The sequence below is a fragment of the Macrotis lagotis genome, chromosome 3 (assembly GCF_037893015.1).
Source record: "Macrotis lagotis isolate mMagLag1 chromosome 3, bilby.v1.9.chrom.fasta, whole genome shotgun sequence".
In the NCBI taxonomy this organism is placed as follows: domain Eukaryota; kingdom Metazoa; phylum Chordata; class Mammalia; order Peramelemorphia; family Peramelidae; genus Macrotis; species Macrotis lagotis.
In genome coordinates, this window is record NC_133660.1 from 285562243 (window position 1) to 285631828 (window position 69586).

At 38.8% G+C, this 69586-nt stretch overlaps 1 protein-coding gene and 1 pseudogene across 1 annotated transcript; one reads left to right on the forward strand and one right to left on the reverse strand.

Moving 5' to 3' along the window:
• Positions 1 to 6271: 6271 nt before the first annotated feature.
• Positions 6272 to 55485, reverse strand: LOC141519408 (solute carrier family 22 member 11-like). The gene is given in 10 exon segments (XM_074231655.1): positions 6272 to 6362; positions 10818 to 11024; positions 23292 to 23394; positions 24761 to 24975; positions 34957 to 35072; positions 38337 to 38454; positions 48596 to 48764; positions 48864 to 49018; positions 54351 to 54454; positions 55081 to 55485. Coding segments are annotated over 10 exon segments (1683 nt in total).
• Positions 44291 to 45176, forward strand: LOC141517178 (small ribosomal subunit protein uS5 pseudogene; annotated as a pseudogene).
• Positions 55486 to 69586: the final 14101 nt, after the last annotated feature.

The window sequence follows — 69586 nt, forward strand, 5'->3', positions numbered from 1 at the left end:
TCCAGAGAAACAAGAGGAAGAGCAATCTTGTTCATATTTAAGTTGTCCCCATTTTCTTCTGGGAGGAGAGGAGGGCCCTTCCCCCCAATCTCTAAGGTTCCTGAGATTTTGGTATTGGTCAAGTGGGGTGCCTGAGCAATTAAAAGAAAAAGATAAACTGCTTTGCAAGATCCTCTAAGACAGGAAAATTGGTGGCTAGAGTACTGCCATTATTGACTAAATCCCCATTCTAGGTAGTCCAGTCAGTCCCTGAGGGTGGAAAAAAAGCACTAAATATGGGAGGCTGAGAATCAAAATGGAAAGTGTACAGAAAAGGAGGGTAGGTCCTCCCAAGTATTCCCCAAAATAATCCACTGGAGTTGCCTGAGTACCCCAGATGCTGCAGGGATTCAGGGATGTGCTTGAAACATGAGAACAGATTGGATCTGAGGTTTTGCTCTGTGTGTGTGTGTGTGTTTCCTACTCTGTGTTTTGGTTAGCCAATTTTAGCTTCCTGGTTTTCCAGGCTCCTGGGGCTGGAGAATTCACTGTCCTCCCCTTTCTTTTAAAATTGGTCTAAGTTTTAAATTCTGAGGTTTGGGGGTAGAGGGAAGCCCCCTCCCTCCCTCTCAGCCTCTGACCTAAAGCAGGCTGTGGATCCCAGTCCCTTCACAGTTCTGGGGCAGATGGTAGCTCCTGGGCCTGGACAGCCCTCCTCACTATTCTTGTGGGCTGGATAGTGGGGGGGGATTTGTGAGCTGCTGTTTCTCAAAATTGGTGTACTTTTGACTGAGAAAATGGGCAATGAAGAGTGGAATTTCTGCTATAAAAATTGATAAAGTAATTTGAAAATATTTTGTTGTTGGGTTTTGAATAATTTAAGGGATTAAAAACATATTTATTGGTTGATCCTTTTTATATTTTAAGGGAAATATTTTAATTATGACAAATCAAGAGAAAGTTGTGCTGTGATAAGTAAATTCATGTATTGATAATATGCTTTATATAGTTGTAAAAGTAAGGTTTTAATAAGTCATTGACTCTGGTGAGAGAACAATATATACTAAAAGCAGAAAAATATTCAATGAACTCTAAAATATTGTTGAGCAGTACATTAAAAAAATAAAATAGGGGCTACTAGGTGGCATAGCAAATAGAGCACTGGCCCTGGAGTCAGGTGCTGACTTCAAATCCAGCCTCAGACACCTAATAATTACCTAGCTGTGTGGCCATGGGCAAGTCACTTAACCCCATTTGCCTTGCAAAAACCTAAAAAAATAAAAAAAAATAAAAGCTAAAATATATTTGTAAATAAATAAAATAAAAGGAAAATTTGTAAAAATGAATTTTAAAGGAATTGAGAAGAAAGTGGAAAGGTTTAGAAGGAGGAATGGAAAGTGTGAAAAGTTTGGTGTTTTCCTCTGAACCATAAGAAAGGCATATTTAGAAGAATAAAGATTGTTTTTTGGGCATGTAAGTCTGAAAAATTATACAAGAAAAGTTAAGATATGTAAATTTTCTTGGATTATGGAATCCAGAATTGAGCTGAATTATTTGTGCTCAGATGCAGTCATTGAGGTAAAATTAAATCACTAGTAATAAATTGTCTGCGAAATAATGAAGCCCAGAAAGATTGAGTGCTTGGAAGAAATGTAGTTCAATGTTGAGACTGGGACTCTGTATGTGATTCTAGGTGTGATCTTGTCTTGTTCCTGGTCTCAACCTAACTAAAACAAATGGTCCAAAATGTGAATCCTCCTTTTATTCTTTTGGGTTTTTAAGAGACTAATGTGAAATTGATCATTAGTTGCAGACTATCATCTGATCTTACATATTTTAGGATTTTCAAATAGTTTGGTAACTAGGAGTGATGTTTTTCAAACTGTTCTTGTTAAGAAGAGAGGAATATATGCATCAGGAATTAAGAACTTAATTATTTTCTAGTATTTGGATAAGGAATGATGTGAGACAGTCAACACAGGTTCAACTGAAAATCCGTCTTGGGGACCACAAGATGAGTTTAAGTAACAGATAACTAGTTGTAAGAATCTTTAGTCTGCTGCTATCCCAAAGGAAACAGTTGGGGGAGTAAGCCAAGGGTCTGGAAGTTTGCAGGTGAGATCCAAGGGAAGAAGATAATTCCCAGGAGCTAGTCTGAGGATGAGGCAGGAACTTTGATAAGGAAATGCAACTACAACTTTGCAGAGAAATGGGTTAGATGGAATTTTTTCACACTTGTGTCTTAGGAATTTTTCAAGTTTTGTATTTCTATCTCTCAAGGCCTCTCTCAGGTCTTGTGATCACATTATATCAAATTAAAGTTTACCCCATCAGGATTACCTAATATTTGAGATCCGGTACTAGGAAATTTATATATTACATGAAGAATGGTGGTTTTGGTTCTGTAAGGACAAAACAAAGACCCATGTTTTTAAGTCACATGACTGTAAGGTGTTTGGCATGAAAGCAATTGCTGTATGAATGTGAACTTTTTCTTGGATGACTCTATATGAGCTGATTCTCTGTGTAATCTGAAAACATTAACTTAAGGAGATTTCAAGTTTATAAAATGCATAATTTTGATTATGATATAATATCGAGAAGTACTGATAAATAGAACAGCTAGAGTTAGTAATAAAGAATAGATTCTGAAATAAATCTGGGGATTTAAAATTGTGATATTAATCACAAAATGCTGTATCTGGTCCTAAAGTCATGACCTTTATTGCTTTTTTGCAGAACAGTCTTAATCTCAAATCTCAGAACAGTCTTGATCTCAAAGAAATTTAAAACAGTCTAGTTGCTGCAGGTTTGGTCAGAGACCCACTTTTATTTCTATAGTAACATAGGCAACTGTATGCATCTTAGAGGCTCTTGTAATTATTGAAAATACAGTTAATATCAGTTGATGGAACTGCATGTGTTCCTAGAACTGTGTATGGTTTCCCTTCTGGGTTATACTGGGTTATACCAAATACCTCAAGCAACCTTGAGGTAATTTAAATCACTAAAGCAACTATCATCTATTATCCCCTGTAAAGAAACTACTAATATTTTACTGAAGGAAAATTTTCATTCTGTGCCATTTATACAATATTCAGAAAATAAATAATACATAAATATGCTTTAAAAATGAAAAAGAAAGAAAATATGGGGTTGAGAGAGTTGAAACTTTTTAAAAGGAAAATCCCCCTGGGCTTAAAAAAATTGCTAAATTTTAAATTTAGTAGCATTTATGTTATCTTTTTATTATAGTTTTAATTAAATTGAAACCATAGCAAAATTTAAGCCAATTGGTTTTTGGTAATCTTAATTGATTTAATTGCTAATGAATAGGTTAATCATGTCACTTTTTAAAGTCAATGTTTGAAATGAATTTGATTTAAAGTTGGTCTATATGAAGAATTGTGCATTTGCTAATAATGTAAGTTACTGGGGAATGTAGTAGAGGAAATTTGGACAGGACAATATGTTTAATGCACTGACCATGTGACTTACATTGTTTAAGGAAATGTACACTCCTACTCCCATTCCATTCTTCAGGTTCTTGAGATCAGGTCAATTAACTTTTAGTTCTTTAATTACTGCAGTCCTGAACTGGGTTCTTGGGGATCACTTTGAGGGATTTAACAGGGGAATAGAATAAAAAGTCTAACCCTGTTGCAAGAGTATCAGTGTTGAGAAATTCTGGCAAAATCCTTGCACAGATTGTGGGACAATTATGTAATTTAAATTGCCAAACTTGTTCCATCTAAGAATATGCTTATATGAGTTAAGGTGGAAATATGGGGTTATTTCCAGTGCTGAAGAAAAATTATATTTGAATAAATCTTAAGGCCTTGGTGAACTTTGTCATTGTGATAAGGATGATTTAGTTGGGTATGTTCTGCCTGTCTTAAACCAGCAGACCTTTCCTTTTGTAAGCCCCTTTGGGTTCAAAGAAGGAGGTATTTAGAAAGTGTCTGTTAATTGGGATTTATTGAAAAGATTTATTGAAAAGATTTGTGAGATTTATTTATGAAATATTTATTTTTCCTGTAAGACTGAATAGCTAGAAGAACTATTACAAGTTCCCAACTAATGAAATGTTTCAAGTTTTGTGATTGTCCTTTTAACAGCAGGAATATTTGTTGTTTTTAAGAAAGAGAAATACTCTCAGAAAAGATTTGTAAAAGTATATATGTAGTGGGGTCTTCTAATTCATTACAATAATGTAATGGTATTGCTTATAACTGTTATAGAAAATTTTCTATTTTTCAAGGTTCCTATTTGTGAAATATTTTGACATTGGGTTAGTGATAAAAGCATTTAAAGTTACTATATATAATAAGTCCAGGTAGAAAGAATTTTTGTCTTTTGATCTAAATTTGTTGCCATTCCATGGCATAAGTGTTACATAAGTGTTTTGAAATTATCATATTTAAAAGATTAAATTATAAAAAATCACATTTTTCTCTTGAAAATAGGAGTGTATTTGGGTTAGAATTAAGCATATAAAACAAAAATGTACAACTCAGGATAAGGTTAATGCTAAGAAACCTTTTTGTGTCTTTGTTTTATTTTAAGGGAATAAGATTTCAGCATGGAAACTTTATTTTTAGTGAAGGTTAATAATTCATGTGTCATCTTATTTTGAATCTAATGAATCTGAGGTGTGTTACAGCTGGAATTTAGGAACACCTGTATATTTATGTGCAAATTATTGGATAGTCATCTTAAAGTGATCTAATGATTTTAAAGGATTCTGGAAGCAATGGTGTTGGTCATGTTTATTGAATGTGGACAGTAAGTAAGCATATTAATAGAGGAATTTGTTCCTGTAGAATCTGTTTCTATGTGCAAATTGAGATTTGTTGTTAAACATCCCAAATCCTTTGTTGTGTGTTTTGACATAAAAGCACTAGATGACCTGGATAAAACAATTTGAGATTTTTCTGTGATATTCTCTCACTATTTCTAATGTGAAATTATAATTGGTATTTAATCTTTGTGAATTGAACTCACTTAAAGTTCTGATTATTTAGAGTTTGCTATTTAAGATCTCATAGGACTGTTGAATTGGTCTTCTATTCTGTGTTTGATACCAGGTATGATCAACAGAGGAAATACTGTTTGGCTAATGTTCTTTTGTTTTGGGGTTTTTTCCCCAAGGCAATGGGGTTAAGTGACTTGTCCAATTTCACACAGCTAGGTAATCATTAAGTGTCTGAGGCCAGATTTGAACTCAGGTCCTCCTGACTCCAGGGCCAGTACTTTATCAACTATGCCACCTAGCTGCCCCTAACTGTGCCACCCAGCTGCCCTGACCAATGTTCTTCTCAAGTCATAAACTCAATAGGGGATGAACACTACAGGTGACAAACTCATTGGAATAAGAGTTGAAAGGATCGTTTTTTTCAGTGTGATCTGAGATTGGACTCTTTCTGATTTAGTTTCCCAAATGTGACATATACTGTTAGGTCTTCCAGGGTAGAACAAAGAATAATGAGGTAATTGGAGAAGTGAACAAGCGGGGTATGGGCAGCATCTTGCATTACAGGATAAAGGGGTACATTGGGGGGAGGTGGTAAAACACAGCTGTGTCTAGTGTCCTTGGTCTGTGGGGCAGAATATCCAGCTCCCAAGGACTCCGGTGCACCTTATCTCTAAGGGTGGCATGCCAGCTCCTGAGATTGTCCAGGTGGCAGTTTATTTGGAAATGATTTGTGTCATGGCTGTTAGAATAGCCTGTGTTCCCATATCTCCCCTTGTTTTTCATTTAGGGCCAGGGGATCTGGATAGTCATAATAAACACTGAGTAGGGAACGGACACGAAATGCATAGGGGATTTTTTTTTATACATGGGGTCCAGGAGATCTGTGGGGACCAGAAGTGGGGGAAATGTCCAGTGTCAGGGAGAAAAGGGCAGGGAGAAGTGTGTGGGGTTTGAGGTCGTTCTAATCTTAGGTCCAGGGTATAAGGTTCTGAAATTCTGGGGCCAGTAAGCAGGGAAGAGAGATGCATCATGACTCATGGGTAAAAGAATGGGGGGGGGGAATAAGTGCACACCGAGGGGTGACCCATGCTTCGGGGGTATTCAGCAGGAACAGCATAGTAATGAGGACTTGGTGAAGAGACAAGTGTTCTCTAGGTTTAAAGTCCATTGCTCTTTTTGCCAAGGTGAGGAGCTCGTCCTGGAGCACTGCGGGGGGGGGGGGGGGGGGGGATTGCCTCCTCCCCCTCCATCCTCTGCATCTTGGGTCTCCTCTATTGTTGTTTAGAGACATTCTTTGCATTCTTTTGGTCCGGGCTGCTACAGAGCTAGGCGATCTGGAAGCCAGAAGGGGGGGGTGCTGCTCCTTGTCAGATCAGATGGTCGAGACTCTACAGTGGGGCAGTGCAACCTGTGGGAAAAACACAAGCAAACCCTCTCCCCTGCGTTAGGATGGGGAGGACCAAGGACCAAGGCCAGGGCTTGCAATTCTGCCCGTTGCACAGACTGGGTATGGGGGCTCCTGTGAGTGAATAAAACAGATCCGTTACTAGATTACATAGTCCAGGTGCTTTCTGTTTGTGTCTGTAAAGTCTACATAAGCCTGTGGAATGGGTCCAGGGGCCGGAAATGAGAAGGGGAACCTGACAGGGAGTGCTGAAATCCCCTTGAGAAAGGGGGAAGGGTGGATAATGGTTATCAATAGACCCAGCAAAAATCTCTCATCTGACAGGCATTCGGGAAGTTGTTAGCTGCTGCTGAGGGGGCAGGTGGAGTATCTTGATGTTTCAGGGGAGGCTGGATCCAGCCGTCTTCTCCAGGCAACTCAGGGTAAAGATGAGGAGGCTTTGGGGGGGGGTTGTCTGGTGGAGGCTCCAGGGAGGGTTTAGAAAGAGGGGGGCAAGTGGATTTCTCATCAGTTTGAGTGCCCTCATCACAGACCTCAGTGAGGTGGCACGGGCTCTCTGCCCTGGCCTTTTCTGCATCTAAAGCTGCCTGTAGAATATCTTGAGGATTTTCCTCTCTCCCTGAAAGGCAGGCATGTATTGCAGTGACAATAGGATAGAAGGGCAGCAGGGGAGAAAAGTCACCCGGACCTCAGCTCTGCAGGCAAGTGTCAAAACATGCCCCCAACCATCAGGATCCAGGATGTGACCAGCTTCAATCCAAGGGGCTAAAACAAAAAGCGCCTGGAGTGTTATCTTACGTTCTTTTTCAGAGCATTTCAGGTGACTGGAACTTAGGAGTTGTTTAAGAACCCGTGCTTGCCTATCTTGGGAAGAAGGGGGAAGATTCCCCATTAGGATAAGGGACTACAGGGGGCTCTGAGGGGCCACTGGGGCAGGGGATTGTCGAGAGACCGGTCCATATGGGGCACTTACCTTAGCCAGCAAGGATGAGTGCAAGTCTGAAGCGTCCTTCAGAATGGGGGGGGATCCTGAGTTTTGGCACCATTTGTTGTGGCTTGCTTCACCTTGGGGCCCACAGCGGGGACCTCCCTCCCCAAGGGGAGCTGAGAATAAGGAGTCAAGCCACCACTGCATTATGCTTCCAGCTCAATTTTATTACTGCTTAGCTATTACATATATACTGTTAGGTCTTCCAGGGTAGAACAAAGAATAAAGAGGTAATTGGGGGAGCACACAAGTGGGGCACATACAGCATCTTGCATTACAGGATAAGGGGGTACATTGCGGGGAGGTGGTAAAACACACAGCTGTGTCTAGTGACCTTGGTCTGTGAGGTAGAATGTCCAGCTCCCAAGGAGTCTGGTGCACCTTATCTCTAAGGGTGGCATGCCAGCTCCTGAGTCTGTCCAGGTGGCAGTTTACTTGGAAGTGATTTGTGTCATGGATGTTAGAATAGCCAGTGTTCCCACATTTGGGCAAAGTCTTTTTTAATTTAATACAATTCGAATCATTCATTTTACACCTTGTAATACTTTCTATCTATTGTTTAGTCATAAATTATTTCCTTATTCAAAGACATGTCAGGCAAATCATTCTCCATTCCCCTAACTTTCTTATGATGTTATCCTCATGTCTAAATCAGGTACCCATTTTGACCTTATCTTAATATACAATGTGACCTTCTGATCTATACTTTGCTCTGCATTTACCCGAAATCAACATCTATTCCTTGGTTTTGCCTGTTTTCTCAGCAGTTTTTTGCCAAGAATTGAATAAAAGATTGTATCTTTAGATTTAATCAAACACTAAGTTATTATGGTCATTTGCTACTGTGTCTTGTGTGTATAAATCTATTCCCATGATTCACCACTCTGTTTCTTAGTCAGTATCCATGAAAGGGACTCAGTAAATCACAGGGTGAAATCTCCAGAGATTGTCTAACCAAGGGGCAGAAGGACGTCTGTGGGTACGCATGTATAAATCTATAGCTCCCAAGGCTACACAGATGAATTTTTCTAATCAGGACTTATGTAGAGCACACTATTAGCTCAAAGAAAAAATATTGACTTAAATATTATAATTGGATTTCTTAGAGAATATTTCCCTCTTTCCACCCTAAATGAACTTCAGAGCACATCTTGTCAAAGATTTCTGTTCTATAGGATGAATGGCACATATAGTACATATTGAGAAATGAATATAGAAGACAATTTGAGGAAGGAAAGGTCACTGTTAACTAGGAATAATGACCAATGTTTTTTCACAGAAGTTGGTACCTGAGGATTGTCGGAAGGAAAGATAAATTGGAAAAACAACCCAAGTATGGGGCACAGTCTGGTTAAAGGCATGCAAGTGGGAGATTGAGAGACAAGTTTGGACTGAAGAGAGATGGCATAAGGGGAATCATGAGAATAGAGTTTGATTGGAGTCAATTTATGGAGGGTTTGCTATGCCTGGTACACAGGAAGAGTATGTCTTTGATCCTAGAGTCAAGAGAAAACACTGGAGAGTTTTTAAGTAGGAAAAATCAGAAATCACATTTGAATCACTTTTCCAGGCCGAACATCCTGGGAAATCAAGGTTCTGCTCAAGAGAAAGCCTCTCAGGGCAGGAATTGTCAAATGGCAGGTATTCAGGTCACTCACAGCTGGATACTCCTTGTAGTGAGGACAGCATCAGGTAAATGGGCACAGGTTCTCTGGGACTCTATTTTAAGTGCATTTTGTATTTGTTGATCTGGGTTTGTGTGGTCTCCCCAGGTAATATGTGAACATTGGGAGATCAAAACTGCCTGGATTTTGCCTTTCTATCTCCCTATTCATCATTTTTTATAGTACAATAATAATCTATCATATTGCATCAGCTTTTTCATTCATTCTTGAATTGATTGACATGCCCTCAATTACTTATTCTTTGTCACCACCAAAAGAACTGCCAGAAATATTTTTGTACAAATAGATATTTTCTTCTTAATTAATAAAAATCTCTTTGGGATATAGACTTAGTAGTGGTATTGCTGGATCAAAGTGTATTCATAGTTCAATTGACCTTTGGGTAAAGTTCCAAATTGTTTTCCTGAATGATGGATCAGGTCACACCTCTACCAACAGTACGTTAGTGTCCCACTTTTCCCACATCCCCTCCAACAATTATCAAGTTTCTTTACTGCTGCATTAGCTAAATGTTAGGTATGAGGTGGTACAGAGAGGATTAGTAAGTATTTAATTAACATGTATTCATAGATTCACACTAATGAAATCTCTTGGAAGCTTAGGGTACATACAGAGCCATGGATGCATTGCCTCTAGACATACCCTTTCTTCTGTGGGAAATGGAGAAATCAGCTGGGTTTGGAGTTGAAGACCTGGGGTCAGATCTCAGATCTTCTACTTTTGTAAGACCCTGACCCACTTTTGATCTGCTTCTTCAATAATGAAATGAATGGATTAGACTCGATAACCTCTAATGTATATGAACTAGGAAGGACCTCATATGTCCAGTGACTGAAAGATTATAACTCCCAAGGTCACAACTGGTTAGTTGGAACATGGATCCAGGTCTTTATAGTCAAAGTTGAATGCTTTTCCATGTTACTGTAGGACATCTGACACTTTTTATCTCCCTCAGTGCCTCTCCATCCCTATCCTGATACCTGATATTCAGGAAACATTGAAGAGCCCTATACCCTTTCTTCACTCTATTCTCCCTTGGTTTCCTAGACCTTCTTGGTGTCCTCCTACCTCCCTGATCATTCTTTCTATTTCTTTAATTAGCTTCTCATACTCCTACTTACTCAATGGGAATGGAAAGCATAATAGTGTTGTTAGGTTTTATTGTATGAAGGCATTACAATAGTATACTGGGTATTGTGGATACAAAGATGAAGTCTTTGTATGATGGAGGAGCTTACCATCTATACAAATAATATATATTCTTTTCTTTTCTGTTCTTCTCTTAGAAGAATAGATAAACTCCTTAGGCCTGGTTGAACTGACTAAAGCTGTTAAGAATGATGCCTATCCTATCAGTGTCCTCCCTCCTATCAGATACCTCCCTCTCTCCATTCAAACATACCCCACCACTCTTTCCCAGCTCTGGGAAGGTACTAAAAACAATACTGATTTTGCTCCTGGAATGGCTTGTCAATCATTTTCCCTGTGGCTCCACACACCCTCCCTGTGACTCTCCAGACCTAAACCTTCTTAGACTCCTATAATTCTCTCACATGTTTTCTTTCCCTTATAGGATTTAAACTCTTTAAGAGTAGATACTGATCACTTGCAAATTTCTTTCCCAAGTATTTAGCACAAAGTTTTATTAAGCACACAGTAATTATTAAATAAATCCATACACACATGCATTCACTCCTCTAATTCAGTTTCCTATTTTTACAGATGAGGAAAATGAAGCTGGGAAAAGTTAAGTGACCTTCCCAAGATTCCACAGGCAGTACTCACCCATGTTGTATATCTTGGATGGTGTCAGGCATTGGCTGGTTCTGGGTTTCAGGGAGGAAGAAAAAGACCACAAGACTGGAAGTGATGGCCATAAATACAAAGATGATCTGAGGCAGAACTGGAAAGTAGCGCTTCAGTATATTCACCAATGGGGCTAATATCGCCCCAATCCGATCTACTGTGAGAATCAATCCACAGCTCATGCTTCTGTGAGGACAAAGAAGATCTGTTTGTCCCACTTTCAACTCCTTCCCCTTCTCCCCTGTTAATTCTGGAGCACTAAATATTCATGGAGCATTGAAATTCTTTTTTTCTTTTCACTTTTTTCTTCTTTTTTTTGAAAGGCAATGGGGTTAAGTAACTTGCCCAAGATCACACAACTAGGTAATCATTAAGTGTTTAAGTATGGATTCGAACTCAAGTCCTCCTGACTGCAGGGACAGTGCTTCTATCCACTGCACCACCTAGCTGCCCTGAGCATTGAAATTCTTAAAAAACTACAGGAAGCTTGAGTTTCCTAGAATTTATACATCTGAAGGAAAAGAAACTATTCTTAAAACTCCAAATGATCATCTCATCAAGTTAGCAGATATATTAGTTTGATCTTCCCTCAACATCTTTATTTATATTTTTCTTTTCTTCTGGTACCTATAGGTTTTCTCCTATCTCTATTCCTAGTACAATATGTGCTACTTCAGGTTAGGGGTCATTGAGGTATGTATTGCCTTGAAAAGTTGGGAAAACTATAGCCACAAAGACAGCAAAACAGAATTATCAGAAGACACATGTTCCCCCTCTCCCCATCTTCTTTGTAAAGGTCAGAAGTCCAATGCATAGAATATGGTGGGTATTTCAGACCTTTTCAATGCCCTGATCAGTTTTACTGATTTTTCCCTCTTCTTTCTCTTTTTCTGCTATAATTATTATTTGTTATATGGGATGGGTTGCTAAAAGGATGAGAGGGAGAAGAAAAATAAGGAGAAATTTAAGTGATATTAAAACAATAAATATCACCACATTTAAAAGAAAGTACTCCACTTCACAATGAAATTCTTCCTTCTTTCCTCCCTTTTCTTTTCACTCCTATCATTCTCACTCTAATCGTCTTTTACCCTCCATCTCTCTTTTCTTATTCCTTCCTTCTTTCCTTCCTTCCTTTCTTCCTCTTCTGCAGACAGCCTAACACAAAGGATAGGACCTTGGGTCTGAATACATGAACTTTGGTATGCACTTACATACAATCAGAGAGCTCAGTGGTCATCTAATTCAACTCATGCTTAAAGAAATTCCCCTTATAATTCACCCACAGTGGCTGTCCAGCATCAATTTGAAGGTCTCCAAGGAGAAGGGATTCACCACTTTTTTAAAGCAACTCATCAAGAACCCATTTGGGAACAACTGTAATTGATAGGAAACTTTCCTGTTATCAAGGCTCAATATGCCCTTGAACATTCACCAATACAGCCCTTCAGATATTAAAATTCCAGGCCTCCTAATCATCTTTTCTTTATTTTCTTTTAAGGAAAGATTTTATTTATTTTGAGTTTTACAATGTTTCCCCCATTCTTGCTTCCCTCTCCCCCCCCCACCACAGAAGGCATTCTGTTAGTGTTCACATTGGTTCCATTGTTATACATTGATTTCAGTTGAATGTGATGACAGAGAAATCATATCCTTAAGGAAGAAATATAAAGTATGAGCTAGTAAAATTACATAATAATATAATGCTTTTTTTCTAATTTGATGGTAATAGTCTTTGGTCTTTGTTCAAAGTCCATAGTTCTTTTTCTGGATACAGATAGTATTCTGCATCGCAGATAGCTCAAAATTGTCCCCAGTTGTTGCACTAAAGGGATGAGCAAGTCCATCAGGGTTGATCATCACTTCCATGTTGCTGTTAGTGTATACAATGTTTTTCTGATTCTGCTCATCTCACTCAGCATCAGTTCATGCAAATCTTCCCAGGCTTCCCTGAATTCCCATATTCCCATCCCTCCTAGTTTCTTTTTTTTTTTTTTTTTTTTAGGTTTTTGCAAGGCAATGGGTTTAAGTGGCTTGCCTAGGGCCACACAGCTAGGTAATTATTAAGTGTCTGAGACCACATTTGAACTCAGGTCCTCCTGACTCCAGGGCCAGTGCTCTATCCACTGTGCCACCTAGCCACCCCTCCCTCCTAGTTTCTAACAGAATAATAGTGTTCCATGACATACATATACCACAGTTTGTTAAGCCATTCCCCAACTGAAAGACATTCACTTAATTTCCAATTTTTTGCCACCACAAACAGGGCTGCAATAAATATTTTTGTACAAGTGATGTTTTTACCCTTTTTTATCATCTCTTTAGGGTATAGACCCAGTAGTGCTATTGCTGGGTCAAAGGGTATGCACATTTTTGTTGCTCTTTGGGCATAATCGCAAATTACTCTCCAGAAAGATTGGATGAGTTCACAACTCCACCAAAAATGCATTAGTGTCCCAGATTTCCTACATCCCTTCCAGCATTGATCATTGTCCTTTCTGGTCATATTGGCCAGTCTGAGAGGTATGAGGTGGTACCTCAGAGATGCTTTAATTTGCATTTCTCTAATAAGTAATGATTTGGAGCAATTTTTCATATGACTATGAATTGCTTTGATTTTCTTAGCTGTAAATTGCCTTTGCATATCCTTTGACCTTTTGTCAATTGGGTAATGGCTTGTTTGTTTGTTGAAAATTTGAGGGACCCAAGATGTCAACAAGAAGGGATTGAGTCTTAGGAGCTCTCTGATAAAATTCATCAGCTAAGGACTCTAACTAAACTTTCAAGAGACAGAACCCACAGAGGTACCCAGAGAGGCAGTTCTCCTACTCAAGGTAACCTGGAAAAGAGCAGAAAGGCTCTGCTCCCCGGGATCAGAGAGGCGGCCTGCCAGAGGGGTGGCCCTCCAGAGCCAAAGAACTTCAGTCTCCCGGAGGCAGCCCCAAGGTGCTGGGAGCCTCGGATCACAGCAGCGGGGGAGTCTCCTGAGCTGCACCCTGAGGAGCACCGGGCACAAAGTGGGGGAACAGCAGGAGGACATTTACCAGAATGAGCACGTGGAGCCCAGCACTCAGGGCACACAGGGAGCAGCATGGTCGTTCCCCAGCCCTGATCCAGGAAACAGAAGCAGGCGGAGCCAGTAAACAGGAGACCCCAGGGGATGAGCCCATTGACCTGAGGGAGGGGAGTGAAGAGAGACTGCAGAGCTCTGTCCTTGGCCCCTGGAACAGGACTCTGGCGCTCTGACCACATTCAGATCCTGATCCCAGTCTAGGCCCCCCCATAGAACAGCAGGGACTCCCCCCACCTCGGCCCCGTGGCAGAGGGGGGGCGCTTATGGTCATTCACAGACCAGGAGGGAGGACAGAGCCTCACACACTGAGACCCTTGTGGGAGTGTCCCAAAAGCTCAGGAAGCACCCCAAACCAGGCCCAGGCTGGGAAAATGAGCAAGCAAAGAAACAAAAAGAAGACTATTGAGAAATATTTTGCAAATGAGCCCAAGAAGGATCAAAATACTCAGTCTGAAGATGAGGAAGCACAAGCTCCTGCATCTAAAGACTCCAAGAAAAACAGAAATTGGGCTCAGGCTATGACAGAGCTCAAAAAAGGCTTTGAAAATCAAATGAGGGAGCTGGAAGAAAAACTGGGAAAATAAAGGAGAGAGATGCAGGAAAAACATGAAAATGAAGTCAGCAGCTTAGTCGAGGAACTCCAAAAAAATGCTGAAGAAAATAGCATGCTAAAAACCAGCTTAGGTCAGATGGATAAAACAGTTCAAAAAGTTATTGAGGAGAAGAATGCTTTAAAAAGCAAAATTGGGCAGATGGAAAAAGAGATAAGAAAACTCTCTGAGGAGAACAAATCCTTCAGACAAAGAATAGAATTCAGGGAGATTGATGAATTTAACAGAAATCAGGAAGCAATACTTCAAAACAAAAAAAATGAAAAATTAGAAGAAAATGTGAAATATCTCATTGAAAAAATAACTGATATGGAAAACAGACTTAGGAAAGATAATTTAAAAATTATTGGAATACCTGAAAGTCATGATCAGGAAAAGAGCCTTGACATCATTTTCAAAGAATTACTACAGGAAAATTGCCCTGATATTCTAGAAGCAGAGGGCATAATAGAAATGGAGAGAATCCACCGATCCCCCAGAGAAAGAGATCCCAAAAAACCAACCCCTAGGAATATTATAGCCAAGTTCCAGATCTCCCAAGTCAAAGAGAAAATACTACAAGCAGCAAGAAGGACACAGTTCAAATATCGTGGAGCTGCAGTCAGGATCACTCAGGACTTAGCAGCAGCTACATTGGAAGCTCCTAGGGCTTGGAATACAATATACCAGAAGGCAAAAGAGCTTAGAATGCAGCCAAGAATGAACTACCCAGCAAGGCTGAATGTCCTCTTCCAGGGAAAAATATGGGCTTTCAATGAACCAGGGGAATTTCAAATGTTCCTTTTGGAATGGCCAGAGCTGAACAGAAGGTTTGATCTTCAGATACAGGACTCAGGTGAAGCATGGAGATTGGAGGAGAGGGGGTAAATATGAGGGACTTAATGAGGATGAACTGCATGTATTCCTACATAGAAAATGACACTGATAATACTCATATGAACCTTCTCAGTTAACAGAGCAGGTAGAGAGAGCTTTTATAGTTGAAGCACAGTAGAAAGCTGAATTCGAAGATAAAATATGGTGTAAAAATGGAGTCAATAGAAAAAAAGGGAAATGGAATGAGAGAAAGAAAAAGGAGAGGGGGAATAGTCCAAGATATTTCACATAAGATTTTTTTTATTACAATGAGCTATTGCAATGATATGGAAGGGGGGAGGCAAGGGGGAATGAGGGAACCTTTGCTCTCATCAGAGATGGCTAGGAGAGGAAACAGCATATATACTCAATGGGGTATAGGCATCTGGAGTAAGAAGGAGCAGGGAGCAGGGGGAAGGGGTGGGGATGTGAATAAAGGAGGAGAGGATGGACCATAGGCGAAGAGTGGCCAGATATAATACATTTTCTTTCTTACTTCTTGCGAGGGGCTGGGATTGGAAGGCCTGCCCAGGACCACAGGGCCAGGTGGATTCTGGGCCTAAGGGGTGGTATGGGGGCTCAGTGCTTCTTGGCCTCAGGACCAGGGATCTGTCTGCTGCGCCACTCAGCGACCCTACAGCAGAGTCAGAGTGAAAGGAGAGAGAAAATAGAGTACATGGTAGTGGAGTAATAAGAAAGGAGAGAGTTGCGATCAGCAATGGCAATGATGGAAAAATATGGAAATAACTTTGGTGATGGACTTATCATAAAGAATGAGATCCACCCATGACAGAGTTGTTGGTGTTGGAACAAAGACTCAAGCACATTTTTTGTTATTATTATTTGGGGGAGGGTGCAGGGCAAGTGGAGCTGGGTGGCCTGCCTGGGGCCACATAGCGGGGTGATCTTTGGGTGTCTGGGGCCGGATTTGGACCCAGGTGCTCCTGGCTCAAGGGCCAATGCTCTGTCTGCCACCCAGCCACCCCTACTATTATTACTATTTTATTTTATTTGGGGTCTTTTTTTTTTCCTTTCTTTTTTTTTTGGTTTTTGCAGGGCAGTGGGGATCGGGTGGGCTTGCATGTCACATGGCTGGGTGATTGTTGGGTTTACGAGGCTGGATATGGACGCAGGTGCTCATGGCTCCAGGGCTGGTGCTTTGTCCATTGCGCCACCTGGCCATACCTACAATTATTACTATTATTTTTTTATTTTAATTTTTTTCTCTCCCCTTTACTTTTTTCGCCCATGCAAGTCTATCTATATTCATGGGGGAGGAGGGGTATTTTGTTTACTTGTAAACAAGAATATTTTATTAATGTAAAAAACATTTGTACAAAATGAGAATAAAAAATAAATTGAAAAAAAAGAAAATTTGACTCAGTTCTCTGTATATTTTAGAAATGAGTCCTTTGTCAGAAATATTAGTTGCAGGGGTGGCTAGGTGGCACAGAGTATAGAGCACTGGCCCTGGAGTCAGGAGTACTTGAGTTCAAATCCAGCCTCAGACACTTAATAATTACCTAGCTGTGTGGCCTTGGGCAAGCCACTTAACCCCATTGCCTTGCAAAAAGAAAAAAGAAAAAAGAAATACTAGTTGCAAAAATTGTTTTCCAATTTACTACCTTTTTGTTTACTATCTTTTGATCTTGGTTACAGTAGTTTTGTCTGTGCAAAAGCTTTTTAATTTAATGTAGTCAAAATTATCATTTGTTTTGAATGATGTTCTCTACCTCTTCCTTGGTCATAAACTGCTTCCCTTTCCATAGATCTGACAGGTAAACTACTCCTTGAACTTCTAGTTTGCTTATAATATTGTTTTTTTATGTCTAAATCCTGTATCCATTTGGATCTTATCTTGGTATAGGGTGTGAGGTGTTGGTCTAAGTTTCTTCCATACTAACTTCCAATTTTCCCAACAGTTTTTTATCAAAGAGAGTTTTTATCCCAATAAATAGCTGGACTCTTTGGGTTTATCAAACAGCAGATTACTATAATCATTTCCTGCTATTGCATCTAGTCTATTCCACTGATCCATGACACTATTTCTTAGCCAATACTAGACAGTTTTGAGGACCGATGCTTTATAATATAATTTTAGATCTGGTAAGGCTAAGCCACCTTCTTTTGCACTTTTTTTCATTGAATCCCTGGAAATTCTTGACTTTTTATTTCTCCGTATAAATTTACCTACAACTTTTTCTAACTCATTAAAGTAATTTTGTTGGAATTTTGATTGGTAGGGTGCTAAACAAGTAGTTTAGTTTTGGTAGAATTGTCATTTTTATTATATTAGCTCAACCTATCCATGAACAGTTGATGTTTGCCCACGTATTTAAATCTGATTTTATTTATCTGCCTTGGCAGGTAGACTCCCAGGTATTTTATTTTGTCTGAGGTTACTTTGAATGGGATTTCTCTTTCTAGCTCTTTCTGCTGTATCTTGCTGGTCATATATAGAAACGTTGAGGATTTATGAGGGTTTATTTTATATCCTGCAACTTTGCTAAAATTGCTAATTGTTTCCAATAGTTTTTTGGATGATTTCTTGGGATTCTCTAGGTATACCATCATGTCATCTGCAAAGAGTGAGAGTTTTGTCTTTTCCTTCTCTATTCTAATTCCTAATTTCTTTTACTTCTCTAATTGCTGAAGCTAACATTTCTAATACGATATTGAATAGAAGTGGTGATAATGGACATCCTCGTTTCACCCCTGATTTTATTGGGAATGCCTCAAGCCTATCCCTGTTGCATGTAATGCTTGTTGATGGTTTCAGATAGATACTGCTTATTATTCTAAGTAACAAACCATTTATTCCTACACTCTCTAGTATTTTTAGTAGGAAAAGGGTGCTGTATTTTTATCAAAAGCTTTTTCAACATTTATTAATATGATCATATGATTTCTGATAGTTATGTCATTGATAGAATTAATTATACTGACAGTTTTCCTAATATTGAACCAACCCTGCGTTCCTGGGATAAATCCTACTTGATCATAATGTATTATCCCAGTGATAACTTGTAATCATTTTGTTAAGATTTTATTTAATATTTTGGCATCTTTATTCATCAGGGAGATAGGTCTATAATTTTCTTTCTCTGTTTTAACTCTTTCTGGTTTAGGTATCAGCACCATATTGATGTCATAGAAAGAGTTAGGCATTGTTCCATCTTCACCTATTTTTCCAAGTTTTATATAGAATTGGAACCAATTGTTCCTTAAATGTTTGGTAGAATTCACTTGTGAATCCATCTGGCCCCTGGAGATTTTTTCTTAGGGAGTTCAATAATGGCTTATTGAATTTCTTTTTCTGAGACAGGGTTATTTAAGTTTTTAATTTCCTCTTCATTTAATCTGGACAACCATCCAGTTCACTTAGATTGTCAAATTTATTGGTATAGAGTTGGGCAAAATAATTATGAATTATTACTTTAGTTTCTTCCTCATTGGTGGTGAGTTCACCTTTTTCATTTATGGTACTAGCAATTTGGTTTTCTTCTTTCTTTTTTTTAATCAAATTGCCCAGAGGTTTATCAATTTTATTGGGTTTTTTCATAAAACCAGCTCTTGGTTTTATTTATTAGTTCAATAGTTTTCTTGCTTTTGATTTTATTAATTTCTCCTTTAATTTTTAGAATTTCTAATTTGGTATTTAATTGGGGGCTTTTTAATTTGTTCTTTCTCTAATTTTTAGTTGCATATTTCATTCATTGATTTCCCCTTTCTCTAATTTATTCATGTAAGCATTTAAAGATACAATATATCCCCTGACAGCTGCCTTGAGTGAATCGCATAGTTTTGGTATGTTGTATCATTATTGTCATTATCTAGGATGAAATAATTAATTCTTTCTATAATTTGCTGCTTGATCCACTCATTCTTTAAAATGAGGTTATTCAGTTTCCAATTAGTTCTGAGTCTACATCTCCCTGGCCCAATATTGCATATAATTTTTCTTGCATTGTGATCTCAGAAAGATTTTTCACTGTTTCTGCCTTTCTGCAGTTGTTTATTAGGTTTTTATGTCCTGGTACATGGCCAGTTTTTGTGTAAGTGCAAATCATCTTTTCTTAAAACTAAGCATGCCAAGCTCCTTCAATTGCTCCTCTTAGATGATAAGCTCAAGGCCCTTAGAATGCTCTACCACAAGTTGGGCACAAATAGTCCATGTGAACACCTGGGATGGATTCTCTAAACTTGCACATCTCTTGTTTCTTTTGAGCCTCTTCAAGTCTGCTTTGTTTCTAGAACCCAGCACCCTCTCTGAGGAGAGCATGACATACTGAGTGGTCCAGTTCCAGTGTCTCCCATGCTGAAAAATCAATTCCAAAATTCTCAAAGATCTTCAGTATTATTCTCTTGTGAACACTTACCCTATGTGAGTTCCCCATAAAATAATCTTTTTGGCAAGCTTTTGGCAAGATTGGCATTCGAACAATGTGACCAGCCTATTGAAGCTGTACTCTCTGAATTAATATCTGAATATTGGCAGTTTAGCTTAAGAAAGGATCTCAATATCTGGTATCTTCTCCCACCAGGTGATCTTCATAATTTTCCTAAGAAAATTCAAATGCAAGCAATTCAGTTTCCTGGCATGATACTGGTAGACTGTCCAGATTTCACAGGCATACAACAGTAGGAACATAATAGCTCTGTAGAACTTCAGTTTGTCAGTCAGCCAATATTTCTTCTCTCCCACACTTTCTTTTGGAGACATCCAAACAATGAGCTAGCTCTGGTAATGTGTGTGTCAACCAAAATATTCATTTGTTCCTCCCTAGAAATTATATTGCCAAGGTAAATGAACTTATCGAAAGTATTCAAAACATCTCCGTTTGCATTAATCAATGGTTCCGCATATGACTGGTGTGGTGCTGGTTGATGAAGCACTTGAGTTTTCTTGATGTTAATTGTTAGACCAAAATTAACATAAGGAAGAGAGAATCAATCCATACTTTGCTGCATCTCAGCTTCAGAGGCTGCATTGAGTGCAGTCATCTGTAAACAGATGATCATGTGTCAACACTGTCTCCACTTTGGTCTTGGCCTTTTCAAATTGAGGAATTTGTCATCAGTGATATAGCTGACCTTGATGTGGTGTTTATACTTAGTGAAGGCATTTGATAATATGGCTGAAACATCATGCTAAAAAGCATGGGAGCAAGGACATAGCCTTGTCTCACTCCATTGGTGATCAGGAAATCATGAGAGCATTGTCCACTATCCAGAACTGGGGGAAAGCACGCCATCATAAAAGTGATGTTCAATACAATCTTCCCCCAAAGTCAAAAGACTTCAGTTTCCTGAAAGCTACCTGGGGTGGTCAAGTGAATAGTGTTGCTGGATTCCTAGTTGGTATCATTTATGGTCGGAAGAACAACTTTTGTTCTTAATTAATTAGAACAGTCAACAAATTCTTTCACTCTGATTCATCTTGATAATTTACCAATGAGTTTGAGACCACCTAGTTGAGACCCCCTCAACCTGGTTTGGCCCGTCAGTTGAAACAGTTTACTGGGGTGTGACCCCTGTAAATGTACCAGCTTTTGGAGTCACTGTTAGATAAGTGGATCAGGTGGGCACCAGAGGTGAAAAGCAGTCCTAAAATGGGTTCATCACAACCAGAGTTACTAGTCTTCCCTGAATACACCCTACACCCCAGTCTGGTCATGAAATCATTTCTGAATAACTGAAGCATCCTCATATAATCTTTGTCTCTCCATTTCCCCCCCAAGAACATTATGAAATACTTTTAACAAGAGCATTGTTAAACTGAAAGTGATTCTAAAGAATTTGTTATCAAAAATACCAACAACATCAAGAGAAAGAACTGTGGAGCTCAAATGCAGACCAAAGTATACTATATTCAGTTTTTAAATTTTGTTTTACATTTTATATTTTTCCTCTCATGGTTCCTCCCCTTTTAGTTCTGATTCTTCTTTTACAATTATGATTAATATGGAAATATGCTTAACATAATTATACATATCTAGGGGAGGGAGAAGAGAAGGGAGGGAGGGAGGGAGGAAAATGTGGAACTGAACACCTTACCAAAAAATATGATTGTTGAAAACTATCTTTACATGTAACTGAAAAAAAAATGAGTAAATAAATCTATTCTAAAAATATACTGGGGGTGGCTAGATGGCGCAGTGGATTAGAGCACCGGCCTGGAGTCAGGAGTACCTGAGTTCAAATCTGGCCTCAGACACTTAATAATTACCTAGCTGTGTGGCCTTGGGCAAGTCACTTAACCCCATTTGCCTTGCAAAAATCCAAAAAATAAAAAAAAAAACTGGAAGTGAACTGTCATAGTATTCTCCTTATCACTTATTTCAGTAATCCAATCCAGAAAGGAGACTAGTCTGGAATGCCTTGTTCTTCCTTTTCTAAGTATCCACAAACCATAGTCTAATGTTTGCAATAGAATTTTCTAGGAATTCAGATTAAACTCCTTGACCTAGAATTTGTATTCCCTTCCCCTTCATGAAAATTCAAAAATTTGTCCTTCTCTAAGCTTATGTCACTTTTCCTATTCTCAGTGCTCATCAATTATCACTGACTAAGCTCAGTCATCACTCCATCACTTCATCATCATGACTTGTTCTTTCAGGATCCCAGAATGTCGTTCATCTGGACCAAAGCACTTGAATTCATCAAGAAACCAATACGCTCTCTTGTGGTCCCTTACTTTTCTTGGGGACAACCAGTGGCATTCTGGTAAATACTGATTAAAAAGCTCTCCAGAAAAGAATCAGTCCCTTTGGGAAATCTTTTGTCTATATACTGACTGCTGGATCAATGTGTATTCAAAGAGAACCATAGAGAGCCATCTGGAAGCAATCCCAGACCACTTGCCCAAGCTTCAACATTCACATCAGACTGAGGGAATGTTGGATGCGTGAGGGAAGAATTCTTATTGTCAATCCCTGTTTATTTCTTCTTTCACATGATAATGATAATAAAAACTAGGATTTAAGGTTCACATAATGCTTAACAGATGTTCTTTTATTTGATGCTTCTGACAACTCTGGATGGTAGGTGCCATTATTATTCCCATTTTACAGATTAGGAACCTGAAGGAAAGACATGTTAAGTGATTTACCCAGGGTCATACCACTAGTCAGTATCTGGGAATAGATTTGAACTCAAATTTTCTGGACTCTATGTATCTAGGGTACTACCAAGATAACCCTAATGACATGTCTAAGCCTTTGTAAAAATTTAAAAATAATGAATGAGTGTTAAACTACTATAATCCTAGGGTAATGGCATGTCTTCACACATGTATTTCAAATTTATGTTCAAACCAAGGTCAAGGTAAGAAAAAGATCAAATTTTCTGGAGCACACAGATTTGTTGGTATGTCCATCCATCCTGCTAGTTCATGTTGCATAACTCAAGCTGCTATTGTTTTAATTTGGCTGATTCTTGATGTTGGTTCTAGTCCTACTTCCAGAGAAACTCCATGGCTTCATTTCAAGTCCCCCTCTGAGACCTCACTGTGACATGGAGTGGACCCTAGATCTTCAAAAGTCACATGAGATAGAAGTATATCAAACTGGAAAGATTTCCTGTGTGAATTCTTGGTGATCTCTACCTTTTTTGTTTGAAAACCAGCTTAGATGGTTTCCAGTACCAATCACCAGGTTGGTTTCAAAAAAGATGGAAGTTTTTGTCCCAAATCAAAGAAAGATCTGAGAGAAGTTTCTTTTGAGTTTGAGAGGAGTTGATATTGGTGTGTGTATTATGTGGGGTGGTTGGGGAAAGGGGAGAGTCAGGTTCTGTGGTCCTTGAAGGTGAAAGCTTGGTTTTCTCAGAGAGAAAATTCTTAGAATCTCTCTGGCATGTGTCCTGGGGGAACTAATCTATTGAACCTTTCTTCATCCCCCCTTTCCACAGACCTACCTGACTACTGTGGGTAGGAGCTCAGCAGAATAAACAATTTTACAGGATCCGCAGACTACAAGACTGCTGATTCCTAATGTTGCCAAAACAACTCGCAAAATTCCTATAAAGCAGAAGACCAAAACATCTCAATAAATCTAAGTTCAACACATCTTAGAGCCAATCATTTGTTTGCTCATTTATTCACCCTATGAATGCACACATTCACCCATGTATTCATTCCTTAATTTATACCTCTGGTCATACATTTGCTTCATCTACCTACCCACCTATCCATTGTATGAAAGGCAGCTAAGTGGTATAGTGATAGAGTTCTAGACTTAGAGTCAGGAAGATCTAAATTCAAATCCTACCTTAAAACTTCCTAAGTTGGGTAACTGAGCAAGTCATTTAACATTTCTTAGCCCTATTTCCTCATCTATTATATGAGGATCTAGGGTTGTTCTGAGGGAAAATGACATAGTACATTTAAGTAATTTGCAAATCTTAAAGTGCTCAGTAAAGGGTAACTGTTTCTTTCATTTGCCAAGCAATAAAAACATATTGCAATTTTATTGTGTGTAAGGAAGGGGTAACTTAAAGATAAATTCAACAATCCCTTCTTTAAGGAGCTCAGTACAGTTAAATTCAAACAATATGGCAGCCATTCATTCAGCATTTATGCCTTTCACTTCCATTCACTTCAGTTCATCTTGTACATTCATCTTTGTCTTTCCCTCTCTCTCTCTACCCATCTACCCATCTGAACATTCATCTGTCCCTCTATCCATCTATCCAACTGTCTATCTATCCATCTACCCAACCATCTAGTTATATTTATGTGTATATATATATATGTATATATATCTCCACTCATCCACCTATTAATCTATCCATTTATATCTATCTTATGTCTGTCTGTGTTCATCTATCCATCCAACCATCTGCTCATTGATCTATTTATCCACTTATCCATCTATTGATTTATGTACCCATCTACATTTATCTATCCTCTGTCTACTATCTTTCTATCTATCCATCAGTCCATCTATCCATTTTCCTATCTATCAGTCTTCTCTATCTATTTATCTATGCTGACCAGGGTTTAAATACTAGTTCTACCATATGTCAGCTCTCTAGTTCTGCTCAAGTTGACTCTCCTCTCTGAGCCTATTTCCTCCTCTTTAAAATGAGAAAGTTGTGGAGGTGCCAAGGCAGAGTGAAAAGATGCCTTTGAAACCAGAGGAACTGAGTTCAAATTCCACCTCTGAGGTTCACTGAGGCTATATATATATAGATATAGACATCATTACAAAGGAGTTAAGAGACTTTCCCAGGGTCACCCAGCTGGAAAGTATTTGATGTGCAATTAGAACTCACTTCATCCTTATTCCAGACCCAGTGCTCTATCCATTGGGTCACCTGGCTGCCTCTGATCTCTACTACTCCACCTTCCTCTTTTTCTCTTTCCCCACACACCACTGTCTTACCTTGTGGCAGAAAAGCACTGGCAAGTACGAACAGTCCAGCAAGGAAGAGGCAGGCCACCATGATCGTTCGACGGCCAAGGCAACTCATGATGAACAAAGTCCCAGATCTGCTTAGGAGGGTGAAAACCCCCAGAAGAACCTGAAATATTTCAACATTATTCCCCAAGTTCTGAAGATCCAGGGAGAGTCCATAAAAAAGCATCGCTGTTGTGAAACTGCAGCAGAGAGTGAGAAAAGCAGAGAGAATCCATCATACTAGGAGCCCAGAGCTCACCATTAAATGCATTCAACAAGTCGTTTATGAATACCGTTGGGTACCAGGGTCTGTCCTAGCACTTCATCTTTTGCTTGGGGTGGGGTGCTCATGAATATAGTTAAATGAACAGCAAAAACATTTAGGAGGACAAGGGGTTCACTAAGGAGTGATCAGAAAAGGCTTCTGTGGGAGCTGGTGCCTAGGGTTGAGCTCTTGAAGGCAGCCAGGGATTCCAAAAGACAAAGATAAGGAGGGTATGGGTTCTAGGCCCGAGGAACTGTGATGCAGGAAACAGCAAGAAAGTCATTTCAGTTGTAATGCAGAAAGTGTGAAGAGCTGTAATTTTTTCTTTAATAATATTTAATTTTTTCTCAATTACATTTAAAAGCAATTTAAATAATTTTTGTTTTTCTTTAAGTTTTGTGTTCCAAAGAACTATTCTCAGCTATACAATGATCCAAAATAATCCCAAAGGTCTCATAATGAAAAATACCTCCAGAAAAAGAATTGATGAAACCTAAATGCTAATTGAAGCATGCTATTTTCCATCCTTCCTTCCTTCCTTCCTTCCTTCTTCCTCTCCTTCATTCCTTTCTTCCCTTCCTTCTTTTCTTTCTTTCTTTCTTTCTTTCTTTCATTCTTCCTTTCTTAGTTTGCTTCCCCATAATGGCTATGAAAATGTTTTACAAGATTGCTCATGTATAACCTATATGAAATTGTTTATCATCTCAGGGAGAAGAGACAATATTTTTTCCAGTTGTTTAGATTTGATTTTATTTTTGAAGGGAGTATTTTAAAATTATGTTCATATAGTGTCTGAGTTTGTCCTAACAAGTTGTCTCAAAAGTATTTTACATTATCTACAGCTATTTGAAATGAAATATTTCTTTCTATTTCTCTCTGAGAAACTTTATTGGTAATATATAGAAATGCAGGTGATTTATGTCTATCTATTTTATATCTCATAAATTTGCTAAAGCTGTTAATTATTTTGACCAGCTTTTTGATTAATTCTCTAAAATTTTCTAAAAATATCATCATAACACCTGCATGTCATCATCATGATAATAGCTAACATTTGTATAGTATTTATTGATTTGGTTTTTTTAGTTTTAGTTTTTTAGTTTTTGTAAGGCAATGGGGTTAAAGTGGTTTGCCCAAGGCCACACAGCTAGGTCATGGTTAAGTGTCTGAGGCTGGATTTGAACTCAGGGACTCCTGACTCCAGGGCCAATGCTTTTATCCTCTGCACCACCTAGCTTCCCCCATTTGTATAGTATTTAAAAGATATCTAAAAGGAAGGGTGGAGAACAGGCAGATCGAGAGGACGATGTGAGGCATCAGAGTCCAATCAAGGACTAGCTATGAGGAGATGTGACCTTTCTATTCTCAATAAGTAGGAGGAAAAGATGTAAACAGGGAGAGAAGTAAGGAGGCATTGCTTTGGAGGTGGGAGAAAATTCCCCCATCGATGCTCATATGAAGATATGGAATTAGTTGGATAGGAGGATGAGGGCCTTACACTGGATGAAGTCTAGGGGGTTGGTGCTTGAAAAATTACATGTCCTGGGAGTGAGGTAAAGTTGAAACTTTCTGGAGGCACTGGAAACTGGAGGCACAAAATATAAGGAGGAAATTTCCAAGTAAATGTAGTGGGAAAAACAAGAGATGATATAAACCAGTGGAAGAGGAGAGGCCCAACCATAGACTCATGAGGTCTCTGACACCTGAAATGTTTGGCATGGCTCTGGGAGGGAGACTCAATGGAAAAGAACAATTCGAGGGATAAAGCCTGTCAGACAGGGATAGAAAACATATAGAGTGAAGAGCCATTAGAATGGATGCTTCAATTGCAAAGTGAGTATAGACTAAAATGAAAAACCATAGAATTAGAAGGGTTTGAATCAGAGAATGAGCAGCTAGAGTAAGGAGAATGAAATGATGGATAATAAAAAGAGTAAAAGAAATTCTTTTTTGAAAAAGTTGCAAAAATGAAATTTTTAAAAGGAATGAAAAGAACTGACTGAAGTGGAAGAGAGGATGGAAGGTGAGCAGAGCCAAGAGAATAATGTACACATTAACAACAATGTTGTGAATTGATCCACCTTCATGGATGCAGCTCCTCTCAGCAGTTCAGAGAGCTAGAAAAACCTTAGGAGACCTGCTATGGACAATGCTATCCACATCCAGAGGGAAAAAACAAAACAAAAACAAAAACAAAACCCCTGAATCTGAATGAACACTGCATCCATTTTTTTAAATTTCTATCATTTTTTTCTTTCCTATCTCATAGTCTTCTTCCTTTTCTCTTAATACTAACTTCTAACTTGTAAACATGTCAAACAAGAATATGCATATGCATTTGGATGAATGTTGAAAAAATTTTATAACATGTAATTAGAGGAATAAAATATCAATTGGAAAAAAGCTGCAAAAATGAAGTTTTAAAAAGTAATGAAAAGAACTAAGAACTAACTAAAAGAACTAAGAAGGGGAATTCTTCTTAATTGAGAAAAAAGAGAAAGAAGAAATATAGGAGATAAAAGTGAGAAAAAACTGATAAACAAAACACTGAAGGAAAAAGGATGGTAAACAGGGAGAAGAGAGTTATGAAAACACCTTCAAAATGATTAAAGAAAAGTAGCTCAGGGAACATAATACTCTGCTTACAGTAGACAAAGGGAGAAAACCTTCCTAGAAATATATTTCCAATTTTGGAGACAGATGGAAGAAAATATAAGCTTAATTCTTGTAACTATAAATGTGGGATTAAACAATCCAATAAAATGAAAATGAATGACAAAATAGACAAATCCACAAAAAAAAAACCCCAAAGACCAAAGACATACACACACAAATTAAAACTGAGGGGATGGAAAAAATTTACTAGGCATTATGTGAAGATAAAGAGGCAGAAATTGGTATCATTCTACCAAAGAAAAAGTCAATAATCTTTAAAAAGATAAAGAAATTATAATACACTGTAAGGAACCATAGATAAATAATATCAGTAATAAATGAACATGTAGCAAATGCCTTAGCTTCCAAATTCACAAAGCAGACATCTAAACTTTAAGATAACAGACAAAAGGGGCAACTAGGTGGTGCAGTGGACAGAGCACCGGCCCTGGAGTCAGGAGTACCTGGGTTCAAATCTGGTCTCAGACACTTAATAATGACCTAGCTGTGTGGCCTTGGGCAAGCCACTTAACCCTATTTATTGTCTTGCAAAAACTAAAAAACTAAAATAAAAAGATAATAGACAAAAAGAAGAAGACATAGACAGTAAATCAACATTGGCAGGAGACTCTACTACCTCTCTACCAAAGTTGGATAAGTTTTTTTAAAAGATAAAAGAAAAATATGAAATACAACAAGTTTATGAAGAAATGGAAATTAAAAAACATGACATCTTTAAAATAAAAGAGGAAAAGAACATTTCTCTATGAAATATGCAACTTTTAGAAAGTTGACCTTGAATTAGGGCACAGAGAAATCGCAAACAAACATAAGCAAAAAGAAATAGTTAATACATCATATACACATCGCAGTACAATAAAAAAATAATCATTGGTTCAAGAATCATAAACAAAGCATGCAGACCCAAATGGAAACTTAGCAATGAAATATTAAATAATATATGGAAAATTATAGAAATAATATCTTTGTAAAAGAAAATGATAATAATGAACCATTATACCAAAATTTCTGAGATGTAGCTAAAGCACTCATCAAAGAGAAAATCATATATTTTAATCATGCATTAAGGACATAGGAAAAGAAAGATCAATAAACTAAATATATTCTAAAAAAATAGAAAATCGGGGCTGCTAGGTGGCACAGTGGATAGAGCACCAGCCCTGGAGTCAGAAGTACCTGAGTTCAAATCCGGCCTCAGACACTTAATAATGACCTAGCTGTGTGGCCTTGGGCAAGCCACTTAACCCCATTTGCCTTGCAAAAATCTAAAAAAAAAATAGAAAATCAACAAAGAAACCTAAGATAAGTCCAAAATAAGAATATTAAAACATAGAGAGGAAATAAATAAATGGGAATCAAAGTGTCTTCTTGTTTTGAAATAGGTGGATTCAGGGACATTGGAGGTCCCTGTTGACATTGAGACTGCATGATTCTGGAAGTCAGTCATTTATTCAATCTGTCATTTGGAGAGATGGAGGGGAAAAGGCCTCACAAAGAGAAGGGGCTCGGAGGCATTCACCACTAGACATGACCTGTGCCACCACCACTGCTTTCCTGAGAAAAGATGTAGAATTTTTTGTCTGCTTCCTTGATTTTCTTTTAATTGGACTGTGATTTCTTTAATGACTCAAACTAGTGGGTCATGAAAAAAACTCAGCACAAATCATCACCTTCTTTATAATTTGGTCTTTAAGACTTGTCTGGACTGATGGGAGAAGGGACTTGTCCAGAGTCACAGAATATTCTTTGGATGTGGGCAAAGTGCCTTAGTCTGAAGTCAGCTCTATGTTCACTGACCACTACCTGAGATCAAAGTGCCCTCTTCTTTTCTATTCATCAGCAAAATCAAGGTTTGTGATTTTTTTCTAAATTGGAAAACCATTGCTCAGCATCTCCTTGGATTCCAGACAAATCTTCTTTTCTCCAAGTAACCATCTTTTTTTAGGTTTTTTTGCAAGGCAATGGGGTTATGTGGCTTGCCCAAGGCCACACAGCTGGGTCATTATTAAGTGTCTGAGGCTGTATTTGAACTCAGATACTCCTGATTCCAGGGCCAGTGCTCTGTCCACTGCACCACCTAGCTGCCCCCCATCTTCTAACTAATCCTTTAAACTAGTCAAAAATGTTAAGAATCCAATAGACTCATAACTTCCTGTCATTACTGAAGTTTTCATTCTTTCTCATGTCTCTTCTTTCTCTACCCGATAAATGAAGAGATTTTATACTCTTCATATTCCTCCTCTTCTTGGAGTGAGCACCTGGCAAACTAAGAGAGTTGGGCAGTGGCCCATACCATTTACCAGATGGATATAAGGTCATTTCTCTCATTATATTGTTTGCACAGTGAACTTTTGAGCTCCAATGTCTGCAGTACAATGACTATCTGTACAGAAACTTTTTAGGATAGGAATAATAATCTTATAATAGGCTTGGCATTCAAATGTATTGTTATCTAACAATTCATTGATGTAGCTTCCCACCCATTCATGCCTTCTCATAGTCTTGTCACAGAGGTCCAAGCCCCTTTTCCTCAACAACTGACCAGTCCATTTTGTCTTCCTCTCACAAATCTCCTAATTAATTTTCTCTAATTCTTGTCCTTCAAACTTTCTCATTGGCTCTATTGTATAACTCACTCTCACACAGCGTATACCTTCTCATAACCCAGTGGGTCATATTCATTTCCAGTTATTTGAAGACTTGTGTTCCACCTCTCATTTCCAGACACAATGCTGGTAGTATATCAGCAAAAGAAAGAAGCATCACTGTTTTTCAAGAAGTTTGTAGTCATTAAAGGGAACTTTGCTGGCCACCAAGTATGTTTATCTTCTCCTATTGATTTCTTACATCAACAGATTGGTCACATTACTATGGCTTCCAGTAGATTATATCCCACTTAGAATATATGAAAAAAAGTTTCACCAAAGGGAAAACATTGAAATATGAAAAAACAATAGGGATAGGGAAATCCTGGAGACCAAGGAGAAAAAGGGAGTAATTTTTTGTGTGTTAAAGAGAGGAAAGAGGGATGGGGCCAAGATGGCAGTGTGGAGGCAGGTTCCCCCAAAAAACTCCAAAAGCTACCAAATTATGACTCTAACCAAATTCTAGTGGGGCAGAACCCACAGAAAGATGAAGTGAAACAATTTTCTGAAAACACAGTAGATCCACAGGAAAGGTCTACTCCACCCAGCCTGTGGTTGGAAAAAGCCACAGTGTAGCCCAGGACACAGTCACTCAACACCTGAAGAAACCAGCTCCAGCCTGCCAGGAACAACTTGCAGGGCACCTGGGTCCCTGGGGGCTCCTGGGTCCATGGCAGCAGGAACGGTTTCCAGACTTCTTGTCCCAGTGATTGCAGGAATAGCTTAGAGGATCTACAGGAGAACTCTGCTGCACCAGGGAGCCCAGGTAAGTGTAGGCCTCAGGGCAGTCCCTGGAACCTACAGAACCACTCAGCAGCTGCTTCTGGAGTGCTCAGTTCATGGATGGCAAGGGAGTGGGGAAACATTGCAGAGGTCTCTCTGCTATCCCTGGGACAGGACTCTGCTGCTTTGCCTATATGCAGATTCAGGTCACAATCTGGGCCCTCATAATACCATAGAGGAACATAATACCTGGGCCCCCATAATACTGCTCCAGGGCAAAAATCTGTGATCATCCACAGTCCAGAGCACCAGCCAGGAGAGCAGTAAAAGTCTCTTGGAAGACTTTGGAGGAATTAAGGTCCCTGAGGGGATATATCAAAAAAAAACCCAAAACTTTGAAGGTACAGTAAATTAGGTTATTGGCTGAGGAAATGAGCAAACAACAGAAAAAAAAGAATCTGACCATTGAAAATTACTGTGGTCCCATGGAGGATCAAACTATATACTGAGAAGATGACAAAGTCAAAGCTTCTGTATTCAAAGACACCAAGAAAAAATAGGAATTGGTCTCGTGGTATAGAAGAGCTCAAAAAAGACTTTGAAAAGCAAGTAAGGGAGGTAGAGAGAAAATTTGGGAAGAAAAATGAGAATGAAGCAGGTAAATCATGAAAACCAAGTCAACAGCTTGGTAAAGGAGTTACAAAAAAATATCAAAGAATATAGCTTGTTAAAAACCAGTTTGGGGCCAGCTAGGTGACATAGTGGATAGAGCACAGGTCCTGGAGTCAGGAGGATCTGAGCTCAAATCCAGCCTCAGACACTTAATTACCTAGCTGAGTGATCTTGGACAAGTCACTTAACCCATTGCCTTACAAAAGGTAAAAAAAAAAATTTGGAAAAAGCAGTCCAAAGTTCAATGAAGAGAAGAATGCCTTAAAAAAACAGAATTGACTGGTTGGAAAAAGAGATTTTAAAAGCTCTATGAAGAAAATTACTCCTTCAAATATAGAATGGAGCTAAAGGAAGCTGATGACTTTGTGATAAATCAAGAAACAATAAAACAAAACTGAAAGAATGAAAAACTAAAATAAAATGTGCAATATCTCATTGGAAAAATAACTGACCTGGAAAATAGATCCAGGAGAGATAATATAAAAATTATTGGGCTACCTTAAAGTATTGACCAGGAAAAGAGCCTAGGCTTCATTTTTCAAGAAATAATCCAAGAAAACTGCCTTGAGATCCTAGAAGAAGAAAGTGAAATAGAAATTGAGGGAATCCACTGATCGCTTCCTGAAAAAGGTCATTAAAAAAAGCTTCCCAAGAATATTATAGCCAAATTCCAGAACTCCTAAGTTGAAGAGAAAATATTACAAGCATCCAGAAAGAACCAGTTCAATTACCATGGCGCTATAATCAGGACTACACAGGAATTGGCAATGTCCACATTAAGGACTTGTAGGACTTGAAATACAATATTCTGGAAGTCAAAAGAGCTTGGATTACAAATGAGAATCAACTGTCCAACAAAACTGGACACATTCTTTCAGGGGAAAAAATGGACTTTCAATGAAACTGGGTATTTTCAAACTTACCTGTTGTAACAACCAGAGGGGAACAGAAAGTTTGATCTTCAAGTACAGGACTCAGATGAAGCAGAGACAAGGTCAACAGGAAGGGCTAACTATGAGGGATATAATGATGCTGAACTGCATGTATTCCTGCATGGGAAAAAGATACTGATTCTCATTTATAAGAGCAGTTAGAAGGAGCTAAGATAGACAAGTCACAGGAGGGAGCTGAATATAATGGTATAATATAGCATAAAGATGGAATCAGTGTGTGAAAAGGAATGTACTGGGAAAAAAGGGAAAGGACAGGTAGAATGGGCTAAGATATTTCATGTAATAGAGTCAAGAAAAAGCTTTTGCAATGGAGTAGAAGGCGGGGAAGGTAAGGGGAATGAATGAGCTTTCATTCTCATCAGAAATGACTCAGAGAAGAAATAATATGGACACTTAATAGGGTATAGAAATCTATCTTACCCTAGAAGGAAAAGAAGAGGAAAGGGATAGAAGAAAGGGGACAGGGTGAAGGGAGAGAGGGAGTAGGTGATAGAAGAAAGGGAAGATCAAAGGAGAGGATAGTCAGATAAAACACACTCTTGAGGAGAGACAGGATGAAAGGAGAGAGAGAGAGAGAGAGAGAGAGAGAGAGAGAGAGAGAGAGAGAGAACAGGATAAATAAAGGTTAGAAGGAAGAGAATGGAGGGAAATACAGTTAATGATAGCAACTGGAAAAAATATTGAAGCAACTTTTCTGATGGACTTATGATAAAGAATGCAACCCATCCCAGAGACAGAGCTGATGATATCTGAACACAGACTGAAGTACATTTTTTCCTCTCACTTTATTTCTCTGAGATTCCTCTATCTTTTTGGGAGAGGGGGGTTTATGCTTACTTCCACAACAAGATTATTGTAGTAACGTTAAAATAACCAAATAAATCATTAGACAGAGGAAAGATATTCTCCATCCGTCATATAGGACAAGTACTACATGTCAAATCTGAGTCTTTTTAATTGGCATGAAAGGCATCTTCAGTTTGATGCATGATTGCATCTGGTATGTAGGGAGAGTGCCCAAGTGTTGCACTGATACTTGGGAAATAATAAGGGGTCAAGGGAGGTCTGTTTCTGGAACAACATGAACACAAAGTGAGAAAGAAGATGAGAATGGGTTTCAATGTCCATCAGTGAAGAAAGAATCCTTGTCCCTGAAGTCTTTTTTTAGTTTTGGGGATTTTTTTGCAAAGCAATGGGGTTAAGTGGCTTGCCAAAGCCCACATAACTAGGTAATTATTAAGTATCTGAGGCCATATTTGAACTCAGGCACTCCTGACTCCAGGGCCGGTGTTCTATCCACTGAGCCACCTAACTGCCCCATCCCTGAAGTCTTGAATCTATAGAAACATAATGATAATTTTAGGACTCCTTATTTCCACGATCATTTAAGAAAGTTCTGGGGCATTTTCTTGCCATGAGTTTTCTTCTCTGAAACATGAATCAAATGAAAGGAAGAAAGGAAACATAATGGTGAAAGGTATCACATTCAAGTCACTTGAAGATCACTTGAAGGAATTGGAGAACAGAAGACTTGTGTAGGGAGGACATGGGTCCTGTCATTAAGAACCTGAAGGGCTAGCAAAGGCAAAGGAGAAAACACTTGCTCTGCATGACGCCAGAGACAAAATGAAGAACCAAGGTGGGAGTCACAGAGAGGCAGGTTTAGGCCCATATAAAGAATAACCTTATTATCATTCGATCTGTCTGAAAGCAAAATATTCTGTGTCACTAGACAGTGGGTTCCCTCTCATTAGAGGTGTTTAGGCAGAATCAAGAAAGTGTTGGGGAGACTAAAGTGAATAATACTGGTGAGTGAATTCCTTAAATTCAGGCTGAATTGGAGGACCTCAAAGGTTTTTTCCAGTTATTTGTTATTGTTGAGTTCTTTTTGTTGTATGTCACTTCATGATCCCATTGGTGCTTTTCTCGGCAAAGATACTGAAGTGATTTGCCGTTTCCTTCTCCAGCACATTTTGCAGAAGAGTAATTTGAAGCTAACAGTGACAACTTGCCCAGTATCACACAGTAAATGCTCTGAGATCATATTTCAACTCAGTAAAAGGAGTCTGACTTCAGATCTAACTCTGTGCTAATTACCTCTGAAATTCTACAATGGTGTGAATCACTGATACAATGACTGAAGTTCGTTCTAACTTTTCCTGCCATTTATTTGCTGTGTCTACTTGAAAGATTCTATTGGGGGTGCCTATAGGCATAACTATTCCTCAAACATTATAGGGAACCTACCCTTCAAAGCACAAACAGAGGATTCTGGTTTTCAGGATTGGAAACCGGACCAAAGCCAACATGGTGTAATGGGTCTTTGTTGGAATGAGTTTCTTCTCTGTGGTAAATCTCAAAGTCTGTAAAGATAAGAATTGAGGAATAGAATCAATCTGATGGCTGGAGTGTAGAAGAACAGAAGAAAGGGCAGGAAATTGGTAAGAGATTCTGAGCATGGACTAGGACCAAATGAAAGCTCATTAGTTACGAGCCAAAACCTTGCTAAGCCTTTCCTTATACCAATGACAAACCCTATACCATCATGCCTGTTGAAGCCATACCTGTAACCATGGCAGCAGCAGAGTACCATTGAGAACCCTCAGGTCATGCAAGATCAATAGAAATAACAGGTTGTGTTTGTGAACTTCTGACTCTTGCAATGGAATATAAACTGCTTACAGAAAAAGACTATTTTTTTCTTTTGTATTTCCAATATCCAGCCCAAAGCTAGATGGCAGTGTAAATAGAAAACCAAGTCTGGGGTCAGGAGCAGCACCCATGGGTGCTCCTCCATGGAACTACTTTCATTTTAAACACATAGACATAAAAATCCACAAAACATCAATGCGTTTTTTAAGAAAACCAATAAAAATACAACAGAGGATTATCTGAATTATATGACTAAATGGTTTTCAGACTTTAGTGAGTTCTAACATATATATATATATATATATATATATATATATATATATATATATATATATATATATATCAAAAAAGCTAAATTTCAACAGCAGGGAAAAAATATTAGCTTTTAGCACTAAATCGGGAGTCAGAAAATCTGGATTTCAATCTTATCACTGACACTCTCTGTGTGACCTAAGCTAGTACTTTATTCTCTCTGTGCCAGAGTTTTCTAATTTGTAAACTGAAGGCATTCATCTAAAACATCTAGAGCTACTTCCACCTTCAAGTCTGTGATATGGTCCCTGAATATACACTGATAACACACACTCCCTAGGTGTGTCTGTGTGTCTCTCTATGAACAAGTAGTACAGTACAAAGGATGCTGACTCTGGAGTCAAAATACTTGGGTTCGTATCTCTTGCTTAATACTGGTGTGAGTTTGTGCCAATTACTTGAAACCTCAGTTTCCTCTAGAGGGCAAAGACTCTTATATATGGATTTATATGTTCCCTGCACATGTCCACTTGATCTGTTGATATTTCAGTTGTTGAAAGTGTTCACCAGATTTGTGAGGAAAATATTGATACTTTCTTATTATACTATTTCACGAAATGCCTTTACTTTGGTTTGTGTTATTTGGCTGAATAGAAAAGGTGACCATACTAGTGGGGACTCCTGACCTATGATTTTGAGATGTAATTCCACAGAGAGAACACCATGCTTCAGAATTATATTTCCTCTCCTCCTTGGGAAGTACAATATTAATATTTGTGTAATCCTTGTGTAAAAGGGTCCTACTTTTCTGGGCCCTGAGAAACTCCTCAGAAATATAAATTTGGCTAGCTACCTTTGGGTCTGGGAACATCCTAACAGGTCTCAAAGAGCTGACCCTGGGTAAGGTCACAAGATATACCATAAATTTATCTGAGACTCACAAAGCACTCTCGTAAACCTAATCCTTTTGCTCTATCTGCAAATTCCTAATTCCTCCCAAGACTGCCTCCCCTTCCCCCAGATGAAGCTGGAACTATAAGATATTAAAATCTAATTGCCCCAAACCTATGGGAAGCCCATGGGTATGTGACTCTGTTGGAGGAAACATGCTAAGACATAAAGCAAGACCCTGAACCCCTTCCATCCTTTACTAGCCTCCTATCCATACTAGGCCTAAGTTTTGTATATGTTTGTAATAGAAAGTATATCTAACCACTATCTCTGCTTTTGTATCCTGCTTGCTCCCAATTTACCTCCCCCCCCAAAAAAAATGCTATTAAAAACCCTATCCTCTGAACCCTCATACAGTGTCTGATTTGGGTGATCTTGACCCCAGGCAGCCCCCAGGTATTAAAGGAGCTCCATGTCAAAATTTATCAATTTTTGGTCTCTGTCTCACTTTTTTAGGGGTACAATACTTGCAACAGGACAGAAGACTGAGGCTTAAGCCTGGACAGAGAATATTTTCTTTTACACTCTGTGAATATGGTACCATAGAAAATCAACTGTATGGATCAGAGATGGTTATGTTTAGGTAATCTACTTATGAGTTAAGGAAATTCCACCAGGAGCTGAAAATATAGTTGAGGAAGCTGATGCCTGAGAGATTAAGTGATTTGTCCCTGATGACCCACCCAAGTTGTGGCTGAGGAAGGCTTTGAAATCATCTCTCTTGACTGAAAAGTTTAGCATTTTCCCACATTCCCAAAGGGGACTGGCTTTGATGTCTATCTTGTGTTCCTGTAATTTACTAGAATACAACTCATTAAACTCATTTCATACAAATTTCATTAGAATTCTTTTTCTAAGGGGTGGCTAGGTGGCAAAGTGGGTGGAGCACTGGCCCTGGAGTCAGGAGGGCCTGAGTTCAAATCCAGCCTCAGACACTTAATAATTACCTAGCTGTGTGGCCTTGAGTAAGCCACTTAACCCCATTTACCTTGCAAAATTCTAAAAAAATTCTTTTTTCTAAATTTGCCTTTTGTGAGTAGCTGATCCTTGGTAGCCTGGCTATTATGGGGCCAAAGGGAGACAGGAAATAAGCCCTTATTATCACTATATGGCAAGCACTATGACTTATGCTTTAGAAGCATAATCTCACTTAATATTTAGTTCATAATTTTCTCATTAACCATATTACATTGTAAATAATTGTAATAATTTGTAATTGTAGTTGTAATAATTACATTATTACATCTTTATGGAATGGCAAGGCTTGGATAAACCATTGAGCAAAGAAGAAAAAAAGAGAAAGAAAGTAGAAAGAGTAGACATTAAGGAATATGACAAAAGGTGTTTGAGTTAGGAAGGCAGAAGGCCAGAGGCTGAAGAAACCCACTTAAAACAGAGGGAAAGAGAGATATTTCTCCCTCCCACCTCCCTCCACCAAGGCATCTTCACATCTTCTCATAATTCAAGTACCTTTTCCCCGCCCCCGCCTCTGATTCCTCTTTCTGATACAGCTTGTAAGTCTCAAAAGTTGATGTCTTAAAACAGGCAAATTTATTATTGCCTCCAAGGACCTCAATCATTCTATTCCCATTTTTATCCAATATGGATTAAAATATTCCCTCAGTCCCTGATTGTTTTCTTGGTCCACTGAGACTTAGAGAAGCATCATCAGAGATTAGACTTTCCTCTTGCGTGACCCCTGACTACTTTGGTTTGACCTGAAAACCCACCATTTCCCATTTGCTAGCCCTGACTCCTCCTTCCCCTCTCACCTCTACAGTCAGGTTTAAATCCTTTACTCCATTGAGCTTTGCAACTTTTCTGAGCAACTTTAAAGCATCATCATATTTCTTGTGGACAATCAGCCATCTAGCAGATTCTGGCAGCCACCTAATAAAATAGTGTGAGATAGATATAGTTAATTCCCCATTTCTCCTTCTTCAAAGACACACTTTTTTGTTGTGTTTGTTTGCTATATGACAGAGCTGGTGTTCTTTATAAAAATTCTACAACTACTTAGTATTTTTTTATCATGCTATAGAAAGTTCAAATGTAAAAGCTATCATCCTCAGTTATGCCACCTCTCACAAGATGGCCAGAGTTACTGATCAACAAAGGTCCATCTTGAATTCATATGAGTCAAGACAGGTTTTTGGTTTCAGCTCAAATTTGTCCTATCCAAAAGACGTTCAAACAGCCCTATCAAGAAAATCTTCAGTAATAATCAATAGATTAGAAAGCATTGAAATCACCCTTTCATTCCTTGAAGTTCTAACTGGGAGTAAATCTGTTCCTTCTCTGTCCCATGGTGACAGAGAATCTCAGGTCCACAATGCAGCAAGAGTTTCATTCTTGTATAAGCAAAGCAAATGCAGATAGAAGAATTAAATCATTTGAATGTGTCTTGAGGGGCGGCTAGGTTGCCCAATGGACAGAGCACTGGCCCTGGAGTCAGGAGTACCTGAGTTCAAATCCAGTCTCAGACACTTAATAATGACCTAGCTGTGTAGCCTTGGGCAAGCCATGTTACCCCCATTGCCTTGGAAAAAAAAAAAGAAACTAAACTAAAAAAAGCTGAATATGTCTTGAATTACTGGCCAAGAAATTGACATTTCCCATCATTCTAAGTGAAACTTGTCTGATCTTTTCTCTTAGAAATGATTTGTTTCTTTGATTTTCAGGCTTTCCTCCAAAATCTCTCCATTCCCTTATTAAGTTAGTAAAAGAAAAAAATAAATCAATATGGTAAGTTTACCATTATGCTATCATAATTATAATTTAAAACAAAGGTCTTTTGAATTTATCTAATATTTCATCTCCATGGTCCTTATTAGAAAAATTAAACATGTTTCATAAACCCTCTTCATATTGTAAATTCAGTTTTTTCCCCTAGACCATCCTTTGAGTGTAGCAGAACAGATTACTCTTCCTTGAACTATGCAATCATTAGTACTGTACTCTAACAAATTTTTATACTCTGATGAGCTAGGAGTCCCCTTAAAAATAAGAGAAAGATTCAAAAACTTGGAAATAAAAGATTCTAATGTATAGAATGCTGATACTACAGCATAGATCACTAACTTCATTTCATACAAATTTTATTGGGACTGTTTTTTTTTTAAATAATCACTCCAATTCCTAAAGTCAGAAACAGTAACATGATTATACAACAAGACTTTCCTAACATTGTTTTTAAGGAAATTTGTGCTATATTGCATTAACATCTTTTATAGATCTGCTGGTAACTATTTCATCAGATGATAAAAAAGTCCTGATAAGTAGATAAGACCTCAAGACTAACACTAGAAGGGCAGCTAGGTGGCGCAGTGGATAAAGCACTGGCCCTGGAGTCAGGAGTGCCTGGGTTCAAATCCAGTCTCAGACACTTAATAATTACCTAGCTGTGTGGCCTTGGGCAAACCACTTAACCCCATTGCCTAGCAAAAACCTAAAAAAAAAAAAGTCACTTCCTTAGGTTCTTATATTAAATGATTTTCAGAGTGGAAAAGCCTAGTCAAAATTCAGGCATAATTCTCATACAGAATCAGAGAAATAAATGAGAGTCTGTTACAAGTAAACCATTTTCAGAACTTAGGTTCTGTTCTTTGCAGGCCAAGAAAGCTAAATGAAATACTATGACCATCACCTGCCACCCCTTTATTCTCCAAGAAGAAGGGTCTCAGAAATGTTTGTCTCAATGAACCATAAAAGTTTAATAATAAAAGACTGGTGAGTGATTATAGTGCATTTTAAAAGCTTCAGGAGGTCTTTTGTCTCCTGGTAGTTTTAAGTTCTTAATCAGTTTTTAAAATCAATGATTTTTAAAATGAAAAATGATTAAAATTTGTCCCAGAATTTTGAGACCATCAAAAGTTTCATGTAAAAAGAATAGAAGTTTATTGATTAATGGATTGATTGTTACAATTCTGAGTTGGGAGGAAGGAAGCAATTATAATATTAAAAGGCATCAGTCAAAGTTTCCATGTTCCCCTGAGATTTCACAGTCTCCTCACATTCTTTCATCTCCTCAAGTAATTGCTCTATTTGACTCTACATTCTTCATACACGAAAAAGCTAGATTCTTCTCAATTGTTCCACTGCCTGCCTCCAAGGTTTTGCCCAACAATGTGCAATCTCCAATAGCTTCCAAAGTAGAAATAGAATTGGTGTTCAGAAGTCTGCTGATAGAAAAATTCTCCTTGAAACCAAGCCCTAAGATCTTGAACGTTGTAGTTATTCACATAATGTTATACACTTAATAATTATCTAGCTGTGTGGCCTTGGGCAAGCCACTTAACCCCATTGCCTTGCAAAAATTAAAAAAAAAAAGAGTACCAAAATGGCATCACTATGTTTCAGACAAATTACAGTGTGTGTCCAACTTTGACTGATTTGCTTAATGCAAGTTCAGAATGCTCTACCACAGGTTGGGCACAAATAGCACCTGGCACAAGGGATAGGTACTCTAAATTTACATGTGTCACATTTCCTTTGAGCTGCTTCAATTCTGTGTTCCTCATAGAGTGCAGTAACCTCACTGATGGGGGCACGCCATGCCAGTATCTCTCATCATGTACAATCAATTCTAAAATTCTTTCAAGGTGTCCTGGTATTGCTTCTTCTGACCCCCTTGTGAGTAGCTACCCTGTGTGAGTTCTCTATGGAATAGTCATTTTAGCAAGTGTACTTCTTGTATTCTAACAATGTGCCCAGCCCATCCTAGATGTACTCTCTGTAGTAATGTTTGAAAGCTTGGCAGTTTATTTCAAGAAAGGATCTCAGTGTCTAGTATCTTCTCCTGCCAGGTAATCTTCAGAATCTTCCTAAGATAATTTAAATGGAAGGAATTCAGTTTCCTGACATGGAGCTAGTAGACTGTCCAGATTTCACAGGCATATAGCACAATGACTCTGTAGACCTTCAGTTTGATAGTCAGTCTAATACATCTGTTCCCCCACACATTCTTTTGGAGCCTCCCAAATACTGAGCTAGCTCTAGCAATGCATGTGTCAACCTCATTATCAATGGGTACCTCCCTGGAAAGGACACTGCTGAAGTAAGTGAACTTGTCCGTGGTACTCAAAATTTCTCCATCTGCTGGAATCAATGGTTCCACATATGGATGGTGTGGTGCTGGCTGATGGAGCAAAATTAGCACAAGCAGCAGAGAATCAATCCCTACTTTCTCACATTTCAGCTTTCAGAGGCTGCCTTGAGTGCACAATCATCTACAAACAGATCATGCACCAACACTCCTTTCACTTTGGTCTTGGTTAGTAGTCTTTTCAAGTTGAAGAATTTGCCATCAGTGTGGTAGCTGACCTTAAGGTCATGTTCATCCTCAGTGAGAACGTGACTGAAAATACTATGCTAAAAGATATGAGAGCAAGGAACCATTCTTGTTTCGCTCCATTGTTATCTGGGAAATCTCAAGAGCATCATCCACTAACCAGAATCCTTGGCAAGCTCATCATCATAAAATTGACATGAGGTGTTGATGAACTTCTCTGGGCAACCAAATTTTGACATAACTTTCCATAAGCTCTCACAACTGATGATATCAAAGGTCTTGATCAGATCTACAAATGTTATATATACAGACTTATGTTCTGTTCCCGGCATTTTTCCTGTAGTTGTCAGGCAGAAAACAACATATTGACTGCTCCTCAACTCTTTCTGAAGCCACACCTGGACCATATAACAGGTGAAGGATCAACCTATTGAGAAGGACTCTGGCAAGAATTGTCAGAGATGGACAATGGAGGCATCCTTGAATTCTTGGGGGATAACCTCTTCAAGCCATATAATCTGGAAAATTTTAGTCAGCATTTGGATAAGCAGTGGACCCCCCACCTTGTAGATCACAGCTGGAATAATCAGTACCAGGTGCTTTGTCAATTGAAAGGAGCCAAATGGCATTCAAAATCTCTTCTTTAGTTGGAGCTTCAGCTGGGGGTAGATTAACTTCAACTTGAGGTAAATGGTCAATGGTTTCTGCATTGGCTGATGATGATCTGTTAAGAACACCATGGAAGTGTTCTATCTATCTATCTATCTCTCTCTAGGATAATGTCCCCTATCGCTGATCAATTTGGCTCCATCAGCACTGGGTAGTTGAGATGTACCATAGGTCTTTGGCCCATAAATAGCCTTTAGGGCATCATAAAAGCATTGTTATTTGTCACTGTCTGCATAAAATTGAATTCCATCTGTCTTCTTACCAAGCCAATAGTCCTGCATCTCTCTAAATTTCATTTGTGCTTTACTTTTGATGGAATTAAATGCTGCCTTCTTAGAAAGGAAAGAACTAAAAAAAATTTTTAAATAAATGGAAGAATTTACCTGCTGGTAAATCCTGTGGAGTTCTTTTTTATCATTTAGCAACTTATGTATTTCCCCATCATTTTCATCAAACCAGTATTTATATTTGTGAGTGTTTTGTTTCAGATAAGCAAATGCACTACTATACACCAGATCATTGAAAACTGCCCACTCTTTTTGTGCTCTACTATTGTCAGCTGCATGTTGGCTCAATTTTCCCTCCAAGTTAGTAACAAACTGTTCCTACTCAGAGACACTGTAATCTCTTTTTTTTTTTTTTGCAAGGCAATGGGGTTAAGTGGCTTGCCCAAGGCCACACAGCTAGGTCATTATTAAGTGTCTGAGGCCGGATTTGAACTCAGGTATTCCTGACTCCAGGGACAGTGCTCTATCCACTGTGCCACCTAGCCACCTCCTAATCTCTTGACATTAATTCTTTTAGGATTAATTTTGTCTTGGGGCCACCACTTTGGTTGAATGTGAATATTTAGCTTAGAGGGGATGAGTCTGTGATCAGTCCAGTACTCTGTACTACATATTGCCTTTGTCACTCTCACATCTTGGCTGTCTCTTCTCCTTAAAGTCACATAGTCTATTAGATGCTCTGAGGGTGCATCAAGGAAATTTTATTGCATTTAGGTAAATGGGAGGCAGTGTTTGTGATGAGAAGGGTGCAAGTCTTGCATAGAAGGTGCCATTGCTGTTGCTATTTCCAACTCCATTCTCCCAAGGACTTCCTGACATGTCTGGTAATCTGATCACCCTGAATTTTGGCACATTGATGGGTTGAGGGTCTCCAGGTCTTCATAAAATTTTTCTTTGACTTCATCAGGATTTGTCATGGTGGGAGCATAGGCATTGATGATAGTGGCTTTTCCCTGGAAGTAGCAATCTTGTTGCTAAATATACCCCAACTTCACAGCACTCCCCTTCACTTCAGCCACTTCAAAAAAGCTTGTAAGCTGGCCTTCATTTGTCAGACTTGCTTCTCTCAGGGTTGCAGCAAGAGTTGTTCATCTTTCAGGTCAACTGTATCTTGAGTGGAATCTTCTCTGAAGAAGTTTTTGTAGATTTTTTGGTGTCTTTACAACATGTGTCTCTACAATCAGGCCAGGGTTGGGTAAGCAGACAATTTTTAGGACACTTTTTCTAACCCTTCCTCATAACAGGAGGTGAGCAATGCAATTCTTAAAAGCTACCCAAGGCAGGGGCAGCTAGGTGGCGTAGTGGATAAAGCACCGGCCCTGGAGTCAGGAGTACCTGAGTTCAAATTTGGTCTCAGATATTTAGTAATTACCTAGTTGTGTGACTTTGGGCAAGCCACTTAACCGCATTTGCCATGCAAAAAACCCCTAAAAAATAAATAAATGGGATCAATTTTGCTTCTACTTCCAGCGAACACCAAATGGTGGGCGACACCGGTGCTGCAGGAGGAGCGGGAGGCCCTGGGCCAGGCGTCGGAGCTCGTGGCAGCTCCCGCGGTGGCTTCGTCAGCAGAGGCCGAGGCAGGGGCCGGGCCGTGGTCAAGGCCAAGGGCGCGGCCATGGAGCCCGGGGAGGAAAGGCCGAAGACAAGGAGTGGGTTCCCGTCACTAAGCTGGGTCACCTCGTCAAGGACATGAAGATCAAGTCTTTGGAAGAGATTTATCTTTTCTCCCTTCCTCTCAAGCAGTCTGAGATCATAGATTTCTTCCTGGGATCTTCATTGAAAGATGAGGTTCTGAAGATCATGAGATCATGCCTGTTCAGAAACAAACTAGAGCTGGACAATGTACCAGGTTCAAGGCTTTTGTGGCTAATGGTGATTACAATGGCCATGTTGGTCTGGGTGTCAAGTGTTCCAAGGAAGTGGCCACAGCAATTCGTGGTGCTACCATTCTGGCCGAGCTTTCCATCGTTCCTGTGAGACGTGGCTACTGGGGGAACAAGATTGGCAAACCTCACACACTGCCCTGCAAGGTCACTGGGCGATGTGGATCGGTTCTGGTGCGCCTGATCCCCGCCCCTAGAGGTACTGGCATTGTTTCTGCTCCTGTGCCTAAGAAGCTCCTAATGATGGCTGGAATTGATGACGGCTACACTTCTGCTAGAGGCTGTACTGCAACTCTGGGCAACTTTGCTAAAGCCACCTTTGATGCCATCTCTAAAACATACAGCTATCTAACCCCAGACCTGTGGAAGGAGACTGTGTTCATGAAGTCTCCCTATCAGGAATTCACGGATCATCTTGTGAAGACTCACACTCGAGTGTCTATTCAGAGGACGCAGGCAGCTGCTGTGGCAACCATATAGATTTGTTTTTTATAAACAAGGAATAAATTTAGCTATGCCTGCTAAAAAAAAAAAAAAGTTACCCAAGGGGCTGCCAAATCTCACTGCTACTTTTAGGGGAGAGACAACCCCATAGCCTGGACTGCCTGTGTACAGGGTTGTGACTACAGCTCCCAGTGTATCCGCACCTGCTGCTTCATCCCTTAGTTGTTCCCACAAGACTTTGAGAAATGGTAAAGTCTGGGTGATGTCTTTCAAAAGTTGTATTTAAGTGAGGTAGAGTTGCACAAAGTCATCTTCCTTACTCTCTCTTCCAAAGTCATCATGATCCAGAATGGCAAGGCAGAGTCAAGACAATTGGTGATGGCTCTAGATTCAGTGGATGATCTTGGCATCATCGATGTCTAAGTTCTAAGCACTCCATAGAACCTACTTCACTGGCTTCCTGGCTGTTGGAATGAAATATTCTTGTCCATCCATTCCACCAGTGGAAGATTTCACATGCTTTGGGTAGACCCCTCCCCCATAACTCACTGATGACTTTGAGACTACCTTAGTTATCCTCAATCTGGTTTAGGCTGCCTGCCAAAACAGTTTCCTGGACTGTGGTCACTGTGAAAGCAACATCTTCTTGGAGCCATAGGTGAGAGTTAGATGACTTAAGTGGACATCAAAAGTGTAAAACAGCCCTGAAAAGCCCTCACACCAAAGGTACTCATATTCTCTGAAACACCCTATACCCATATAAATGTGATGGAGTACAATTGTTCTTTAAGCATTCATGAGGGGTGGCTAGGTGGTGTAGTAGATAAAGCACCAGCCTTGGAGTCAGGAGTACCTGGGTTCAAATCTGGTCTGACACTTAATAAATTACCTAGCTGTATGGCCTTGGGCAAGCCACTTAACCCCATTTGCCTTGCCAAAAAAAAAAACCCAAAAAAGAATTCATGAACAGGGGCAGCTAGATGGCACAGTGGATCGAGCACCAGCCCTGGAGTCAGGAGTATCTAGTTCAAATCCATCCTCAGACACTTAAGAATTACCTAGCTGTGTGGCCTTGGGCAAGCCACTTAATCCCCTTGCCTTGCAAAAACTAAAAAAAAAAAATTCATGAGCAGTGAAACCAAGATGGCATAGTAAAGACAGGAACTCCACAAGCTGTCCCCCAAACCACTCCAAACACGTTTAAATAATGATTCTGACCAAATTCTAGAGTAGCAGAACCCACTATAAGACTGAGTGAAACAATTTTCCAGCCCAAGACAACTTGGACAATACACAGGAAAGTTCTGTCACACTGGGGTTAGAAAGGGGCCACAGTCCAAGGCACCTGAGCAAATTGACTCAGGTGCCATCCAGGAACAGTAGGCACCTGGGTCCCTGAGGGCATCTGGGTCCATGGTAGAGAAGCTGTTTCTAGACATCTCAGTCCAAGGATTGCCAAGGACAATTGGAAAGGGCAGCAGGAAAACTCTGCCACAGCTCAGACCTGAGCACAGCCCTGGCACTAGGACTAGGAGTAGGTCTGGGGACCAACAGGGAGCCACCTAGTAGCTGTTTCCAGAATTCTTGGGCCACAGATGGCAAGGGGGGTGGTCAGGGGAGATTGCAGAAGTCTCTCTGCTATCCCTGAGGCAGGACTCTGTTACTATGCCCATATTCTGATTCAGATTTTAGTCTGGGGGCCCAGTCCCAGAGATTTACTGCCATAGAGGAACAGGGACACTCCTCATGGTTCCATGGCATAAAGGAGTGCTTGTGGTCATCAACAGACCAGAACATGGGCCAGGAAAGCAGTCATAGCCCTTCATAAGACCTTGAAGGAATTGATGTCCCTGGGGAGTTGGGGGGGGCGGGAATGGAGTGTCCTGAAAATAGCTGTAAAAACCCTGAAAAGCATGGAAGAGTGTATCTTACACCCTGGAAGCAGAGCTCCATCATAACAAAAAGTTAAAATCAATCCACGAGCTGGGGAAATGAGCAAACAACAGAAGAAAAAATAATCCAACCATAGGCAATTACTTTGTTCCTAAGAAGGATCAAAATATAAAGTCAGAAGATAACAAAGTAAAAGCTCTGTATCCAGAGACTTCAAGAAAAACAATAATTGATCTCAGGCTATGGAAGAGCTCAAAAATATTTTGAAAATCAACTAAAGGAGGTAGAGGAATAATTGGGAGGAGAAATGAAAGTGATGTGGGAAAATCATGAAAACCAAGTCAGCAGCTTGGTGAAGAAATTACAAAGAATACTGAAGAAAATTACATCTTAAAAACCAGTTTGTGTCGAATGGAAATAGCAGTCCAAGGGGAAATAACATACACACTCAATCTGGTAGAGAAATTTATCTTACCTTAGAGGAAAATCAGAGAGGAAAGGAATGGGAGAAAAAAGGGACAGGGGGAGGGGAAGGGGACTTTGGGGGGGGGTATAATTATTTTAATCTTTATCTTCAATAAATAAATAAACATTTATTATATTCTTACTATGCCAAAGCTGAGGATACAGGAAAAAAAACCAAAAGCAGTGTGTACCCTAATATATTCTGACATTCTTATGGGGAGACAACCTATAAAGATAAAATATATTTATGTATTTTATACATAATTTATATATATATATATATATATATATATATATATATATGTAGCTCTATTGAGCGTTTGTGTGCCTCCTTCAGAACTGCTTGGAAGTCTTCTTATTCTATTAAAGATTTAATTTTGTCCTTCAGTAGAATGTTGCTGTTGTTCAGTTTGTTTGGTAATGACTAACTCTTTGTGACCCAATTTGAGGTTTTCTTGTCAAAGTTACTGGAGTCATTTGCCATTTCCTTCACCAGTTATTTTTACAGATGAGTAGCTGAGGTAAACAGGGTTAAATTACTTGCCCAGGATCACACTGTTAATAAGTATCTGACATTAGATTTGAACTCATGAAGAAAAGTCTTCCTGACTCCAAATCCTGTGCTCTATACATTGAGCTTCCCTTTGAGACTGAAGGAATCTTAAAGGTCACTTAGTTGACCATTCATTTCACAGAGGAAGAAACTTAGGTATGGAAAGGCTAAGTGATTTGTCCAAGGTTACTTGTCTAATTAAGGACAAAATCGGGACTTCTGAATTGAAATTTCATGATTTTTCTAACTCCACTCTTGTATCTTGTGATATTATTCTTTGTACCTTGTCAAAAGTCTGTTCATTACAAATAACTCCTTATAATGCAAAGATAATTTGATGGAGGTATCTGGGTTCAAGTCTATCTCATCCCATGGATTTTAACTCCTGACTGGCACCCAGGTTTAAAGATGAGAAACATTCTCATTCTCTTACTAGATTCTAAACATCAGGAAATAGCTTTTGTAGTATAAATAGAAGTGTGGAATTCTTCATCCTTCATCTCCAGTCTCATAGAGAAAGAGCATGAAGTCTATGAACACTTACCATATAGTCAGGAAGAAGGTGAAGAAAGGAGCAGACACTATCAGTTGGAATTTGTGCCATTCCTGGATAAAAAAGGCCAGAACCCCAAGAAGAAGATGTCCCACACTGAAGCATAGACCTATCATGACTGCTACCAGGGGCCGGTACTGAGTGCTGGTCCACTCCAAGACTGAAAGGAAATCCCAGCACAGGATTAATTTCAGACCCAGGCGAGATCCCCAATTCTCACCTGTGCAAACATTAAAGAAACCCAACAAAAAAGACTTACCAAGGGACCTACTGCTAGATATGACTCCTGATATTGAAAACCCAAGCAGGAAGCGAAGACAACAGTAAACTAGGAATGTCTGGGCAAAGGCAGATCCAGTGCTGGTGACAGTCACCATGAGGAAACTTGGAAGCAGTATTCGTTTTCATCCAAACCTACATTTTGGGAAACCTGACATAGGGACTTCAGGGCAGTGGCATGAAGTCATCTCTCCCCTCAGTATTCCTCACTGTGCATAGTCTTCATTGCTATCCCCACTCCTCATCTCCTCCCTCTAGCTTCCCTGGCTTCTTTAAGTTCCAGCTAAAATTCCACCTTCAGAAAGAGGCCTTTCTCAATTCTCCTTAAAGCCAGCACCTTCCTACTGAGACTACCCCAGTTTATCATGTATGTTTCTTGCATGTGCCTAGTTGTTTCCATGTTGTCTTCCCCAATAAATATGATCCCCTTGAAGTCAGGAACTGTTTTATTTTGTTTTCTTTCCCAGCTCTTAGCCCATACAGTTCTTGGTACATAGTAAATGTTTCAGAAATGCGTGTCGATGAAGGGAGAGGCAAGATGGCACAGGAAAGGCAAGGACTCAAAAGCACTCTCCCCCAAAGCCCTCCAAATACTTTTAAATAATATTCAAAAGAAACTCTAGAGAGACAGAACCCCCAAAAAAGAGTGAAACAATTTTCCAGCCCAAAATAACTCAGAAAGTCAGCAAGAAAGGTGTGTTGAACCAGAGTGAAGGAGCTGGACAGTCCAATATAGGCCCCACTAGTGCAGCCCTGGTCCCAACAAACCAGGAGTAGACCTTGGGAGTCCCTGAATCAGCAGTAATGACTGTTTTCTGAGCTCTCAAATCACAGACAGTAAAGGGGTTGCACAGCAGGACAAATGGAATTACAAAGGTCTCTTGGCTAGCAATGTTGCTTTGTCTATACTTGGATCCTGGTTGCAATCCTGCAATCCCAGTACAAGGAGAAGAACTTGTGCACCAGAATTTGGGACCACAATGGAGAGGGAAACTCTTCACAGTTCCAGGGCAGGATAAAAAGTGCTTGTAGTCACTCACAGACCAGAGCACAGACCAGGAGAGTAGAAAATACTTCTCTTTAAATCATACCACCTTGAGAGAACTGAAAACATATAGATTCCCAGAAGTTGCTCTGGAAACATCTATACAAACCCCAAAAGCTTGGGATAGGGAGCTCTAATCAAGTCACAGGTTGGGAAAATGAGAAAACAACAGAAAAAAATCCAACTTTAGAAAGTTCAAAGTGACAAAGAATTTCAAAACAACACTCAGAGGAAGATAACAAAGTCAAAGCTCCTATATAACCAAAGCTACCAAGAAAAAAATATGAATTGGTCTTAGGCAATTGAATAGCTTAAAAAGAATTTTGAAAATCAAGTAAGAAAGGTAGAAGAAAAAGAGAAATGAAAATGATGCAAGAAAATCATGAAAAATAAGTCAGCAACTTAGTAAAAGGAAATACTTCAAAAATTACTAAAGTAAATAACACCTTAAAAAACAGAGTAGGTCAAATGATAAAAGAGATCCAAAAAAGTCAATGAGGAGAAAAATTTCTTAAAGAGCAGAATTGGTCAAATGGGAAAAGAGGCATAAAAATTCACACAAGGAAAAAACTCCTTAAAAAAACCAAATTTGCCAAATGAAATAAGAGGTATGGAAGAAAATAGTTCCTTAAAAATTAAAATAGAGCAAATGAAAGCTCTATTTATAAGAAATCAAGAAAAAATAAAAAAATAAAAATAATAAAGGACAATGAGAAATATCTCTTTGGAAAAACAACTGGCCTGGAAAATACATGCAAGAGAGATCATTTAAAAATTAATGTTCGGGGGAGGGGGGGCTAGGTGGCATAGTGGATAGAGCACTGGCCCTGGAATCAGAAGTACCTGAGTTCAATCTGGCCTCAGACACTTAATAATTACCTAGCTGTGTGGCCTTAACCCCAATGCCTTACAAAAACCTAACAAAAAAAATTTTTTAAATTAATGTTCCACCCAAAAGCCATGATTAAAAAGAACCTAGACATTATCCTTCAAGAAATTATCAAGGAAAATTTTCCTAATATTCTAGAAGCAGAGGGTAAAATAGAAATTAAAAGAATTCATCATCCTTCCTCCTAAAAGAGATTCTAAAAAGAAAACTACAAGAAATATTATAATCAAATTCCAGAGCTCCAAGATGATGTAGAAAATACTGCAAGCTTCCACAAAGAAACAAATATGAGTCACAGTCAGGATAACTCAAGATTTAGCAGCTGCTATATTAAAGCATTGTAGGGCTTGGAATCTGATGTTAGAGAAGGTAAAAGAGCTTGGACTACAACCCCAGGGGCGAGCATAATCTTTCATGTGAAAAGATAGAAATTCAGTGACAAAGCGAACTTTGAAGCTTTCCTGATGAAAAAAAACAAAGCTGAACAGAAAATTTGATCTGTTTATGTGCTTAAATTGTGAGATGATTCTGATAACTAATGAGATAACTAATGAGAATATCCTCATTATTAGAGCAGTTAAAAGGATGTGTGTGTCTGGAGAGACAGAGACAGACAGACAAACAGGGAGAGAGACAGAGACAGACAGACAGAGAGACACAGACACAAACAGAGGGAAAGAGAAAGACAGAGCAGGTGTGAGATGAACATGAAGTAATGATATCTAAAAAAATAAAATTAAGAGATGAGAGAGTAATATACTGTGGATAAAGGGAAAATTAGAATCTTAATAAAAGAGATAAGAAAAGCTTTTACAGTGGAGAGGAAGAGAGGTGAGATGAAGGATGAAGTGATGAGAATTGGATCAGTTGTCAGAATTGGATCAAAGGGAATAACATATACCCTCAGCTGGGTTAGAAATATAGCTTGCCTTACTGGAAAGTAAGAGGGGGAAGGAGATAGAGGTAGGGGGCAATAGAAAAGAGGGCAGATTTGGGGAGGGGGGTAATCAGAAGCAAAACACTTTTAAGGAGGGTCAGGGGGAAAGATGAAAGAGAATAGAAGAAACTAGGGGGAAATAGATGGAGAGCAATACAGTTAGCAGGAGTAACTGTGAAAAATTGGAAGCAAATTTCTCTGATCATGACCATGTTTTTGAAACAAACACAAAATAGTCAAATTCATAAATGAATGATTGAAGAGGAACAGTTTTCCACTCATTGTTTGGAGAAAAGCAAATTAAGATAATTCTGAGGCAATACCTTATACCTATTAGATTGACAAATGTTGGAGAGGATGTAGGGAACATAATACATTAATATATTGTTAGTGAAGTTGTGAATTGATTCAAGCAATCTGTGGGGCAATTTGGAACTAGAGCCAAAAGGTGATAAAAATCATGCATGCCCTTTAATCTAGCAATGATGCCACTAGATCTGTATCCCAAAAGAGATGAAAAAGGGAAAGGAAAAGGACTAATATATATATAAGAGTATTTATGGCAGTTCTTTTCTGGTAACAAGAAATTTGGAAGGATAGCAAGTCAGTTGGTGAATGACTTGAACTCATTGTGAGGTGTGATGGAATGTTAGTTTGCTAAAAGAAATTATGAACAGTGGGGGTTTTGCCCTTAGTTGTAATTCCTCTTTGACAACATTACTAATATAAAAATATGCTAAACATGATTATACATGTACAACTTTTAGAGGGTAGTCACTGCTCACCTCCTGAAAGAGATCCCAAAAGAAAAACTTCAGGGAATATTATAGCCAAGCTCCAAAACTCCCAAGTCAAAGAGAAAATATTAAAAGTTACAAGAAACAAGCAATTCAACTACCAAGGATCCATAGTCAGGAATACACAGGATCTGGCAGCCGTCTACATTAAGGGCTTGTAGAGTTTGGAATATGATATTCCAGAAGGCAAAAGATCTTGGTTTACAATTGAGAATCAACTACCCAGTAAAACTAAACATCCTCGGGGTGGCTAGGTGGTGCAGTGGATAGAACACCAGCCCTGGACTCAGGGGGACCTGAGTTCAAATCCAGCCTCAGACACTTAATAATTACCTAGCTGTGTGGCCTTGGGCAAGTTACTTAACCCCATTGCCTTGCAAAAACTAAAAAAACAAAAACAAACAAACAAACAAAACTGAACATCCTCTTTCAGGGGAAAAGATGGACCTTCAATGAAACAAGGGGCTTTCAAGCTTTCCTATTGAAACCACCAGAGCTGAACAGAAAGTTTGATCTCCAAGTACAGGACTCGGGGGAACCATAGAGGGGGTGGACAAGAAGGACTAACTATGAGGAACTTAATGATACTGAACTGTTTGTATTCCTGCACAGGAAGAAAATACTGATAATTCATATGAACTTTGTCATTTATAAGAGCTGTTAGAAGGAGCATATATAGACAGGACATAGGAAGGAGTGGAATAAAATAGTATGATATAGTAAAAAGATGGAGTCAATGGGTGATAAAGGGAAGTACTGGAAGGAAGGGAAAGGAGATGAAGAAGGGGCTAAGAAATTTCACATAAGAGTCAAGAAAAAGCTTTTTCATTGGAGTGGAATGGGGGAAGGTGAAGGGGGGATGAGTGAGCCTTCATTGTCATCAGAGAGGAAATAACATACACACTTAATAGGTTGAGGAAATCTATCTTACCCTAGAGAGAAAGGAGAAGAAAGGAATGGGATAAGGGGGAATGGGGGAGGGAAGGAGGAATGGGTGGTAGAAGAGAGAAGATCATGGGAGATACAACATATTTTTGAACAGGGGGCAGGGTGAAAGGAGAAAGAGAATAGAACAAATGAGAGTGGGAAGGAATAGAGTGGAGGGAAATACAGCAAGTGATAGAAACTGTGGAAAGAATATTGAAGCAACTTCTCTGGTGGACTTATAAAGAAGGCAACTCATCCCAGAGACAGAGTCACTGGAATCTGAACACAGACTGGAGTACATTTTTTTCCTCTCTCACTATTCTTGAGGGTTCTCATCTTCTGGGGGAGGGGGTTATGTTTACTCTTATAACAAGATTATTGCAATAATGTAAAATAAATTACAAAAGAAAAAAGATTGTGAAAGAATACAAAAAAATGAGAGGTAGAAACTACTATTGTATATAATTGGAAAACAAATAAAATATTTATATAATAAAAAAGTGCCTCAAGAAAAAAAAAAGTTTGTTGCCTGACTAACCTTTGTCCCACATTCAGCCCACCACCAATCTATTTTACTGGGTTCTTTCCAGTCTTAGCTCCATTTCCACCCACAGTCTCAAATCTAGCCCTGCATCTTCTTCGTGTTATTGTGGACTATTGGCATAGCATGAGGAAAAAAGAAAGTACTTGGTCTGAATAATGCTTTTGTCAGTAGGTAGAGGACCTTGGAAAGGTTTCTTTATTTCCCTGGATCTTGGATTTTTAAATAAGTGGGGTGAACTAAGTGATCTATTTTATCATCTTCCAACTTTTAGCTTTTTAGCCACAGGTTCCCTGGGGCACAGAAATATCTGTGACCAGATGAAACTCACCTGTCTGACAGACAGCCCCATATGAGAAATCCCATCAGAATCCCAGAAAGAAATATTGACTGAGCCAAGGACTTCATTGACTGGGAGTCACACACCAGATCCCACTGAAAAAGAAGAGAAGAGTATTAAGATCTTAATGTGAGGAGAGAGAATGTGGGGGCTCAAGACTCCAGTGGTTGATGTGTAAGAGAAAGTCTATTATGGGAAATATTTTGACTCAGACTTCTTGCCCCACCATGAAAAGAAGAAGGCACTGACACTGTCATAGTCATACATCATAGCAAGTTGAACTTAGGACATTAATTTCTAGCCTGTTTTGACTCTGACCTTTGTGATATATCCCATTATCTTCCCTCTTCTGATATGTAATCTTTTATCCTCTCCTGCTTTCTATAAAATTCCAATGTATCCACACTTTTTATATATTTGATATTCCATATAAGGCTGCTGAAGATCTCTGACTTTTATTCTCAAACAGATGAGTCTATATTTTGAGCATAAAGAATATCTGCATTATTGATCTGGTATTTTTCAATAGGATCTAATCAATAGATGAATCCTCCACTAATTTTTTTAATCACAAAGGGAATTGTGAATTGAAGGAGTAGCAGAGAAGAAAAATCTGATTGTATCATTCACCAAGAAATCAAATTCCAATCAGTGTTACCCCTTCGAAAGGAAAATGAAATCTTGATGGGATGGGAATGAGGCAACAGAAAGAACCTCTTACCTCAGTCACAATGGAAGAAGTGATGAGGCTTTGATCATAAACCCAGCCATCTATACATGGCTCCATCTTCAACAGGCTCTGGTTTTGTCCTGTGACATTTGGGAACAAGGGCAGCCACTGTGGCCAGGAGAACTGGAGATATCTCTCTAGTTTCCCATTGGAATCCAGGGGGATGGAAAGCTTTAGTAGGGAACTAAAATTAAGGTTCTTACTGACATTGAGCAAAGTTGAGGTATTGTCAAGGAAGGGAATCTGACACCGGTGATTAGGGACAAAGGCTGTGAAGTTCTCTAGCAGAAAATGACAACTTATAAATATTAGAGGGATAACCAGAGAGAGAACTTGAAGAATCTGGAATCTTCCCCTAACTCCAACTTCAGAGAGGAGATCATCAAAGACTATCATGACTGGAATTTTGGTCCCAAGAAGAGAATTCCTTCAGAGGGATACCAAGGGAAGAAAGAAGACATTTAATTGCAACAAAACAAAGGATATATTTTTAGACCAGAACCTTCCTCCTCAGTTTTATAGGGCAATGTAGGTAGGCAGTGTTCTTAGGTCTCCATGGAAATGAGGGTGCCAAAATATTCCTGACCATTCAACCAAAACAAAAACCTGGCACAGGTTTCTTTTCTAGCTGGAAGGATTCATCAGCACCAAGCTTGGGCACTTAAATCCTGTTCCATAAGAGGATCCACACTCACAGGATCCCTAATAGAGTTCCACCCTACACATGAATTCCAAGTAGATGACCTGTTAAATGACTTCATAAACCAGAGTCAATGCCATTTCTGTGTTAAGTATGACAAATAATTTCTGGAATGTATGGCTTAAAAATCAACTTCATATTAAAGATGGGTAGCTTTGACCTGGCTGAGTTAGTTGAGAGCCGGAGAGAATGTGCTGCAGGAATATACTCTCCTGATTATGCCCACTCAGGGCTTTCTCATTCTGATTTGTGGTCAACTCCTCACCTTTGATACTGACCCATTCTTTTCTCTTGATCCCTTTCCTCATGAGCAGGGAGCTGAACATTTCCCTTACATGCCCTGTTTGACTTGGCAAGAGAATCATGGGAGTGGATATAGTCATGGAGTCATCAGTCTGCTTGGTTTCACTACTTGCTTTCCTAAAAAGCAGTTCCTTCAAGATCAAAAGTCAACTTGTTGGGGCAACTAGGTGGCACATTGGATAAAGCGCCGGCCCTGGAGTCAGGAATACCTGAGTTCAAATCCGGCCTCAGACACTTAATAATTACGTAGCCGTGTGGCCTTGGGCAAGTCACTGAACCCCATTTGCCTTGCAAAAACCTAAAAAAAAGTCAACTTGTGAAACACATGGGTGCCCTTGTGCACTTGACTCCAAAGCAACATCACTATGAGATGCTGAGTCTTTGCAGAGGTCTTGGATTAGGTAAGAAATAACCAAAAGATGAGAAATTCAGAGAAAATAGGGCATTTATATTAACCAAATGTACAATAAAATAAGACTGAGTTTTTTCTATGGGCCCTCATGAGGAAAACAAACCAATTTGCTTATGTTCTTTCTTTATTCAACCAAGAGATTGTATTCTTAGTCATCTGGAAACCATTCAAGATCCCATGGATCTCACCATGGGGAAGTCAATCAAGGTCATTTGTCTTGATGAGTGTTGGGAAATTTTCTGTAGTGTTTTTGGCATATGCTCCAGGAGAGCAATAGAAATTCTCTGTTATTATCACTCCACCAGACTGAGTCTCAGTTTCCTCATCTGTAAAGCAAGAATAATACCTATATTACTTCACAGATTAAGTGCAATTGACTCCATTTCTCAGAAATGGAAACTAAGGCAGAGAGGGGTGAAGTGACTTGCCAAAGTAGCACTGTTAGTGTCTGAGGTTGGATTTGGACTCAGGTTTTACCACAGCCTAGAGTATCTAGTGAGCACAGTTTCCTTCCCTTTTGTCTCTAAAGACCTAAAGTTAAATCCATTCAAGTATTGAAGCAGATGCTGAATTATCAAAAGTCAATATTTTACAAAGAACAAAATAGTCATCTTTTAAACCTCTTTAAACTAAAGTTCAGCGTTAATCTGCACCATATTGATTAATCTTTATTATATTTAACTGAAGAGACCGAACATGTTCTTGTAGTCATTCCAGAAGAAACAGGAAGGTCTTTGCCTTTGAATCCAAGTACTTTTTTTTCTTTGATGTAGTTTAAGATTCCAAAGTCAGTACCTTCAGGTTCACTTGGAGAGCAGGTGCAGGAAGTTTCTGTACTCAGACTAGTTCGCTGAGTAAGCCTTTAGATAACTGAGTGAAATCCTCCATCAAGAAGGATCTTGTAGTGGATAGAGCACTGACCCTGGAGTCAGAAGGATCTAAGTTCAAATTTGGTCTCAGACACTTAATAATTGCCTAGTAATGTGACCTTAGGCAAGTCACTCTTAACCTCATTGTCTTAAATAAATAAAATTATATAAAAAAAGAAGGATCATGTAAGATTTCAACTCTAGTCCCCCTTTGCAAAGTTTTTTGTCAAGCCTCCCCTTTGGTCTTGATGGTGGACTGAGATGTTAGCTGCTCTGCCTGATTGTTGAACTCCAGCAACAACCCCTTGGAAAATTTCATTGCTGCCAGTCATGCAGTGGAAAGTCTTGACAATGGCACTGTCTTCCCCAGATGCTCCACTTGCCTAACCCTGAATACTTCTGATCATTGGACTGAAAAAACAAGTAGGTTCCTATAACCACAGTGGCAGTCCTAGAGCCAAATGACTTAACACTAAATAATGATGTGTCAGAGCTGGGAGAAAATATTAACAGATCTATAACCCAAGTGTCTTCACCCCTATCGCTGTCACTGAGGCAAGACGTTCCAGAATCAGCCCCAAGAGTTTGGAGAGAAAAGGGTCATTGAACCTTCTCATTCTAGGACATAATTACAGTCTCTCAAAACCATTCCCACTTCTCAATATCATGCCCCATTGTATTTCTTTCCTTCTTTTCTGATATAACCTGATGTGTGGTTCCCTGTCACCTGAAGTGGATTTGTCAGAAAAATGTAACTGGTGGGAGTTCTCATGGACAATGTTATCAGTGGTCATGTTTCAAAGTCCTCTTTTGGTGATCTCTGCTCTCCTAGCCCAGATCTCAGATTAGGAGGAGACCACTGAGGATCCTCAAGAACCACTCTCTGGAGCCCAGAATCCCAGCTTATAAGGCTTCAGAATACTGAACAGAAGAAGGAATCATTCTTCTGGGGTTCCTTCTCACTTGGTGATAGGAAAAATGGAAGTTAGCCTAGTCCAGGAAACAGTATATCATTGCAAAAGAGCCCGTGGCACATGATCATGACTTCTCTTCCATTGTGTTGCTTTGGACATGTCACTCTGGGGTAAGTCTAAGTTCCCTCAACTAAATATGAAGGTGATAGACTGGATTCCATTCCAACTCTGCTCTATTTTCTATGAGCCTAGACCTGAACAAAGTTTGTGCACCCCAAACACCCATCTGCAGGTTCTATATTCCTGGCCTCATAGACAGAACCTTTTCCCATGATACCCTCAAACCTGGGACACACTCTTCTATGGCTGCACACGGTACCAATGGGAAGAACGGTCACAAACTTGGAATAGAATAGTAGAGAATAAGGAATACATATGACCAAGGCAGCTCATACATCTGCCTCTGCAGTATCCCCTTAGGGATAGCAGACTCTCTGGGCTCCCTAGGCTCTCTCCTCTCTGCATTTCAGCTCCCAAAGGCCAAGACTATTCTCTCTAGCCAGGAGTATTTTTGGAAGTTGCTTCCTACCCTAACTGTGTGTATTTATCTGTTGAATATGGTATAACACTAAGCAAGCATTTCTGCTCCAAGGTTCCATGACTGAGGAAGCTGGGGAAAGGTGGAGTAGAGGTGGAGAGAAATCCCCTCCCTCTCCCCCCAGATGCTCAGTGCTGGAGGTACCACATTACAAAAAATTATTATTTGTGTCAAATGTATCCAAAGATGGCAAGCATGGCATTTCCTTGACTATCAGGTAGTAGGACCATCTTTAGCCCATCAATGGCAAGATTCCCTGCTAACTCCCTCAGAGAAATCCTTCAGCTTTATAAAAAGCTAATAGGAGGTCTGCATTCTCTGAAGATCAGAGTCACATCTTTTCCCATCAAACCTTTAGAGATACTTTCGAAACACAACCCATGGGGCTCAGGTTGGCAGACTAAAGACTCTGGAAGTTGGCAGGCAACCATGCTAGGGATCAGAACCTAGCATTATATATGCACAAGGTACCTACAAAACTATTGGAAGAGAAGAGGAATAAGGAAGCACTGATGTCTACTGAGGACCAGACCATGATCTAAATATAAGTGGTACACATTCAATGACAGATAAAGCAAAGAGCATTTTTATCAGCAGGATTGAGCAAGCCAAAGCCCAAAATAAGGACAAAATCAGTGTGTGCACAAATAACAGTCAGGACCAAAGGTAGGAATGGCTGGATTAACAACTGCAAAGAAGGGGCGGCTAGGTGGTACAGTGGATAGAGCACTAGCTCAGGAGTCAGGAGTACCTGAGTTCAAATCTGCACGTAGACACTTAATAATGACCTAGCTGTGTGGCCTTGGGCAAGCCACTTAACCCCATTTACCTTGAAAAAAAACTAAAAAAAAAAAGAATAAAAAAACCAACTGCAAAGAAAATGGCTAAAAACAAGTAAAACCAAAGATATTGTCCACAGAGAGCAATTCCCTAAACTGGAAAATATGCTTATTCAAGCATTGAAGGCAAAGATTAGCCAGAGAAGCAGTTAGAAAGAAGTGAAAAGAATCCAAGTTCTCTTTTAAATTTTGAAATGCTCTCTGTCTTCTTTGGTCCTAAATTCTTCCCTTAACTCGATCAGATAAACTATTCTGGGCTCTCTTAATTTGTTTATAGTATCATGATTAATCATGTACCCATTTTGAATTGGTATGTGGTATAAAATATTGATCTATACCTAATTTCTGCCATAGTGTCTCCCAACATTCCCAGTCATTTTTGTCAAATGATGTATTTTTGTTTCAAAAGCTTGGATCTTTGCATTTATCATATACTACATTACTGTGGTCATTTAATATAATGCAATTTGTACCTATTGTATTCCACTGAACTATCACTCTATTACTCAGTGAGTACCAGATAGGTCTTTTTTTATTTATTTAAGGCAATGGGATTAAGTGACTTACCCAAGGTCACACAGCTAAGTAATTATCAAGTGTCTGAGGTCGGATTTGAACTCAGGTACTCCTGACTCTGGCCAGGGCCAGTGCTCTATCCATTGCGCCACTTAGCTGCCCCAGTACCAGATAGTTTTGATAATTATTGCTTTATGAGACAGTTTGAAATCTGGTATGACTAAACTACTTTCTTTCACATACTTTTCATTGATTTCCTTGATATCCTTGAGCTTTTGCTTTTCTAAATTATTTTTCTAATTTTATAAAAGAAATTTTGAGAGTTTGATTGATATGGTACTGAATAGATCGATTGATTTAGGTAAAATTATCATTTTTATTTTATTGACCAATCTTACCCATGAGCAATTAATTTATTTTATTTGTGAGAAAAGTGTCACAGTTATGTTAATACAGCTCCTGGGTTTGTCTTGACAAATAGACTCTCAACTATTTTGTATTGATAACAGTTATTTTAAGTGGAATTTCGGTCTCTTTGCTGCTGGACTTCATTGGCAATATATAGAAATACTGCTGAGTTATGTGGGTTTCATCTTGTATCCTGCAACATTACTAAAGTTGTTAATAATTTCAAGGTTTTTAGAATTTTCTAAATATAACATTATAACATCTGCAAAGACTGAGCTTTGTTTTCTCACTGCCTAGTCTAATCCCTTTTTGCTTCTCAAAACTAGAGCTCATATTTCTAGCATGCTACTCAACAATAGAGGGACATCCTTGCTTCACATATGATTGTACTGGGGAAAACTTACTTAGCCCTATTATAGATAATTCTTATTGTTTTAGACAAATACTCATTATCATTCTATGCTTTCCAGGGTTTGGGGGTTGTTGCTTTTTAAGTTTTTGCTAGGCAATGGGGTTAAGTGACTTGCCCAAGGCCACACAGCTAGGTCATTATTAAGGATCTGAGACTGGATTTGAACTGAGGTACTCCTGACTCCAGGACCAGTGCTCTATCCTCTATCCTCTGCGCCACCTAGCTGCCCAATTTTTTTGCATTTTGATCTTTAAAGGATGCATTTATTATTTCTGCTTTTCTGCATTTGTATCTTAATCATAGATTCACTTGTCCAATTCTATTCTTTAAGGAATTATTTTCTTCTAAGTTTATACTTTGAGCCTTCCTGTCATCATAATAATTATCGATAGTCAATTTTTTTGTTGTTGTTTTTGCTTTTTGCTCATTTTCCTGATTTTTTTTGTGACTTGGTGTTTTTATGTGAGAATTGGGTTCTGATCCTGCACAATCTCAAACTGTTTATGCTGGGACTTCAAGTTTTGCTAAGGACTTCAGGGCTTAGCTGCTTGCTTTCTCAAGAAGGTAGGCTTCATACCATGGAAACAATGTAAAGACTAACAGACTGCCTTCTGGGGGGGGAAGCAAGATTAAGATGGAAAATGTAAAATTCAAAATAATAAAATCTTTCTAAAAAAAAGGTAAGTTTCCCTTCCAATTTGTACTGGGGGTGGGGCATCACTGCTGGCCTCCCCATGGGTGTAAGGTTTAATGGTTGTCCTTCATTTTTGAAGAAGAACATGACATCAAGGAGATGATGCCATGAAAAACACATGAATTGGATTTGAGGAGGAAGGTCTGTGAAAAGTCACCAACCACACTTTCTCCTCCAGAACCCACTGGATCCAGTGGTCAGATATGGATCAGGACGACAGAAGATGGCCCTAATGGTACCCAAAGTCACACAGCTAGTTAGTGTCAAATATCTGAGGCTGGATTAGAATTCCCATCCTCCTGACTCCAAGACCACTTCTCTATTCACTGCGCCACCTAGCTGCCCCAGGCATGGAGTTTAACTGCTGGCCTGATCTATGGGTTGGGCCTAGGTGCTGGATTGTTAAGGAAATGTTTTTCTGGGGGTTAGGGTTAGGGTTAGGGCTTTCAATTTAATTGGAGATTTTTCATGTTCCTTTTCTAGTGTTTTTAGTTGCATGTTCAATTTATTGATCTGCTTTTTCTCCACTTTATTGATGGAAGCTCTTAGAGCTGGTCTGTCCCAGGAATGGGGCCCTGCTATTGGGTTGCTATAGAACCAAGTCCTCTCTGCTAGCAGGCCCTGGAGAAGGCTGGCTGCTGCTGCTGCTCTTGGACCTCACACCCTCCCACCCTAGTAAGAGAGACCTTTCCTTTTGGGTTGCTTCCTACACAGTTTCTACCATCTTGGCACCAGAAGTTTCTGAAGAAAGTACATTGGAAGGGGGCAGCTAGGTGGTGCAGTGGATACTGGCCCTGGAGTCAGGAGTACCTGGGTTCAAATCTGACCACTACCTAGCTGTGTGGCCTTGGGAAAGCCACTTAACTCCATTTGCCTTGCAAAAAAACTAAAAAAAATAAAAAGTACATTAGAAACCTTAACATGTTGGAGAAATCAGTTACAACTATTAGTCCAGCACCTCTTTGATTGATTCTAACAGCCTGCTTCTAAGACAGAGAATAAATAAACATTTATTAAATACCTGCTATTTAACAGGCATTATGCTAAGTGCTGAGAGGACAAAGAAAAGCTAAAGATACCCTTGCCCTTAGAGAGCTCCTGGTCAAAGGGAGAGACAATATGCACAAACATACTACATACAGGACAAATTACAGATAATTGACAGGAGTCAGGTACTGGAATTAAGAGGGATTGGAAAGGCTCCTTACATGAAAGATTTTAGCTGAACCTGGAAGGAAGTTCAGGAAGGCATGAGGCAGAAAGCAGGAAGAAGAGTATTGTGGGCATGGATGAGACAAAAAAAATTTCATCACCCTGAATCCCCAAACCTCCAAATCTGAGAATTGGAAGGGAAGTCAACAGTCTCCAGATCAGTCCATCCTTGAAAGGTGCCCAGCTAGCTTGGTACATAGAATGTCAGAGCTGAGAGGGAACTTGGAAGATACAATGTTGGCTCTGGGAGGGACAGTAAATGATCATCTAATACAGGGGCTCTTTTTCAAATTAAATTTTATTTCATTTTCAGTTCTAAATTCTCTTCCTCTCCCTGTTCCATTCTCTACATAGAGGAAAAATAGAAAAACAAAGTCCATTATAATATAGTCATACAAAATAAATTTCTTCATTATCCATGCTAAAAAATAAAAATAGAATAAAATATGCTTTAACCTGCTCAATGACTATGTCAGCTCTCTCTGTCTCTGCTCTGACTTTGACTCTGTCTCTGTCTCTCTCTATTCTCTCTCTCTCTCTCTCTCTCTCTCTCTCTCTCTCTCTCTCTCTCTCTCTCTCTCCCTCCCTCCTCTCTGCTGGTGAATAGCATTTTTCATCATGAGTGGTGAGACATTGTGCTGATTACAATTCCTCTAAGTCTTTTATAATTAATCATCTTTCCAATATATCAAGTTTTTCTGATTCTGTTCACTTCATTTTGCAACAGTTCATATAAATCTTCCCAGGTTTTCTTTGAAAACTCTTTCCCTTTATCCTTTCTCATAGCACAATAGTCCTATATTGCATCCATAAACCATAACTAGTTTAGTCATTCCTCAATTGATCAGCCTAGTCTCAGGTTCCAATTCTTTTGCCACCACAAATGAAGCTGCTATAAATATTCTTATATCTATGGGTCCTTTTCCTCTGTCTTTGATCTGTTTGGGGGTACAAGCATAGGAGCATTATTATTCAGTCAAAGGATATGTACAGTTTAATACTTTGGGAGCATAGTTTGAAATTGTTCTCCAGTGTGATTAGACTAGTTCAAAGCTTTTTCTAGAATGCATTAGTGTCCCTATTTTCTCACATTCTCTCCAAGATGTCATTTTTATTTCTGTTATCTTACATCAATCTGATGAATGTAAAGTAGTATCTCAGAGTGCTTTTAATTTTTATGTCTTCAATCATTAATGATTTAGAATATGTGGCTATTGATTCCTTTGATCTCTTTCTCTGAAAACCACCTCAATATCTTTTCACCATTTTTCAATTCAATTATTGCTCTTATTTTTGTAAATTTGATCCATCTCCTCATATCTTTTAGCAAAGAGACTTTAGTCAGAAAATCTTGATGTAAAGATTTTGCTTTCTACTTCCTGCTTTTCTTCCCATTATAATTTCATGAATTTTGTTTTGCAAAACCTTGTTTTTATTTTATGGAATCAAAAGCATCCACTTTTACTTCCTATAAACCTCTATTGCTTGATCATAAACTCTCCACCTATCCAAGATCTGATAGGTAATTTTTTTCCATACTTCAATAATTTGCTTATGATAGCACCCTTTATGTCTCAATCAACTACCCATTTTGATATTATTACCTTGGTCTATGGGTTCTCCCAGCATTTTTGGTCAAATAGTTAGCTTATGTCCCCAGAACTAAGATCTTTGTGTTTAGCAAGCATAAATTGCTGAGTCCATTTCCTTCTGTATATATTTGGTACCTAATCTGTTCCATGGATCAACCTTTCTTTCTTATCAAAATTGCCTTGATGATTACAGCTTTGTTGTTTGAGATCTGGTCCTGTTAGTTTTCCCCTTCCCTTCCTTTCTCTTTTTTATTTCACTGAATGCCCTGACATTATTAAACTTGTATTCCTCTTGAAGAATTTTGTTATGATTTTTGTGTAGTTTTATTAAGTAACTATGGCTCTGAATAAGTAAAATAAATTAGGTGGTGTTGTCATATTTGTCTTGTTGGCTTGGCTTATCCATAATCAATTAATAATTCTCCAAATATTTGATTTGTATTTATTGGTGTGAAAAGCATTTTGTAATTGTATTCATATACTGTTACTTATTTGCTCCAGAAACAAACACAAAATGTTCTGTTGGGCATTCAAAGTCCTTCATAATCTAGCCCACTTCAAACTTTCCCATTTTCTTATGCCTCTTTTCCCAATATATACTCTCTTTTTTTTTAGTTTTTGCAAGGCAATGGGGTTAAGTGGCTTGCCCAAGGCCACACAGCTAGGTAATTATTAAGTATCTGAAGCCAGATTTGAACTCAGGTACTCCTGACTCCAGGGCCGGTGCTTTATCCACTGCACCACCTAGCCACCCCATCCCCAAGATACTCTTAATCCAGTGACACTATCTTCCTGACTGTTCCACGAACAAGATATTCCATCTCTAATTTGTGGATTTGCTCTCTCCATTCCCCATGCCTGGAAACCTCTCCTTTCTCATCTCAATCCAATGATTTCCCTAGTTTCCTTTAAGTAGCAACTAAAAATATAACCTTTTCAGGAAGCCTTTCCCAATTCCTCTTAATTCTGTGACTTCCCCTTATTTCTTGTCTGAATGATCTCTCATTGGATTATAAATTACTTGAAAATGATGACTGCCGTTTGTCTCTTTTTGCAATATTAATGCTTAGCACAGGGCTTAGCATGTAGAAGAGAGGCAACAAGTGTTTATTGACTTAGTGACTGAAAATTTTCAAATTTCCCCCAAAAAGAAGTATTGTCATAAATATTGTAGAATAGAATACACACTGTGAATCTCTTTTATGTATAAAGCTTTTCCTTCTAAGTTTTTGACGTATTCAATTTGCTACCTTGGAAGGTATTCTGTTGGTCTGAAATTTTTTTGTCTTTTTTTTTCATTCTTTCCACATTTGTTTAGGAGGAGGGATTTAGAAACTTTAGCCCTACCCTTTCTACCTCACTGACCTCCCTTCCAGTGAAATAAAAGAAAAAGAAATCTATGAAACAAATACACATAGTTAAGCACAAGAAATTTGCCCATTGGACATGTCTAAATATGTGTGCCTCGTTCTGTATTTTCAGTATATCACTTCTCTGTCAGGAGATGTTTCTCATCAGTGCTCTAAAATCATGTTTGGTCATTGCACTGATCAGAGTTGTTAAGTTGTTTTCCAAAAAATGTAATTTTTATTTAAAAAATATTCTTATTTTACTGACTTCACTCTGTGTAAATTCTCAAATGTCTGACAGATGTCTTTCTCTTTCATCATTTCTTAATGTTGAAATATCATTATATCAAATTTATATACCATGTAAGTGTCAAATGCTATCTGGCCCAGGGCAGAGCCAAGATGGCAGGGAGAAGCAAAGAACTTCCATAAACTCTCCCTAGCTTCCCTCAGAAAGAACATTAATCAAACCACTAAATGGATTCTGGAGAGAGACAGAATCTATGAAAAAGACAGAGTGAAGCATTTTTCAGCTTAAGATATCTTGGAAGGACTTCAGGAAAGGTCCGTCTCACTGGGGTAGAGATTGTTGCCCAGCACAATTTGCAGAATCCAGCACAGGGAGCAGAGATTAGTGTAGGCAGGGTGTGTAGAAAGCTAGCTAGAGACTCTCATCTACAGTAAAGATGAGCAATTAAGACCCCTGGATCTCAGCTGAATAGGTAGATAGCACAGGAGAGCAGTTGTGAGGGCTTCAATTCTAGTGCAAAGTTCAATTCCAGAGTTGCCACTCTGCACAGTTGACATGATTAGGCTCAGGCTACTGTAGTTCAGTGAGCAATGGAGCAATGGAGGTCACAACATGGAAAGTCTGTGAACCAGTCCCTCCCTTAACAAAAACAGTTTGGAAAAGCATCCCCTGTGACCCAGGAATAGAATGCAAGATGAGTAACAAATTCATATACTGTAATTTCTTCAGCCATTTCCAATTGGCCAGATACCTGCTTAGTTTCCAGTTCATTGATATCACAAGAAATGTGCTGTGAAGATGTTTGAGATATATGGGCTCTTTTACATTGTTGTTACTTTAGGATGTATACCTAGTGATATCGGTGAATCCGAGGGTTTACATAGTATAATGGTTTGGGGGCATAATTGCAAGTTGCTTTCGTGAGTGACCAGACTAGTTCCCAGTTCCACCAAGAGTGCATTAATGTACCTGTTTTCTCACAGTCCCCCCAATACTTGTCATTTTTCCTTTTTTTGTCATTTTTCCCCCAATCCTATGAGGGACATCTGGAATCGCAGAGTTACTCTAATTCATATTTTTCTAATTCTTAGAGATTTGGAACATTTTTTTCATATAAGAACTATAATGAATAGGACACTTTGGAGTCAGAAAGAACTGTGTTCAAATCCTGTTTGAGATATTAAATGTAAGACCCTTGGCAAAGAATTGTCAAAATAATAAATGGAATTATATTATAAAACGGCTTTATAAACATTAAAGTTTTATGAAAATCCTAGCTTTTATTGTTGCTATTATTTTTACTATTATGTTTATCATCCTCCTGATGGCTTGAGTTATTTTTCTCTTCGAAAACAGTTTATTCAAGATTGGGAACAAAATACACAGTAGGTAATAATGATCAAAATCTGATTTTTAATCAACCCCAGAATCCTATCTTGTGGGGAAAGAACTCACCATTTGACAAAACTGCTAGCAAAGCTGCAAAGCAGATTTTCACAAACTAGGTATAGACCAGCATCTTATACAATATAGCAAGATAAGGTCAAAACGGGTACATTTTGTGGAGCAAATTAAGAGAATATAGAATAATTTACCTGACAGAGTTATGGATAAGGAAAGAAATTATGACCAAGGGAGAGAGAGAGAGAGAGAGAGAGAGAGAGAGAGAGAGAGAGAGAGAATTACAAAACATAAAATGGATAATTTTGATTATATGAAATTTTGAAAGTTTTATACAAACAAAATCAGTGCAGTCTAAATTAGAAGGAAAACAGAAAGTTGGGGAAAATGTTTTATAGCAAGTGTCTCTGGTAGAGTCTTCATTTCTCAAAAATATAAAGAAGTGAATCAAATTTATAAGACTAAAAGTCATTCTTCAGTGCCTAAATGGTCAAAGGAAATGAACAGGGAAGTGTTCAGATGAAGACATCAAAACTAACTTTGGTCATATGGAAAAACTGACTAAATCACTATTAATAAGAGAAATTCAAATTAAAACAACTATAAAATATCACTTCAAACCTATGAAATTAGCTAATATGAAAGAAAGGGGAAATTACAAATGTTGGATGGGATATGAAAAATTGGAACACTGCCCTTTGTGTTCTCAGCACCCAGAATGGTAATCTTATGCACACTGGCGGTGACGTTTTGAACTGATCCAATCATTCTGGAGAACAATTTGGAACTATATCCAAAGAACTTTATATACATACCCTTTGATCCAGTTATACCACTACTTGGTCTGTATCCAAAAGAGATTAACATGAGAAGGATCTATTTGTATTTTTTTGTATATTTATATCTACTCTTTCTGTGATAACAAAGAATTGGAAATAGAGGGGTTGCCCATCAATTGGGGAATGACTGACCAAGTTGTAGTATATGATTATGATGGAATACAGTTGTGCTATAAGAAATGACAAGAAGGACTGTTTTAGGGGCGGCTAGGTGGCACGGTGGATAGAGCACCGGCCCTGGAGTCAGGAGTATCTGAGTTCAAATCCAGCCTCAGATATTTAATAGCTGTGTGGCCTTGGGCAAGCCACTTAACCCCCATTGCCTTGCAAAAAAATTTTTTAAAAAAAGACTGTTTTAAAAAAATCTTGGAAGATACAAAGTGAAATGAGAAGAACCAGGAGCACATTGTACAAAGCAATAGCAATATGGTCCAATGATCTACTGTGAATGATTAACTATATTCTCAGTAATACAATGATCCAAGACAGTTCCAAATGGCTAGTAATGAAGAATGCCATTCACCTCAAGAGGAAAAACTAATGGAGTCTGAATGCATATCAAAGCATGCTATTTTTCACTTTGGTTTTTTTTTCTTTGTTTTCTGTTTCTTTCACAAGATGCTTTGCATGATCACAAATGTCATACTGGTATCAAATTCCTTAGTGTTTCAGGAAAGAAGGGGGAAGAAAAGAATTTAGAACTAAAAAAACTAAAGGAATGTAAAAAATTGTCAATGTGATTGTGAGGAAAAACAAATTATTAAAAGAAAATAAAACTGCCTGTTCATATTCTTTGGCCATTTATCAATTGGAGCATGATCTATCTGGCTTTCACCTTTCTTGTTCCCAGATAATCCTGTTATATCTAAGAGTCTATTCATGAAGATTCAAAGCTTGTGACTTCCACCTTATTTATGCCAACTGCCTGTCTTGTTGTCCTCTCTTCATGTTGATTTATAATCTTTCAATTTGATTAAATTCAATTCAATAAACATTTACCCAGACCTTAAAAGACAGGCCTTACCATTCTGGGTGTTGAGAACACAAAGAGCAAACAAACAAACAAAATCAGTCCCTGCCTTCCAGGAGCTCACATTATATCGGGCAAGTGGCAGACAGAGTACAAATAAAGAAGGGAATATAACAGGCAATTTAAAGAAGGAAAGGTCACTAATAGCTAGGAGAATGG